This window comes from Chionomys nivalis, chromosome 13, assembly GCF_950005125.1.
Source record: "Chionomys nivalis chromosome 13, mChiNiv1.1, whole genome shotgun sequence".
NCBI classification, from domain to species: Eukaryota; Metazoa; Chordata; class Mammalia; order Rodentia; family Cricetidae; genus Chionomys; species Chionomys nivalis.
In genome coordinates, this window is record NC_080098.1 from 202320 (window position 1) to 274408 (window position 72089).

At 42.8% G+C, this 72089-nt stretch overlaps 2 protein-coding genes across 2 annotated transcripts; both read right to left on the bottom strand.

The window, feature by feature from the left end:
- Positions 1-15610: 15610 nt before the first annotated feature.
- Positions 15611-37486, bottom strand: LOC130886071 (2'-5'-oligoadenylate synthase 2-like). Its single transcript, XM_057787978.1, is given in 17 exon segments — positions 15611-15658; positions 16923-17097; positions 17779-18047; positions 18826-18858; positions 18860-18913; positions 18916-18995; positions 22013-22301; positions 22392-22565; positions 25495-25628; positions 26043-26053; positions 27484-27722; positions 29837-30026; positions 32743-32982; positions 33633-33906; positions 35143-35442; positions 36693-36886; positions 37404-37486. Coding segments are annotated over 17 exon segments (2787 nt in total).
- Positions 37487-37541: 55 nt separating this feature from the next.
- On the bottom strand, positions 37542-41881 carry LOC130886072 (2'-5'-oligoadenylate synthase 3-like). The gene is made up of 4 exons (XM_057787979.1): positions 41842-41881; positions 40270-40445; positions 39499-39644; positions 37542-37695 (listed from the first exon to the last, which is right to left on the bottom strand). Exons 1-4 carry the CDS (start codon positions 41879-41881, stop codon positions 37542-37544), a joined length of 516 nt encoding a protein of 171 aa, XP_057643962.1.
- Positions 41882-72089: the final 30208 nt, after the last annotated feature.

Consider the following 72089-nt stretch of genomic DNA (forward strand, 5'->3'; position numbering starts at 1 on the left):
TTGATTGTCTTTTATCAATACATGATTAAAATGCTTCTAACTTTCTACTACCACCAGCTGCAATGGTGTAATTCAGTGATGTTTAGTTCCAGGGGACAAAGGGAGTTTCTGAGCTGCAGAGGTTTCTTAGGTTTTTTATGGTGTTGGGCAGGTAGATAGGGCAGAATCTATTTCTTGTGCTATAATCCATTTGTCAGGAAGCAGAAGTTATTCTATTTTGTTTTGGGATTCGGCATTAATGTGTCTGGGTTTACCTGAAAACACAAAGAGGTCTAAGGGGCTGTAGAACCATAGCAGGAGATCATCTCTTTTTGCAGAGAGGGCTCTAGAATATGGGGCCTATATAGAAGAAATATCAGTAGCTGAAAACTCAGAAACAGCAGCTTAAGGGTCACTTCGAAGTAATTTTGTAAAAATTGTGAAGTCTTTATTTATTTCATTTTTATACACATAGAATCGTAAGTAGCTGGGTAACATTGGTCAAGATCACACATTTTCTGACTGTTTCCTTTGGTCTTTTGATTAATAGCTGACTATATTTTCCTGACTTTGTTCTTGGCTTTTTCTCTCCATCCTCTTTATTCTTTCCCAAATATCATACACATTCTTGAATAATCAGCTTTGTGATAATTTTTTTCCCTGAGACAGGGTTTCTCTGTAGCATTGGAGCCTGTCCTAGAACTCACGCTGTAGACCAGGCTGGCTTCAAACTCACAGAAATCATCCTGTCTCTGCCTCTTGACAGCTGGGATTAAAGGAGTGTACCACGAGAAAGAAGTCATATTATGCCAATCTGTGTACTATTTTTTCATAATCCCATTGATTACTCTGAGTGCTTCTAATATGAATGTAGCTTTGCAATCAGTTTTCCTGTTATAAATTGTTAAGAATTGTCATTGTATTCATTTATGGTGCAAATTTACCATACATGTCATCTTAGTTTTGATGATCATGTTTTCAAGGATCATTTATTTACTTCTTTCTTTATTTAGGTTTAGTTGCTCTTGTTGTTAATCTGTGAGAGACTTTTGGTTTATTGGATAAAAGGTATTATGGATGTTGGCAGGTGGCTCAGCACATATTCATTTTGGAGGTGACCTGAGTTCAGATACCTACACTCAAGTTGTGAGGCTCATAACTCTTAGCATTTTAGATCCAGGGCATCTGAAACCCTCTTTTTTGTTTTACTTGTATACATATGGAAGACATTTTCACTCATGCACAAACATATGCAAAAAAATAGCAATAAACTTGTTTTCAAAGTGCTTGAGGCTTATAAAACAATTAGAGTAAAACAAGTTGCTCTAGGTGTCCACTGTTTCTTTAAAAATCTGTTATCTTGCATTTTGTTTTAAAATGTTTTTCCTTACTCTGATTGCAGACTTATAGGCAATCATCAATCAGGGGGAGCAAAATGGTGTCTAAGTGATCCTAACAGACATCTTTTCTTTAAGAAAATAATGAGGTTTTTTTTTTAGTAGTCAAAACTATTTTCTATGAAGGTAAGACATGAGAAGGTGTCAAGTGAATCTCTCCAGTTTTGGTGGAACAGCCTTCCTCACCCAAGCCATTTTCTGTTTTTGGTAAAGAATGAAGAACTGAAGTGTATAGGATGAGTGATGGTCACTGATTTCTTAGAGTTTGATTTAGGTTAGAATCTTGTAGTTTTTATTTAAAGGAGCATAATTTGTCTTTTTTTTGTCAGTGCTACCCATCTATGTTGTTAATTTTATTCATTGTTTTCTAAGTATATTGTTTATTTTCTGGAAAATAATAGTCTCACCAATTTTGTATTCAGATTTTTCATGTTATGAGTTTCTTGAGTTTTTGTTGGTTTGGGAAGGTTCTGTGGAGAGGCAATTTTAGTTTTCTCTCTTTATCTTAAACATTTGCCTCTTTCCATTTCCTGGCATATCTATCTTCATGTTTGTGTTTTTGCTGCTTAAAGATTCAAAGACAATGTACTAATCATGTTTAAAAACTTCTTGTATATTATTGTCTCTTTCTTGTAATTAGCCTCAGCTATCAGCATGACATAGCTTAGAGTGATCTGAGAAAATACCAAAGAAGAGTATGCCTAGATCAGAATATCTGATTAAGATATCCGAGAGAGACTATGTTTATTTTGACTGATATAGGAAGGCTGTTCTACTGAGTTGGTAATATCTCTGAGCAAGCAACCCTGGGATAGATAGGAGAACTAGCTGAGCACAAGACAAAGTAAGAGTGAAAGCCAGATTCGTGTGTTTCGCCTTTAGTTATTAGCTTGAGTATCTATCCTAAGCTCTTATCAAAAGGAATTGTGAAATAGGGTTAACAACCAAATAAACATGTTCATTACCTGAGCTGCTTAATAACAGTGACAGAGAAGAAAGTTGGAACAAAAATGGGACTCAAAGGAGATTTTGTTGCTGCAAAGGAACTGGGAATGTTGACTCTTATAAGAATGCTGAAGAGATCAGAAACCTGGACAAAGAGCTTAATCAGCTGTTCTTGTAGGACATAGATGAAGGGAATGTTGAGAGTAATGGGAGTCAGTGGAGGTCAAGGTCATAGGATTTTAGTGGGCAGTAGGCTCTTCAGGGAATCATGGAGTTAGCTTGACCCAACTGCCTTGAGAGACCTGTGTCATAAGTTTTTTAGGTTAAAGTCCATGGTTCCTAAATCACAATATACCTCCCAGTTCCTGACAGACTGTTGCATTCCCTCAGGTGGTTTCTTTATTAACCAATGGGAATAAAACTTATTCACAGCATACAGAGGGGAATTTGGTCTAAATAAAAAGAAAGGTTTTAACTTTGATATAGCAAGATTACATATAACAAAACAATTATCAAGCAAGAATTATAGTTATAATATTTCATCCATTTACATTTGGCAAATTAAGAAAAATACTCTATCATGTATTCTATCTTTGTGTGACTAAAGTTTTATATCTAATCTATCTTTTATAATAATAAAATGGTCTGGCTTCAACTCCATCAAAGACTTTAGAAGGATATATATTATGTAAATAATTATAATTCCAAAACTCTAGAATTGACAAAGACATTTTGCTACCTGGACAATCTCCCAAAGTTCTTCTGTAACATTAGGGCATCCATCTTCAGTCTAGAGGCCCATAATGTCTGCTAGACTTTTCCATGAAGCAGAAAATTTCAAAGACAGTTCTACCTATATTGGCATCTTTTTTTTCTGTGTCCTGCAGACTGTCTAATAGACTCTTTCATGAAGCAGGAACTGTCTCACCTTTTTTAGGCAACTTTATCAGTCATTTTTTGTAGGTCCTGTATGTTCAGTTTATACAACATACCATCAAGCAAATCCAGTCAAGTGCAGTTTCTTGCCCAAATGGCTAACCTAGTCACATTGAAAGCAAATTCCATAATAACTTCCTTCAATGCCCATCAAACCCTGAAATAATTGGGGCTATAGGAAGGAGACATGTCTCATTGTCATGAAAAGGCATAAGTTTTAAAAACATTTAAAATGCCATATTCTATATGTCTTTGAAAGATTTGAAGAATACCTATCCATATGAAATATATCTCTGTACATCTAGAAAACCTAACTAACATGACTACAAGTTTAACTATTATTAATGACTATCTATTAATTTGTATTTCTTAACTATACATTATCATAAATGAACTGAACAAATATAATACCTTAAACAAGAGCAGAGATTCATTTAACAAAATTGACCTTAAATTTATATCAATAGACTTCCACTGTTTCTCTGATCTTTCAGGTTTTTACCCCTGATATCTGACTCCCAATTTTTATTGATAATGACTAATTAGTTAACGTTTCATCTGACCCCCTAAAAGATATGCTTAATAAACAGAAAGGGGTAATTAAGACACCTAGATATAGATTGCATAGTAGTTTTTTAACTTTAATTTTTTAATGCTAATGAAAAGGAAATGGCAGCTGTGAAGAAAGTTAAAAGTTGTAACCTTTCATTTTTTATTTAGACAAAAGGGGAAATGTTGTACAACATTAACTGAAGATATGTTACATTTATTTATGCTGTGGAATATTTGTTTAATGATGCAAGAGTGTGTTGCATTCTTTTATGTTACATTTTTTAACTCTGTGAAGTTGTGTTACTTTGCCTGCCTAAAACAACTGATTGGTCTAACAAAGATTTGAATGGCCGATAGCTAGGCAGGAGAGGGATAGGTTGGGATGCCAGACAGAGAGAATAAATAAAAGGAGAAAGAGAGAAGGGTTGAGGACTAAGAAGAGAAGGAGGAGAATGTCAGGGACCAGCCACCCAGCTTTACAGTTAGCCACAGATTAAGAAGTAAAGAAAGGTATATAGAATAAAGGTAAAATCCCAAATACAAAGGTAGATAGAATAATTTAAACTAAGAAAAGTTGACTAGAACCAAGCTAAGGCTGGGCATTCATAGGTAAGAATAATCCTCCATGTGATTTATTTGGGAGCTGTGTGGTGGGCTCCCAAAAGAGCCAAACATTAAAAAACTAACTACAGGATGGATCATTTGTGGGTATATGCCCAAGACTTATACAACAGAATCCTGGGGTAGATCTATTCCCAATTTTCCAAGGAATTGCCATTTTGATTTCCATAGTAGCTTTATAAGTTTGTAAAGGTTTTTCCCCCATAGATAACCAGAGCGTTATAGCTAAAGTGCTGCTCAGCTCTTACCAGTCTATATTTTAAGAGTTTTTGGTGACTTGAAATTATTAGACCTCTTCATATCCCAATATCTGAGTTGGGAGTCTCAGAACCACCTGCTACTCTAGATTCAGGGGATCTGACACCCTCTTTTCCTATATGTCACCTGTATATACATGGGAGACATTCTTTCTCACAAATAAACATATACAAAATGTGGGGATAAACTTCTTTTCAAAAATCATTGTGACTCATAAAACAATTAGAACAAAACAAGTTGTTTTAGGTATATAATACAAATCATATACCGTTTCTTTAAAAATTTGTTTTCTTGCATTTGGTTTGAAAAAGTTTTATTTCCTCACTCTTATGCAAATTTACAGGCAATCTTCAGTCATAGGAAACAAAATTGAGCCTAAGAGATGTTAGTCCATACAATTTTCTTTTTATAAGAGAATGGGATCCTTTTAGTAATCAAAACTCTTTATAAAGTTAAATCATCAGGGCTGGAGAGATGGCTCAGTGGTTAAGAGCATTGCCTGCTCTTCCAAAGGTCCTGAGTTCAATTCCCGGCAACCACATGGTGGCTCACAATCATCTGTAATGAGGTCTGGTGCCCTCTTCTGGCCTGCAGGCATACACACAGACAGAATATTATATACATAATAAATAAATAAATATTTTTTTAAAAAAAGTTAAATCATCAGAAAGTCTTATGGAAATTTCTACAATTTTGGTGGAACAGCTCTCCTCACCCAATCCATTTTCTATTATCAGTGAAGGAGAGAAATAGAGTGCACAGGATGAATGCTGGCCAGTGATTTCTTGTTATTTAATTTTGGTTAGTATCTTGTGATTCTTTGTTTAAGAAACTATAATATGTATATGTAGGCCTGTCTTTGTGTCTTGTTTTGCCTATGATACCATCTATATCGTTGATTTTATTATCATCTAAGTTTATTGGTTTCTCTATAAAATTATAGATCTTCATCATTCTTTTCCAGAAAATTTACTATATTATGAGGTCCCTGAGCATTTTTTGGTTTAGGAAGTTTCTGTAGAGAAACAGTTTTAGTTTTCTCTTCTTGATCTTAGAGGCTTACTTTTCCTCATTTCTTGGCCTATCTGTGTTTTCTAGTTTTTCATGTTTGATGTGGTTAATATATCGTTTTTGTGTTTTAAAGATCATCTCTACCTTAGTTAGCTTCAGCTGTCAACATGATGTAGATTAGAGTCATCTTGAGAGAACATCTATCAAGGCTTTGCCCAGATCAAAATTGGTACTTACTATGTTTGGGAAAATTGTGTTAATTGATGATTGATGTGGGAAGACTCATCTCTTCCACTGATGGTTTCAATACCCTAAGAAAGTGGGACTGAGAGGGATGAGAAGGTTAACTAAACAAGAGAGAGTGACTAAGCAAGAGAGAAAGCCAGTAAACATTTTTTCCTAGTGTCTCTTGCCTTCAGTTCCTAACTGGAGTTTCTATCCTAAGCTTCCACAGTTGTGGGTTGTGATCTGGAAATATCAGTCAAACTTATTTATTACCTCAGATGCTTTTATTTAGAGAATTCAAAAGCAGCTAGAAATGAACAAATTAGGTCAAAATGTGATACACCAAAAGTGATTTTGTTGCTGGGTAGAATGTGGGAACGTTTTCTTTTGGAGGAAATGTGGATGATATTAGGACTTTAGGTGGCAAAAGCCATAGAAAACTGTACACAGAGCTTAATTAACTATTCTTTTAGGACTGGGAATATGGGGGTGTTGAAAGTAACGCACACAGTGGAGCTTGAGCTTATAGGATTTCAGTGGGAAATAGACTTCATAAAAAATTTATCTATGGGTCATTTGTATATTTTCTTCCCAAATCATTCCAATTTTCTCCATTCCCTGAGAAGTTGTGTAAGGGAAAATTAAAAAGTAACTGGGTAATTTCTTGGACAAAGCATTGATTCTGTTGACTGTTTATTACTGATGATTTATTTAGGTCTACAGTAGAAAAAAAATGAGTGGTGTGGAAAGAAATGAAAAGTCAGTTTTGTGGAGAGAAACAACACTAGGAAGATTCAAATGGCAGTCCTGTGGTGAAAAAGAGGACAAAATTTCAAGAAGTTTAGAACCATTAAATAGAAGGCCCTTATTATTTGAAGCCTAGGAAGGTTTTTTATCTATCTAAGGTCTTCAATTTCTCAAAGGAATATGCAACTTGATTCCTAATCTGAGAAAGCAACTTCATGCAGAAGCTGCTGGAATTCTGAACCAAACATGGCAGCATCCATAACAACTTAGAAGCCAAATTGTGTGTGTTGGGGGGGGCGTGTTGATTTTTTTTCTGGAAAAGAGAAAGAAACAAAATTTATAGTTCATAGAATTTCCTCTTTAGTTTTAGTTTAGCACTGTTGCATCCATCTATGTTTGGCAGTCAGAAAACCACAGAGGAGATTGAGATTTTATTGCATGAAGCTGTGAAGATGAAAACAGATGTATTTTTAGACGATAGGATGTTGAGATACCCAAGCTATGAGAACTGCCACGGAATGAATCCCCACCTGTCTGGTGAAGAGCTAAAGGGTTTGTTGTTTGCCCAACTGAGTTTTAGTGTTACCATGAACCAATCTTCCCTCACTGTGTCCACATTTCTCTCTCTTTCTTTTCAAAATTTATTCTTCTTGTAAACAGAGACTTCTTATTCATTTCCTGGGCACCCAGACCTGAATAATCAAACAAAAACTATATTAATTACAGCACCATTTGGCCTACTAGCTCAGGCTTATTATTAACTCACTCTTTCATCTTAACCCATGTCTATTAATCTCTGTGTTGCCATGAGGCTGTGGCCTACTGATAAGTTTCTGGGATGTCTTTCTGCTTTGGTAGCTACATGACATCTCTTAGATTCTTCCTACTCTCTCTATATATCTCATCCAACCTAGCTATATTCTGCCTTGCCATAGGCCAAAGCAGCTTTATTCATTACCCAATAAAAGCAACACTTATACAGAGGACACCACACATCACTTTTCTTATAATATATCCCAACTGCAGTTTTTCCGCTCTCCATTTTTCTCAGTCCTCTCCACTACTCCCTTCTCCACCAGATCCACTCAATCTTCATTTCTCTTCATAATAGAGCAGACATCCCAGAGAATTGAAATAAGACTAGGCACATATCAAAGGCTGGATGAGTCAACCTGGTAGAAGAAAAAGGGTTCCAAGAGCAGGCAAAAGAGTCAGAGACATCCCCCACTCCCACTGTTATCAGTTGCACAAAAACAGCAACTTTATGTACATAAAGATTCCACACCAGCATGGGCTGGGACCAAGAATCTTGGTGGAGGGTGTCCGGATTGAATGAATGCACACAGCACGAGGTTGAGGTGGAACAGCTTCTTTATTGTAATGCTGGGGCTGGCTTTTATACCATGGCACCAAATGAGGAGGGGGCTGTGAAAGGACTGTAGCCTGACCCAGGCAGGGATCAAGGAACGGTCACCATGCTCTCAAAATTCCTTCCCCCTCTCCAGGAGCAGAGGGAATTTATTATGTTTTCTTTGCAGATAAGCACCTCAAATGGGGGCAGGGCTATCATAGCTCGGGGCTGCAGTTCCCACAAAGTGCTTTCCTCATAGGCCTAGAGACAGTGGTGGGAGGAAACATCATACTGAGGTCATACACAAGAGGGCTGCACGGTCATCTAATAACAGCCAAGCACATTCTGAGTGTTCAGTATCTTCTGCACAGGGCTGGTCATGCATGTGTACTCCTGCTCATGCCAGATTTACTGCAGAGCAGTTTGTTGCATTTATATCATGCATCTCAGGCTTACAGAGTCTGAGATTTGTGTGTGTTTATGAGAAATTATACATGTATGAATGGAGGTAATACAGGACATTGAGTGTCTTCCTTTATAGTTTGTCACCTGATCCATATTTTCTCTGTGAGCAAGGAGCTGGGCTGGCATCCAGAAAGCCACAGAGATTCTCCTGTCTCTGCCCCCATAGTGCTAGGGTTACAGGTCCATGACTAACACTTCCTAAGTTAGGTGGATGTTGGTGATTTGAACTCAGGTCCTCGTGGTGTTCAAATTGCCATTATCCACTGGGCTATCTCCCCAGTCACTGTGTGTTTATACTGCATGATTTTCTGTAGTGCCTAACTTAATATCACATGACTTTATGTGTCTAGGTTCTGAGAAGAGCAATGTGTGTGTGTGTCCTATGAACTTGTAGATGGACAGCAGGCTATGGAATAGCTGTATGTGTGCAATTGTGTGGGGATGCATAGCACATTTGAGTGGATTTGGCATGCAGCAGGCTGTGTCTTAGGTGTGTGCACATGTGTGGCTGTGGCTGTGGCTACAGCAGGTCACACCATCAGGCTTTGATGCTGACATAGGACAAAGTCACCTACCGATGGAGTTGGGGACATGCCTGGTCACTCACTGACTCATGGGCTTATTTTCAATTTGAAGGTCCAGCAGAGTAGAGCTCATTGGCTATGTCATCTTGGGTAGTCTTGTGGCAGGGTCCTCTCTTAGGTTGTCACCCACACTGCCATTTCTAAGGGGTCCTTCTGTGGTGCCCCGACTTCCTTACTAGAAAGCTGTCTGAGGTTGGGGAATTCTATGACTAAGACAGGTTTCTGGGGGAACCATATTACAGTTTATTTCTGGATCATTCCCTATGGGCCCCCTCCCTTTGCAGTTTCGACAGCATGCAGCTGCTCCTTTTCCCAGGCCTCTCATTCCCTGATGCCTGAGACTCTACTGTTTCCATGGCTTTCTTAAGCCAAGATCAGTGACCTTGTCTTTAAGTTAACAGCAGCAGTTCACACAGTGGCCATCTGGGGATGCTGTGTTCCTCAAATATAAAGCCTCAACTATTATCTACACTCCCCAAGCCCCAGTGTGCATTCAGGGGTGTCCCTGGTTGTCTTTGGATAGAGCTGGACAATTTTTTTTCCTGTGGGGGAATGATTCCTTTATTTATTTATTTATTTATTTATTTATTTATTTAAGATTTCTGCCTTCTCCCCGCCACCGCCTCCCATTTCCCTCCCCCTCTCCCAACCAAATCCCCCTCCCTCATCTGCCCAAAGAGCAGTCAGGGTTCCCTGCCCTGTGGGAAGTCTAAGGACCTCCCCCCTCCTTCCAGGTCTAGTAAGGTGAGCATCCAAACTGCCTAGGCTCCCCCAAAGCCAGTACGTGCAGTAGGATCAAAACCCAGTGCCATTGTTCTTGACTTCTCAGCAGTCCTCATCGTCCGCTATGTTCAGCGAGTCCAGTTTTATCCCATGCTTTTTTACACCCAGTCTGAGCTGGGCAATTTTTAATTTTGGAGATACATTGTGTGTCAGGCCTGGTATAAGATCTTCAAGTAGAGGGTCATTTCATGCATAATATAACATGTGTATGCATGTTGGAGGGTGGAGTGGTGATGGCTAGGTTTCCAGGGGCAGATAGCACTCCTCTGACAAGTTATGCATCCTCACTAACTCTCCCACAGACACGAAGGCCTCTGGCCTTGTCTGAGGTTTCCCTTGGGAAAGCATGCCTCAGTTATTAAATTTCAGTGAGTTCTCTGCTGCCTCATGTTTAGAAAGACAAAATCCACAGTCAGCCACAAATATTGCTGGTAAACTGAGGGGACATCTAAGGTGCCTTCATTCGCTCTGTGAGCCAGCTTGCTACATAATGTCCTTCTCTGATGGATTCTCATTTCCCACTCTCAAAATTCTAAATCCCTTTTCCCCAGCTCAGCCCTAAAGTGATCCTCTGTTTGGGTGAATTTATCAAATGATAAATACTTTCAGTTCAGGAATAGAAGGTGTTGGTTGGCGAGATTGTCAGTAATGTGACTGGTCACAATCATGAGTACCTATGTTGGAAGCCCAGGACTCATGAAAATACCAGGAGTGGTGGCACAGGATTATAGTTGCAGAGCTGGAGAGATGAAGAGAAGAGGGTGCCCAGGGCTCTGTCCAGTCAGTCAAGATTAATGTGTAATTCCAGGTCAGAGAGAGACCAGATTTCAGAAAAGATGGATGACTGCTGCGGTGTGTTAGCCATGGTTCATGATCACATCTACCCCACAATAAATCCACATATGATGAGAGAGCGTGAGAGAGAGAGAGAGAGAGACTATGAAAAAGAGGGGTCTAAAGAAAATGAGGGGCAAGGGATGGCAATGGTGGTAGAAAGGGTAGCACACTTCCTCTAAGGTGTAACCTAGATCTAGCTGCACCCATGTGACATGAAATCAGAAGGGGACTCTCTGGGAATGTTCTGATTTGGGGGGCAAATAACAGGATGTTTGTCGGTGGGAGGAGAATAATACCAATTTTGAGTATTATACCCAAAGGATGCTCAATTTTATACCACAAGGACATGTGTTCAACTATGTTCATCGCAACATTGTTTGTTATAGCCAGAACCTGGAAACCAAATGCCCCTCAACCAAAGAATGGTTAAATAAAATGTGGTACATTTACATAATAGAGTACCACACAGTGGTTAAAAAAACAATGACATCTTAAAATTTCCATGGAAATGGATGGATCTAGAAAAAAAAAACATATTGAGTGAGGGAACCCAGACAGAGAAATATAAATATCATATGTACTCACTCATAAATGGCTTTTACACATAGATCAAAGAAAAACCAGCCTACAGTTCACAACCCCAGAAAACCCAGACAGCAAAGAGGACCCTAAGAGAGACATACATGAATCTACTTAGGAAGGAGAAAAAGACATCTCCTGAGTAAATTGGGAGTCACAGGAGAGGGTAGAAGGAAAGAGGGGATAAAAGCAGAGGAGTGGGGAAAAAGTATAGCTCAATAAAAACAACAAAAAAGCAAACCTTAAAGAAAAGTAAAAAAAAAAAGACACTGAAACTGAAGTCAGGCTGTCTGCAGCATTGCACTGCAGTTGGTCCCCTTCCTTCAGGTCCTCAGATCCCAGGTCAGGCTGACAAGATCTGCACAGGTCAATGAAAGTCAACAAGTGGCGCCTGAACCAGGGACCTGAATGAAAAGTTACAAGAGGACTGGTGGACCCCTGCATTAGTAAGGAAGTAGGCAGGGATTAATGATGGGCAAAACCCAGGAAAACTGGCACCATATATTGAGTTGATACATCATTTCTTTAAAGTGACAGGTACTACAATGTGTAAATCCCTGTTGAAGAGTGTTGGGATTTAATATCAAACTGTGATACTTAGTTTCCTGAAAAGGGCACTTTAGATCCCAGAGTGTGGAGTCAAGTGAAAGGAAAAATAGTGAAAACCCATTGACAAGAAGAAGGAATTCTGATACAATTCTGGGTAACATGGACATTGGTCTATATCCTGATACAAACAATAAATGGGGACAAGCCAAAGGATTTAGAAAAGACTATGACAGATTCTTCATGGGTATGAGATAAATAATGAAACACACACACACCCCACAAAATCTCACAAGCTAAAAAGGGCCTTTTTTCCAGTGCAAGTTCAGAAGGGACCCAGTGAAACAAAATCAAAAGTAAAAATGTCAGTTTTGTTCAAGGATGAACACCTGGCTGTCCACTCCCCTGCCTGACCTGTTATACCCTCCTCTGCCTCCGGATTGTGAGAGTGCAATGAATGGGGGAGGGGAAAATGATGTTCTGCCATTCCCTAGAAGAGCACCTTTGTTTTCTGGGAATGAGGACACATGGCATACATTACCAGGTTCTGGAAAAAAGACAGAGGTAATTTCTAATACAGACAGTTGATGCCCAGCAAGATTTGTTTCTCATCCTCCGCAGGTGATCAGGTGTCGTGTGGCTGATGGAGAGGCAGAAATCCTACTCTTAAGCAACTGGCATGTGAGGATGCTGATGCTGTAGGCCAGGCTGCCACCCGTCCCTTCTGACAGGAAGGACTTGTCAATGAGTATATCCACTACTGTGCAATATTGGGCCTCATCATGCTCAGGGGTTGACTAGGGCTATGGCCTCCAAGAGCAGGAACAACTTCATTTTCCAGGAAACTGATGGAAGATAATATCTCTGTTGGTTTGTCTGCTTAGGACTCACAAGTTGCAGTCCCCAGTAATTGTGCTGCTGTCCCAAGGGCTGTTGACTCTGCAGTCCCTGCTCTTACCCGAGGGGAACAAGATTAGGAGGTACCCTCCTGGTGCATAGTAATCCTATAGTCCCCATATGCATTCTCTCTGCCTCCCCTTCATGGTATAGGACTTGAGGCACAATATGAACTAATACACAAAGTTCAGGCTTGTCTTTCTCAGTGAAATATCCTAGGAAGAGGCAGGGTGTCAAGCCAATGGTATAGGCAAACCAAATTAATGTAGGGCTTGCTGAGAGGGTATTTTGGTTTAGGGCATCCCATTCATTAACTATAGGTTGATAATATTTTGGGGCCACCCAAGAGGACAGAAGAAAAGGTCAGGGACCAGTCTTTCATCTGTCTTATCTTTAGTGGGTTGTGCTTGTCCCACCGAACCACCCATCTTCTTCCAGCACCTGTGTAAGATCTTTAGTCAGGAAAAGATTTTGGGTGGGCATGATGTATTCAGGAATGAATGTTATCGACTTTGACAGCAGAGGGAGTAATTAGGATCACAATGTGAGGGCCTTTCCAATGGGGATTTAGAGTCTCCTTTAGATGATGTTTCACCCAGACCAGGTATCTCAGTTGGTAGTTATGTGGTTCAACAGACGGCCAATCATACAGATGGCAGAACAAGAGAAACAGTCCATCATGAGTCCTTTGTCACATCTGTAGTGACCGAAGTAAGGCAAATTAGATATCTCAGCAATTAAATCAGACTTAAGTTTTGGGTAGGTTGGAGGGGGCCTCCCAAACATTATCTCATAGAAAATTAGACCCTCTATATAAAAGGCATTGCTGACCTGGAGGAGGGCAAAGGGAATGAGTGTGGTCTAGTCTTCATCAGTCTCTAGGGTTAATTTAGTGACGGTCACCTTTGTTTATCCCTATCCTCCTTCTGCTGGACTCTTCCAGAATGATTGACATGCAGGCAATAGGTTTCCCCAACGGAAACTTGTCTATGATCTAGCATTCTCAGGCTATTGAGGGGGCAGGGACAAGTTAAAAATTAAGGAGTTTAAAAGAGAACCTTATATGTTTCAGGACTTTTACTTATCTGGAGTCTGTTTGAGCTGTGACAGATGGATTCAAGCCTTCTGACCTTCTGGACTCCCCTAATCTCTCATGAATTTTTAGTTGATCAAAGGAGATAAAAGTTCTAGTAGCCTTTTCATTTGCACTGAAATCCACATTGTAGAAAAAGCAGTTAACAGGTGCCTGTAAACAGCTGGAACAAATTTGGGGACATAACAAAAGTATGGCTCTCTCTGGTCTTCTCCCCTTCATAACCTACTAAATAAAGTAAACTCCCTGGGTGCTGCAGTTCTCGGATGAGAAGTGGTACAGGGGCCTGCACGGTCCTCAGTAATGTTCCTTTTCTGCAGAGACCAAAGAGAACACGAGGCACAAATGAACCCATGTGTATAAATTTATTACGGGGAGGGTGAGGGCGTGACGGACATTGAGGGAAGGGGAGAGAGAGAGAGAGAAAGAGAGAGATAAAGAGAGAGAGAGAGAGAGAGAGAGAGAGAGAGAGAGAGAGAGAGAGAGGAGAGAGAGAGGAGAGAGAGGCCAAGAATAGTGCTTCCAGCTTTTTAAAGGGGACCCAGCACACGTGCATCAAAGGATATGTTCTGCGCGTGCGCACAGGGGCCTCTGCGCCAGACACTGGGTGCATGTGCTTCTGGGAAATGTAGTTTTCCCAGGGGAATAGCCCTCAGTGTGACAGAGCCAGGGAGAGAAGCGACAGACAACCTTTGCACGAGGATGCATGGGGCTAAGCCTTTATGCACCAATGGAGTTGAAACGCTGGGGTGAGGGCCGTTGGCAGTCAAGAAGGAAAGGGCAGCTCTCAAAGCTAAGGCAGGAGGTATCAACCAGCCTTGGCATGAAGCTTTGTATAGAACTACCCTCTGAGACAAACTACCGCCATCTTCAGGAGTCGACCTAAGCCAGCTCGTCTAATAACATCACAACTGGGGGCCTGCTGACTGTTCGTCTTCCCCCTTGGAAGAGTGGTGTGGGAAGGTTAAGGACTCTTACTTGAGAATTCAGCAACCAGTTCCAACCAGCTGTATGCTGCTCTGATCTATTTACACGTGGTCTCCAGGAGGGGTTAGAGGTAAAAGATGAGGAGACAGGGTGCCCTCTAGGCATCCCTGGGAAAGCCACCATTCTTGGTGGGTGAGGACATTCCAGTGCAGCAGAGTTAGAGTCACCTCAGCCCCGCCCATGACCCCTCACCCACATGCTGCAGGTAAGCCCAAAGAATTCCTTGGTTCCTCACATCTTGGTTTGTCCCAGGATCTTAGGAGGAGGGGTACATGTTGTTTGCATTTCCCCAAGAGAAGGGGTTTTTAGCAGCAGGGGTGGAGGGAGATGGTTGACTGGCTGCTGGGCTGGACACCTCTGCATTCACACAGGCGGGGAAGGCTTGTAGATGGAGTGAAGAGCTCAGCAAAGATGCAGTGAGATACTGAGAACTAACTGGGACTACCAGAAATGAAGGGCAAGGGAGGGGCTCAACCTTAGTGAGACAGGGTGAGTCTGGAGCTGAAGAGAGGCATGAAGAGAAGGAAACAGGGAAAAAACATATAGAATGGGAACACAGCACGCTGCTTGGGGCAAGCATCTCTGAAGTTCACTTTCACAGAGGGGTGTCCACTATGTGAGACCCTGGGGTGGGAGGGGGAGCAGATCCGAAGTCTTGATTTCAAGCAGAGTGTCTGGGAGTGCAGGAGAGAGGTGGGGACCAGCCAGGGAGGACTAGACCTGTTCCCTTCTGTAACATGGCCCGAGTCTTTAAATCGATGGCCAGCCGGCTCTAGAGGCTTCATCTAGCACTTTTATCCCAGATATGGATTCCAACTCAGATACCCACGGTGGGGTAGATTTGAGCTCTGCAGCTTCCTGGGGTCTGTACTACCCGGGGAGAAAAAGACAGGTGGGGTGGGAGCTTAAAGAAAGGTGTGGTGGCAGACGCCTTTAATCCCAGCACAGGCAGGTGAATCTCTGTGAGTTTGAGGCCAGCCTTGTCTGCAGAGTGAGTTCCAGATCATTCAGGGCCACACAGTGAGAACCTGTCTCCAGAAAAGAATCTGGGAAACCTATTTGGGAAGCACAACAACAAACTCTCACACCAGAAGACACAACACAATGTCTCAGCTTCCAACTGGGAAATACACAGGTGAGTCTGGGGACAGTGTTCAGCATCTCACAATGCACAGTACAGCCTTCTCATCTTGTCTCCGGAAGTCAAGAGTGCCAAGGGGGCACAGAAAGAAGAATGAAGTGTGCCTGCCTGTGGGAGGGTAGCCTGGAAGGCTGTGCCTGGTGTATCTTGGGGGGAGGGGGATGGAGTTCCAATCCTTCCACAGTACAATTTTACCCCTTGCTTGGTAGCCACTTTCAAAGCTACAGGTGACCATGTGACAATTCTAGGGTTTTTTTGTTTTGTTTTGTTTGTTTCTTTGTTTGTTTTTGAGACAGGGTTTCTCTATAACTTTAGAGCCTGTCCTGGAGCTAGCTCTTGTAGACCAGGCTGGCCTCAAATGACAATTCTAGGTTTTTAAAAGTGTGAAAATTCATCAATGAAGCATTTAATCTAATCTACTTACTATGTGCCCTCTTTTCTTGTTTTTGTTTTTCTCTGTCTGTGTATTGCATGCACGTGTATGCATCTTTGCATGTGTGTACATGCATATGTCATTTGTATGCATGTTTTGTGTATGTACATGCATATGTCTACATGTATAAGGCCCTGGGATGCTGTGAGGACTCATCGTCTGTCACTATTCCACCTCATTTATTGAGGCAGGCTTTATCAATCAAACCCAGAGATAGCTGATATGGTTAGCTTTGTTAGCTGGCTTGCTCTGGGGATTCTGTTGAGTCAGGCTTCCAAGGTTGGAATCATAAGGAGGCTGCCACACCCACCCTGCATTTATGTGGGTTCTGGGGAAATGAACTCTGCTGAATCACTTCCTCAGATGTCCCCATCCTTCCACTCCTCCCTGCCTCATGATTCCGACTCTCAGTTATCTGGGTCTTTAAGTACCCAGAGCAGGGCAGATGACTGACTGAAAGAACTCCTGGAGTCCAGTTTTTGGTTCTTTGGGGGGCTCAGTAATTCCAAATCACTATAGCAAGAAAGCCCTATGATTGATTTGTGACAGAGCCACCCACTTTCTTACTGGCACTTTCCATAGCTGCACTCTCTGCCCTAAGCCTCCACTTTGTAGTTCAAAACAGAGGGAGGAAAGCCACTCATTTGCTTCTTTGGCTAGAAGATGCCAACACCAGCGGTCACCTTCTCCCATGTGGCCTGTGGGATCAGCTGGATCCAGGATTACTGGTCTAAAGGAGAGTTAAGAGTTAGAGACTAGGAAAGGACTGTTTGTTTACGAGACTGCTGGCTCTATTCCCATCAAAGACACAATGTATCCTGGCAGCCTAGGTCAAGCAATTTGAATCTACTAAAGAGTCAAAGTAACTTCCTAGAATTATTGTAGTTGAAATCCAAAAACCCTTCTAAAGCTGTTTACTTCACACAGTGAACCATAGTGATGACCCCTTTCAAGAGACTCTCACCCAACTACAAGATGTCACAGTACAGTGTTGCTAAGGAGGTCAGCACTGGTGTGTGTGTGTGTGTGTGTGTGTGTGTGTGTGTGTGTGTGTGTGTGTCTATGCACACTTGAGCCTGGAAATGGCAATGCTGTTTCTCAGGGATATCCTGCCACCTCAGACCCCTCTCAGATCGGCTAACACACACATTTCACATTTCGACATAACAGAAGAAAGAAAGCAGTGAGGGAGCCCTCTGCCTGCCCCCTCCTCCCCTTCTGCATCCCTTCTGTCTGGCCAGGCCCTTCTACTCCCTAGGTTGGGTTTTCTCACTCATCTGGCAGCTTCTCCCTCAGTTTCACACTGGGAATGAACAAGACCCTGGGGGAAAAGAATCCAGGTCATGGAAGAAATAGCACAGAAGGGTATTGGGTTAATTTAGAACAGGGTGGGGGACGGGGACACAGGCACCTCTTTTTCTGGATCTGGGTCAGTGAAAACGTCCTTATCAGCTCATCTTCGAAGTTGTAGTTGACTGTCCAGAAGATGCAAAGCTGCTTGCATTTGATGGCCAGGTCTAGGATGGTCCGGAAGTCTTTGGCAGTGTTGAAATTATTCATGCCACTGCCCTGCTCCCAGGCCTACACCGTGAGAAGCTCCAGGGCATACTTTGGGGGCAAGGATGCTTTTGGCTTCATTTTCCTTTCACACAGATTGGGAGAGTGGAGATGTCAGGTGACCTTGGAGAGGCAGAGGGGCCCAGTGTGTCTCATGGACTGCTTGGGTTGCAGCTGGGCAACATGGTTATGAAACAGAACTTGAAAGAGGGAGCCCTGACTCCTAGGTAGGCTTGCTAGACTCAGCAGCAGACAGAGTGGTACACATGGTGTCCTGTGTTTGGGCAGCAATGTAACTCCTGGCTGATAGGACCCTCTGTAGGCTAGCTATGAGCCCTGTACCATGGATTGCCATGTCAGAGGAAGATTGGCTGTGGGATGGGGAGGTAGGTTGAGTAGTAAGCAGAGAGGGTAAGGAGGGGGAGGGGTGGTGCTTGAGGGAGTCATGTGACTTGCTGAAATTCAAATCAGAGCAAACCAGTCCCCCAGGCCTCAGCCACTTATGATGATTTGAGTCTCAGCCACAGCTTCCTGTTGCCTTCTGAGAGACAACATGGTGTCCATACAGCTGTACTGGTAACCTGTGGCATGCAACTTTAACTTCCATCCATGTTTCTCAGGAGAACTTGGCTGCCACTGAATTCTTTGACCAATGTGCGGTCAGAACAAGCTGCACATTGCTCTGATGCTAGGAGGCTCTATAGGCCTGACCCAAATACACAAGTACTGAAATGCAATCAGAAGACCCATGGCTAAATGAGCAACAGCTTCCCTCCAGAGGCCCAGCCCCAAGCATGGGAGGATTTGGGGGTTCAGGACAGTTGGCAAAGCTGGTATCCTAGCTTGTTGGTAAAACAACAACCACATTGGCCAAAGCAGGGTCTGGCTGACCTGTTTGTACCAAGTGAATCAGACTCTTCAGTTTGGTGGGTTGGGGATTTAATGAACTCACTCTGAAGCTCTGTAAAACAGGTGGAAAACTCTCCCCCCACTTGATGACTGATGATTTACATAATGCAATGAGAGCCTTGTAGGCTTTGGGTCTGGAGGTGAAGCCAGGATGCAGATGACCTGACATGGGAGCAAAGTGTATGTTAGTCCTATTGTATATGGTAAGTAACAGAGTGAAAAAAACCAATCTTTTTTGAGACAGGATTTTATGTAGCCAAGGTTGTCATTAAACTTGGTATGTAGCCAAAGTTGATCTTGAATTTCTGATCTTCCTGACTCTGCCTTCCGACTGCTGAGATCACAGGTGAGTACTCCCATGCCAGTGTATGGGAGTTGAACCCAGGTTTTGGTGATGTTAGACAAACTCTCTACAGACCTCAAAACTGTGGGTTTTCAAAAAACTTTATTATTTATTCATTTATGTGGTTTTTCATGACAGGGTTTCCATGGCTGTTCTGGAACTCACTTTTTAGACCAGGCTGGCCTCAAGCTCACAGAGATTCACCTGTCTCTGCTTCCTGAGTGCTGGGATTAAAGGTGTGTGCCACGAACGCCTGGCTAAAAACTTTATTTTTATTTGGATGGGTGTGATGTGTTCACACACATGCAAATGTGAGAGGCTGTAGGGGCCAGAAGAAGGAACCAGGTCCCCTGGAGCTGGAGTTAAAAGGTGTGAGCCACCGAACTCTAGTGCTGGGAACCAAACTTGGGTCCTCTGAAAGAGCAGCAAACCCCCCTTAGCCAGTGAACCCATCCTATTTTTTTTTTGACAAGTGCAATTTCATTCTGGGGGAAATTTCTTTTGAACCGTGTATATATATATTTGAATTACTGATGGGTATCCAAGATGCAGACAGTAGTGACTCCATGGTCTGGTGGGTGCTGGTAATTTCACAGTAGTACACACACCTGTGGTACCCACTAGGGCAGCCACCAGCCACTGTGGCTGATTGTATTTGAGATCATTAAAAGGAAAAGAGACAAAAATTCAGCTCTTTGGTAGCTCCAGCCACACCTCAAGCTCTCAGTGGATTCAGAACACAGGTCTAGATGTTTCTCAGTGTTGGAGAAAGGCCTTCCTGTCTGTTCTGAGCTCGTTTGCACACTGCTGTTGCTGAGGTATCTTTAGTTCACCTCTCATTTTTGTCAACACAGTTTCACTGGGATGGAGTTGCCCCTGTTTGTGAATCTATCGCACAAGGCTGTTTTCAGATTGAAATGTCAAAGCCAAGTAGTGGGAAAACTGTGGCCTCCTAGGCTGAAAACATTTGCTGTGTTGCTATATAGGTGAGTTTTCTGTCAACTTGACACAAAGCTAAGCACACCTGAGAAGAGGGAGTCTCAACCGAGGAGCTGCCTCCACCAGACTGGCCTAAGGCCTCATCTGTGGGGGCTTTTTCTCGATCGATGAATGATGTGGAAGGGCACAGCCCTCTGGGGGTCCTGAGTTGTATAAGAAAGCAGGCTGAGCAATCTAGATGGAGCAAGCCAGTGAGCAGTGTTCCTCCATGGCCTCTGTTTCAGTTCCTGCTGCCAGGTTCCAGCCCTGACTTTCCTCCATGACTCACGCAACTGTGAGAGGAACTAAACCCTTTCTTCCCCAAGATGATTTGGTCAGTGGTTGTATTTGGGTTTTTTGTTTGTTTCATAACAGGGTTTCTCTGTGTAGCTCTGACTGGCCTCGAGCTCACAGAGATCTGCCTGCCTCTGCCTCCAGAGTGCTGGGATTAAAGGTGTGCATTGCCATTGCCCAATTTGGCCAGTGTTTATCACAGTGACAGGAGGCAGACTAGCACAGCTGCTATTTCAAGAGCAAACAGACAAAAGTGAGCTGAAGCCCATTCTATAGACTCCTGTTTATTCTGAGAGAAATCAAAACAGCTGGTTTTTGTTTGCAGTTGGGGAGAGATGTGTCAAACCCAGGATCCTCATGCTAGGCAAGTACTCTGCCTTTGAGCTCCAGCCACAAACAATGGGTAAGAGCTGTTTGCTTTACCTTGGGGTGAGGACATTGAACACAGAGCCTTGTACATGCTAAGCAAATGTTTTACCCTGATTACCCCTGGGCCCCAAGAACAACTCAGGTGGAAGATATTATAGTCTTCATAATTCTAATATAGGAAATACACACACACACACACACACACATAGTAGCTTGGCCTTTGTATGTGCATGGATGTGAGAATATATGTGTGTGTGAGAGAGAGAGAAAAAGAGAGAGAGAACATGAAGCAGCCTAGAGTCAATCTGAGAAGTTGATTTTGATGCAGGGACCAGCCCACTGTAGGCAGCACCATTCCCTTGACTGATTAAGAGCTAGCCAAGATAAACCTATAAGTGAGACAGCAAGCAGCATTCCCCCATGGTTTCTGCTTCAAGTTCCTTCCTTGAGTTTCTGCCCTGACTTCCCTCCATGATGGCCCTCCATGATGGACTGAGATCTGGACGTGTAAGCCAAACAAACCCTTTTTTCTCTAAGTTGCTTTGTGAATGTGGGTGCATGTGCCTGTCTGCGCACACCCATGAGAGTCCAAAGGAGGATGTTGGCTGTCTTGATGCATCATCCTTCACCTTATGCCACTGTGACAGGGTCTCCCCCTGAACTTCAATCTGATTCAGCTAGACCGTTTCTCTCTCCACCCGTACCCCTAGTGTGCCTCCAGTAGAGCCTGGCGTTTTATACAGGTGGTGGGGATAAAACTCAGGTCCCCATGACTGAATGGCAAACACATACCGTGGAGCTATCTCATCAGTCTATTTTGAGATCTTTCATTCGTCCATATATTTCTGTATCTGCCACCTGTGAATGGGCTTTCTGAGGAGGAGTTTTCTTCACCCAATTTCCTGTCTCTTACCTCACAAATCTGCCCCCCACATTCTGTTCTTTAGTTCCCTTTTCCACAGAGAAAATGAAGGGATGTTGTCTATGATCTGTTTGTAACTGTATGTGCTATCCCTCACACACCATGGAGAACAGAGCCAGCAGCTCCTTAAGGCTGCCTGGACTGCTTACATGAGAGTGGGATTGCATGTAGGTGCCTGGGGGCCTGGGCAAAAACTGGGAGAGAATTACCCAACCCTCCCTGGTTTTTCCTCCACGTTTTCCAGAATTTTCTCAGGAGCTAGGGTCTGTGGACTCCTCCCTAGTGCATCATAGGTGGGCAGGACATCAAAGTTGACACTTTCATTGAGACTCCTGGATTTCAAGGTGAAGCTCAGCACCCTGGGGGCCATCCACTTTGAAGTCTCAAACTTCACCTCCAGCTCCTGGGTCCTTTGGAAGACTTTTAATTGCCTCTGGATGCCCTGGACAAACAGTGAGCGCTCCTCTTTTTGGGAGTGGTAACTCTTCAGAGGACTGAGAAACACTACAATATCAGCATCTGATCCATACTTCAGAGCCGCGCCTTTGCCAGTGGATCCTCCCTAGGAGGAAAGAGAAGGTGAGATGCTGCCTCCCCTCACCCTTGTCTCCCTGGTTCCCAAGAGCTGGCGCTGCTACAGGCCAGCACTCACCTTGAAAGCCTTCAGCACTTTGGTGCTTGAGTCCTTGAAACAGTTGTTTTTGAGGAATTCACAGATGATGTTAACAGTTTTTCTGATCTGCTCCAAGAACTTTTCATTGGGCTGGAGGAGGTCTTTGATGAACGTGTCCAGTAAATGGCTTGGAGTGATGAAGAGTGATATGGGCTGGGGAGGAGAGAAATTTGGTGGGCTCTGCTCAGAAGCCACCCCAAAACTCACCTCTTTCCTCCTGCTAGCCTTCTTCCAACAGTGGGCAGAGACCTTCCTGTCAGAGACCTTCCTGAAAATGTTCTTGAGATTCTGGGCAATCCTTACCTCCTGTGGCCCACCCCCTCTCCAAGCAGAAACTCTCCTGGTCCCTCATGGGCTACTTGGGAGAGATCTAGATCCTTCTGAAGGGGTTGTGGGATGCAGACATGGGAGGTGCTCTGGGTCAGCATGAGGAAATCCCCAAAGACCTTGCAAGAGGCAGGTGTGAAGGTCAAACTTGGAAAAGTAGATGAGAGCTCAGACATGGAGAGGAGGGCCTGGAGGGTGTTGGACTAATGGCTTTGAAGGTGGATAAGGAACTAGGATACATGGGCAGGGTCAAGGAGCTTAAAAAGGGAACGAGGCCTCAAGTGTCTCCATCCCAGCTCTGCGAGACTGCATTTGGATTGCCCACTGCTGTAACAATAAGGTTATAGATTTAGGGGTCACTTTTTAAACAGTGGGGAGTGAGGAAGAAGACAAGTCTAAGTGGATAAGTTTCCTGGAGAGCATTGGCAGAGAGCAGTGCAGCCATCTGGGAACAAGAGAAGGGGCTTAGCTTTGCAGGCTAGCTGATCTTGGTCAGACACCCCTAGATGTTGTGACCCTTGCACCCCCTTGACAGTGGCAGCATACTCAATCCTTCTGCTCCTACAGCTCAGATGGTGTACAGGGTGTGCATGCGCACATGAGTGTACATGTGTTGTGTGCATATGTGAGCTTGTATCATATGCAAGTGTACACACAGGAATGCACACATATGAGAGGCTATAGATGAATATTCAAGAATACGAGTGTTTGCATGTGCGAGTATGCACATTATGTGCACACGTGAGTGCATGCAAATGTGAGTGTATGCAGTTGTGAGTGCTGATGTATTTTCACAAGTGTCAGCATTGTGCAGCACTGTGAGAGTGTGAGGTTCCAGGTGCAAAGGTGCATGTTCGTCTGTGAGTGTATATGTTTACGTGTGAGTGTGTGTGTACATGTGATAAGCCTGAAATGCTCATTCCTGCTTGTGTGTTGGTTCCTGGGCTGTCAAGAGAGGGGTGATGTCATGGTCTGAAAGGACTGGCTAGTGAAGAGCACAGGGATCAGAAGGTGTGGTGGGGACTAGAGAGATGACTCATTGGTTCAGTGCACTGTCTGTGGACCCAGGTTCAATTTTCAGCACCCGGGTGGTGGCTTACAGCTGTCTGTGACTCCAGTTCCAGGGGATCTGATACCCTTTTCTGGCCTCTGTGGATATTATACACATTTAATACAACATATATTCAGGCAACAGTTGTACACATAATATATATACTGAGACATGGTTTCTTTGTGTAACCATCCTGGCTATCCTGGAACTTACAGACATTCTCTTGGCCCTACCTTCCCAGGTGCTGGGATTAAAGAGGTGTGCCACCACTGTCTGACATTAAAAACAATTTTTAAGGTGTAGTAGAGACATGGAAGCTGAACATATTATGTGCCTGTGTGTTAGAAGGGGGATCTATGCGGTGCTATTGGTATGGCTGTCAGAATATGAATATGGTGTGTGTGTGTGTGTGTGTGTGTCTTATAGTTTGACAGCACTATGAACTTAAATTTGGTTTTGACCACAGCCCAGTGGTTGTGGAAGTGAAGCACCCTCAAGAGACTCTGGTGACTTGCAACCACCACACTAGTCATGAAGCTGAGGGCATGTGTGTGTGATATCACTTAGCCAACAACGGCAAGTGCCAGAGTTCCTGTCTATGAAGCTCACACAGGCATTGTGAGTCTCTTTTTGCAGAGATAGATGTTTGAAAACTCAGAAGGAAACCAAGGAGGTTGTCCCAAGGAAGTAAAAGGCCAGGCAGTGGTGATAATGGAGCCTGGGGTGGGGGACACGGGAGCGATTGTGGAGTCCTTGGCATCTACCTGGGGAACGACCCCATTCACAGACTCTGCTTCCTTCTGTCTGTCCCACATTGTTAGCGTCTGGTAGCTCTGTAGATGGAGTGTGGCCCCTGCGTCCACACTTTGGATAGAAGTTTGCCCCTCACGTATTCTCACAGGTGGGGTTTGATTGGCACATCTGTCTCATTTCGAAGGCCAACAAGGCAGCCTTTCGACAGACCCAGCTGGTCTAGTTTGGGAATGCTCTTGATGCCCTCCTCCGACAGGCAGACTACATCTGCATCACTGCTGGCCCCACACCCAGGGGCTGGGCCTCAGGGTCTGCTTGGGAGTCACAGACATGAGTTGTGTACACTTCTAGGAGGCTCAGCTCCTTGTCTGCCCCCAACTCCTGTCTCCTGATTTTGTTCTTGCAGAAATAAACCTATCTCTTTTCTGGGGAACCAACTTTGTTTATAGCCCCTCTTTTCTACCTCACAGCCATCTTTGTGGCCTCTAAGAGTTGGTTGAGTTGCATCTCCCTAAAATATATTGGGATTTGGACCTGTTGTACCCATGACCATGACCTAACAGGAAATGGACTTAGAGAAGCTGGTAGGAGAGGGTCACAAGGGTGAGCTCCAGCTAAATATGACTATTATCCTTAGAGGAGTTGGGTCCCCAGACAGTCACACATCAAGGAAAAGGAGAAGAGACAGGGCAGACATGTGACAGTGGAGGGAAAGACAGGGTGATGATGTCACAAGCCGAGCCAGGGATCAGAGCTGTCCAGGGAGAGTCCACCCCTCCCCTATTCCTTGTCTTTGAACCCCCAGCATCCAGAACTGGGGGGGGGGCAAATTCTGTTGCTTTAAGCCACACTGAGTGTGTGACATGTCACAGCAGTCACACAGGCAGCCATGACACACTCTCTCAAGTCAGCATCAGGAGGACCCTCTCTCCAGTGTGGACATCCTCTTACCAGAACATCCCAGCATTGTGCAGGTGACATATCATTCAGGCTAGGAGAGTACAGCCAGGCCTGAGCTGCCTCTGTCAGCATCTGCCAGGAGCCGTTATCTTTGCCCACATTATTGGTTGGGTCAGTTGGATTCATGATGGAGGAAGGTCATTGGTTAAAAAATAAAGAAGCTGCTCAACCCTCATAGGTTAGAACATAGGTGGGTGGAGTAAACAGAACAGAATGCTGGGAGGAAGAGCAAGTGAGCTCAGATGCAGGACAGCTCCTCTCAGAGACAGATGCCATGCAGCTGCTCCCCAGGGCAGACGCGATGAAGCAATCCACCAGGTCAGACATGCTGAATCTTTCCCGGTAAGACTGGTGCTACACAGATTATTAGAGATGGGTTGATCAGGATATGAGAATTAGTCAGTAAGGGCTAGAGTTGATGGGCCAAGCAGTGTTTGGAAGAGTACAGTTTGTGTGTTGTTATTTTGGGGCATGGGCTGGCCAGGCGACCGGGAGCTGGGGCGGCAGGAACACAGCCCACAGGTCCCACTACAGATTCAAGATGACTGGTCTAGAAATTTTATCAGATTAAAAGAAATCAGGGCTGAGTTTACTAGAGCACATCTTTAATCTCAGTACTTGGGAGGCAGAAGCAGGTGGATCTCTGTTAGTTAAAGGCCAGGCTCGTCTACATAGTGAGCTCCAGGCCAGTCAGGATTGTACAGTGAGATCCTGAGATCCTGTTCCCTTTGGCCCACCCCCCAGCTCCCCACCCCCAACCTCCCCCACCCCCGCCCAGCAGCGCCTGGGAAGATAGTTTAGAAACTAAGACTGCTTAGAACTCAGTCATAAGGACCAGGGTTCAGGACCCACGAACAACATGGGTGTTTTGTACATGACTTCAGTCCCACCTCTGAGGGATAGAGACATGGGGATCTCTGGGGCTTACTGACAGAGTATAAAAGAGAACCCTGCCTCAGAATAATACACAAAGGACACCTATATCCTCTTCTGGTGCACAGATGCACAATTTTTTTTCGAGACAGGGTTTCTCTGTAGCTATGAAGCCTGTCCTGGAACTAGCTCTTGTAGACCAGGCTGGTCTTAAACTCACAGAGATCTGCCTGCCTCTGCCTTTCGAGTGCTGGGATTAAAGGCATGCACCACCACCCAGCCAGACACACAAATTTTAATAAAGAAGTTGGGCTGGGGAAATGGGTCAGTGGGTAAAATACCTGCCTCTCAAAAAGGCCCTGAGTTGGGGACCCTCAAGACCCATATAAAAACTAGATGCTAGTGTGTTTATAATCCCAGCCCTGGGGAGGCAGAGGCAGGTGTGTCCTGGGACTCGCTGGTGAACCAGTCTAGCCTATTGCTGAACATCGGTGAGAGATCCTGACTTAACAAATAATGTGGAATGGCTGGAGAACCTCCTCAGAGGTTAAGAGCATCGACTTCTCTTGCAGAGGACCTGGGTTCAAGTCCCAGCACTAATGTAGTGACTCACAACCATCTGTAACTACAGTTCTGGGGAGTCTGACATCCTCTCCTGGCCTTCATACGCACTGTGTGCACGTGGTTTACAGGCATACACATGGGGAACACACATACTCATAAAAGAAGTGAACCTTTGACGATAAGCAGAGAGTGAAACCTGATGTCAACTTCTGACCTCCAAGTGCATCTGTACCTACGCATGCGAGTGTGCACTCACACACAGAAGGGAGAGGCTGCTGAGGGCTCTGCGGTATCCAGCCACACTAACTCCATCCTCCTCTTCCCAGAGATGTTCCATCTCATGATTCTTGCTATGAATTCCTCCGCTTCCTCTAGTCTTTGAGGTGCAAAGCCTGACCATGGTTTGGAATGTGGAACACATTGACTGAATCTCCTCTGCAGACAGATTCTCATCCCCCTCCCCCTCCCCCATATCAGCAAGGACTCAGAACTCACTCTCAATGGGGCCCAGGCCTGCAGCCAGAGAGATCAGAAGCTGGGTACCTTTGGAACCTGAGTTGGCACAGAAGAGTGTTGCAAACTGTTACATCCTCGAAGCCGTAATTGACTATCCAATAGACACACAGCTATGATGACTGCTTGATGAGTCCCAGCATGGTCCTGACACCTTCTGCAATGTCAAAGTCCTCATCTTGGCAGCCCTGTTCCCAGGCATACACAGTGAGCAACTCCAGGGCGTAGGAGAACCCCGGAGATGGGGAAGTCATCCACTTCTCCTGGCACTGGGAGAGAAGACAAGACTGTCAGGAAGCCGGAGCCTAGACGATGTCACCCCCGTGCCTGGAAGTCAAGGTGTCAGTACCATCAGACACAGATGAAGGGATGGAAGGGACACCTGGAATGCTCACGCTTCTCACAGGGGTGTGAGTGTGTGACACAGTGTGTAAGCCTGGGCGGGCATGAGTGTATGTGTATATGTGTTGTGGGTGTGTGAGACTGTGTGAGTGTTTGTGTGATTGTGAATGTGTGTATGTGCCCATGCTTGAGTATGCATGAGTGTGTGAGCATGAACACATGCTGTGTGAGTGTGGGCGCATGTGAGTGTGTTTATGTACATGTGTTTGAGTAAATATGGGAGCACAGAAGTGTGAGTGTATAAACATGTATGTCAGTGTGTGCATGTGTGTGAGTATGAGCTGTGTTTGTGAGTGGGTATGAGGAGGCCGGAGGTCAAGGTCAGGTGTCTCCCTCAGTAACTCTCTACCTTATGGTTTGGAACAGGGCCTCTCATTGAACCTGGGGCTCACTGATTGACTGCAGTGATTGGCCAGTGAGCACAGGGGATCCACCTGTGTCTGCCTCCTGAACACGGAGTTACAGACACAGGCTACCACTCCTGCCTTTACATGGGTAGTGGGCTCTTCCGTGCCTGCGCAACATGTACTTTCCATACTAAGCCTTCTCTCCCGTTCCAGTAGAGTGGTTTAAAAAATCTACTTGGCATTCTTTATTAAAGCTAAATAAGTACGCTCCACTATATTTCATGCAGAGTCCATGTATGCAAATATAGACACACATGTACATGCTGTCTGTGGCTGTGTCTGGGACTCCAGCAATTCTACTGCATGTCTACCCAAGAACAATGAGAGCTTAGGTTCAGAAAAGACATATCAGAGGACACCCACAGTAACCAAAGTCACAGAGGTTACAACCTGGGAATGACTTAAGGGCCCCACAGCAGCAGAGAGGAAAACACGGGTATGTTACTATAATGGAACATACGAGGGAATGAAAACTACTGCTATGTAATGATGTGGCTGGATTTCTCAGACATGGAGTGAAATAAGATATCACCTGTGTGCAACACAATCCATTTACAGTGTTGGAAAATAAGGGGGGCTGGCAAGATGAAGAGAGTTCAATCCCCAGGACCCACATAGTGGAAGGAGAAAACTCATTTCTGTACATTGTCCTCTGCCACACATACACTTTGGCACATTCTGACACACTCACATGCACACACACTGTTTCTCATGCACTTATGCACACACACACACGAACACACTCTCATCCATGCACATATTGCACTCGCACATGTGTACACACATCACATTCTTTTAAATAAGATTCATTAGTGGGGATGGTTATTGGAATTTAAAAATTATTTTAATATATTCAATTTTTTATTACTTATATGTATGAGTGTTTTGTTTGTATGTTTGTCCGTGTACCATGTGTGTGCCTGGTATCTATGGTGGCCAGAAGAGGACATGGGATCCCCTAGGACTGGAGTGATAGATGGTTGTGAGTTGCCATGTGGGTGCTGGGAATTGAACCCAGGTCCTCTAGAAGAGTAGGCAGAGTGCTCTCAACCGTGGAGCCATCTCTCCAGCACCCTAATATTTTTTATTATGTGTGTCTGTCCGTGTGAGTTCAGGTGCCTTCATAGGCTAGAGGTTTGAGACCCCCTGGAGATAAAGCTGGTTGTGGGATGCCTGAAGTGGGTGCTGGGAACTGAACTTGGGTCCTCTTGAAGAGCAATATGTGCTCTTAACCGCTGAGTCATTAGTCCCTGGATTTTTTTTTTAGTGTTTTGCTATATAGTTGAGGTTAGCCTTAAAGTCTAGATCCTGTTGAGTCCACTTTTTGAGTACTGGGGCCACAGTTGTGTGACCCCTAGGTGCTTGGGTTGAGAAAATACTCAATTATGGTTTATGGATGAAGAGGAGATCAAATTAGATGAAAGTATGTTGTTAATATTATTAAAATTTGTTTGCTGTGAATGATGTGGGGTGTGGTAACACATAGCTTTGATCCTGGCACTTAAAAGGCAGAGGCAGCCTGAGTTTGAGGCCAGCCTGAGACCCTCTTGAAACAAGGCAATGCCATAAATTACCTCCTGATACCAGTGCTTGACCAACAGGATCAGCTCCTTCACTCTCCTGGGATACCGCTGGACAAACCGTTGCTGTAACGTGGTGAAGCAGGCTGCAAACTCGCCTAGTGCTGCTCTTACGTGATCCATGGATCTTTTGAGATCCCAATAGATCCAGGAGCTGCCATCCTCACCAAAGCCTGCAGGCAGAGTGCAGCAGGGAGCTCGACTCTGATGGCGGTCTGAGTCAGCTGGAGCTGGGGAGATGTCTAGTTAACAGTGGGGCTACTCTCCCTGGTAGGCTAACAGGAAGCCTGACATGAAAACAGGATGGGGTGGACCTGAGACAGAGTCAGCGGAGTCACACAGAACACGAGGCAGTGAACTACACATGAGAAACAGATGCCCCAGAGTGATACTGAAGGCAACTGTGTCTGCACGACTGTCGGATGTCTGTACCACAGAATGCCTTCTACTGGTACCTCTCACTAAGACTCAGGGACACCTCGAGGTGGCAGGAGTGGGGAAAGGTTGGAGGTGCACTGAGCCACTTAGTTTCTATTCTTGTCTGCTGAGCTCTGCCATTCATAAATATATTTAGGTGCACAGCCTGGGGTGAGCAGCCCTGGAAGGACACCCTGGAAGGAGCTGGGCACATACCTTACCATTTATTGAGTGTCGACTGTATACCAGGCACAGTTGAAGTCCTTTATGCAATGATATAACATGAAAGTTTTATAAACCTCTCGTGGGGGTGCAGCTATCAAGTTAATTATATTGAGAGAAATGCCCTGAAGTTAAAAAAGCTGGAATTTTGGGTTAAATGTCCTTGGGAAAGAAACCATGGCAGCAGCAGCCTACCTCATCTGTTTGGGACATGTAGACCAGATTAGTTGGATTTTTATATAGTAAAGGAAGCAATTTATGAATCCCTCTGTAGGGTCTTATTCTTTTTTTTTTTTTTTTTTTTTTTTTTGGTTTTTCGAGACAGGGTTTCTCTGTGGCTTTGGAGCCTGTCCTGGAACTAGCTCTGTAGACCAGGCTGGTCTCGAACTCACAGAGATCCGCCTGCCTCTGCCTCCCAAGTGCTGGGATTAAAGGCGTGCGCCACCATCGCCCGGCTAGGGTCTTATTCTTATTGCTACGTAGTAATAAAAAAAATGTTGCCAGGGTTGGTGGTGCACACCTTTGATCCCAGCACTCGGGAGGCAGAGGCAGGCATTCTCTGTGAGTTTGAGGCCATCCTCAAAGTTCCAGGACAGCTAGGGCTACACAGAGAAACCCTATGTATGTGTCGTGGTGGGGGGGGGATATGGAAGATTTAGCTCTACCGCCACCTGGTGGTACCATTTGGGTGCTACATGTGAAGCGTTCCCTTCTCAGGGCAGCAGAGGGTGGGCTGGTCTCCTGCCACCAGGCCCTCGGCATAAAAAGAGAGAAGACATAATTTCCTGCAGCGATGGAACCTCACATCTCTCTCACCACTGACTCCCATTCTTTTGAGGCAGGCACGCCACTACAACCAAACAAAGCTGGAAGCTAGCTGCCCTGATCTTAGAGTCAGTGACAAAGGGATCCATGGGGTCATGTATCAGTTACTTTTCTGGTCCCTGGGATGAGACATCTGACAGAAGCAACTGAAGTGGGGGAAATCTTTCTGTTGGGTCACTGCTGGGAAAGACATGGCTGCAGGAGCTGACGCTGAGTGCTTCCTCCTTGGATCAGGAAACACACTGGAAGTGGGGTTGGAGGCAGGGTGGGGTTATCACCCTCCAGGCTCAATTCCAGGTCACCCACTTCCTGTGGCAAGGACCCTTCTCCTACAGGCTATACTCCCTCCCAAATTAGTGCCACCAGCTGGGGACCAAGTGCTTCAAACCCTAACAGATGAGAAGGGCCCACCGTGGCAACTTGCATTGCTCTCTAATTCAGGCCATCATCCTGAGAATGCTGTGATATGGGTGTGTGTACATCTCCATCTTGTCAGAAAATGATCAGGTGATGCTTATTCACAGTTCCAGTAACCCAGAAGTTCCTCGGAATTGTAGACAATGGAGGCACTCTAGACCCTAGCTCAGAAGCCCTGGGATGTCAGACTAGTTGAATCTACCATTGGCAGCATAGCCACCAGACAATCCTCTCCTTCTGTTTCCCCATTCATCTGTCTGTCCATCCCTACATCCATTCACTTTTCCATCTGTCTATACATCCTCACTTCCTTCCACCCATCTAAACATACATTCACACATCCACCCATTTTCCCATCTGTCCACTCATCCATCCATACGTCCTCTTACACATTCAGCAATCCCCCACTTCTACCCATCCATCCATCCACCCATCCATACATCTAGTGAGCACCCAGCCATCCACTCTCATCCACCCACTCACCTATAAAAAGAGTTTGGAACATTTTATCTAAAGTAAATGAGATGAGAATGAAGTTCTAGATATAATATGCCCAGGGTAGGAGGCTCTTCCCTCTTGGGGGCTGTGGTGAGGGGTCCCAGAGGCTCATATGTTTGAATGCTTAGTCCCCAGTTGAATCATTTGGGAAGAACTAGGAGGTGTGCCCTTTTTAGAGGCGGTGTGTTGCTGGACCCAGTGACTCTCTTCCTGCTGCCTGTGGATCAGGAGAGGAAGCTCTCAGCTTGTTCCTGTGCTATGCCTGTCTGCTTCCTGCCATGATGATGAGGGACTAACCCTCTGAGCCTGTAGACAGCCCCCAATCAAATGCTTCTTTTTTTTTTAAAGAGCTGCCTTGGTCAGTAACAGAACTGTGACTCAGACAGTTGTTTGCGAGCCCCATTTTGGAAATAGCCAGTCTGTCTGTCACAGCCTCAGCCTGTAGGAGTCAAGGGCCTCCCCAGTAGTCCCAGAAAGTTTGGGACCCCACCCCAGTGCCTGGAGCACTCACACATAGGATCAAAGCTGGAAGGACCTGCAAGAGTATCCCCTGCCCATGTACGGACAGTAAGACTTCAAGGGTTTGCCCAAGGCTCACTGACTTAGAGTATTTCTTGTGGTGTTTCAGCCATTGTTCAATCACGCTGAGGACTTCACGTTGGTTTTCCTTCTGTTCCTGAAAGCTATGGAAGTGATCCATGAAGAGAACAAGGGTGCCATCTGAGTAGCCTCTTAGGACAGTTTCCTGGTCATAGGAGCCACTCTGCAGGGAATGAAGCAGCAGTAGTGAGGTCTGGACTTTCTGTAGCTCCAAGCAGTGACATTTGTCAAGTTCAGTGAAATTCCCAAATGTCACCATCATTTTAAAATCGGGCTGCTGGCACTAATTTGTGTCCTTGTCAGCACGCTAGCTCCAAACTGGAGGCAAAGCAAAACTGCAATATGATGAATACGTGGCACAGTGGAGTACCATACAAGAATGAAAACGATGGCACAAACAAAACGCTCACAGATGGAAAGATGCTATACAGCAAAATGCGAGTGCGCGTATGCACATACCCAGTCTGCTAATTTACTGAGCACGGATTACAGCAGGACTCTGTGCTGCTGGGAACACTGTGTGTCTCACCATCACAACACTCTGAAGTGGGGTCTAGGCTGATTTCATTCTACAGACCCAGACACTGTGGTACAGAGAGATGAAGCCGCCTGCCAGAGGCGTAGCCTGACAGAAGGTGACCTGACTGCATCTTGGGCCCCTGAACAGTCTGCCATCGTGTCCGCAGAGGGAGAAAAACCTTGGGAAGTGCAGTCCCCAGGGCCTGGTGGGGAGCAGTACTCAGCATCACCGTGGGGGGTGGGGGAGTGGGTGGGGGAGGGGAACAACCTTGGTCTCCAACCTGGCTCTTACCTAGCCACTCCCTGCACAGGGAGCTCACTGCTCTGCAGGAAGTCAGAGATGGCAGCCAAGTCCTGGTCTACCAGATTCAGGCAATCTTCACTGGGTTTGAGTTTTGCGTGGATAAAGTCTTTTAGCTTGTGTGCTGGCACTGTGGGCCCGATAACCCATCGGATGACCTCCAGGATGGTCCCGCTGATGGCTCCCCAAGTGACCCCCCAGCTGGCCAGGCAGATGACTTGCCAACCAGCCAGTTTCCCATAGTTGCTAGCTGGCCTCAGGAACGCTGTTATAGCAGAGAGAGGTCCCTTGTAGGTCAGGTCTGGGGATTCTGCCCCAATACTGGGGGGTGTGTCTCGATAGAGGAAGTGGAGTCCAAACTTGCTGCCCTGCCTCCATCACAGCCTTGCCTAGGAAATCAAAACCCAAGTGTGGGAGTCACTGCCCAGCAGCTGCACAGGGAACTTCCCCCTAGCCAGCCTCTCCTGGGACACACCACTCCAGAGTCAGAGGTGTGCACCTCCACAGAGTCCTGATGTGTGTGTCCTTCAGTGCAGGACTGAATTCTTGGTGTCTCTATCTCCTCCATCTGTAGATCAGAGGAACCTGTCTCAAAAGTAACCAAACCCTTGGCCAAGTGCTCACTAATCACTAAGCTAATTTGGTTTGATAGATAGTAGAGGGTGTCCATGGAGACTGGCCCTTTTCTCCTGTTTACAGTGGCTGGAGCTAGCAGTGCCAAGCTTAGCAGTAGAGAAAGCCCAGAGAGGCTACTGACTTACTCAAAGACACACAGCATGGCAGGTGCTCTGGTAGATATAGGCTTCCTTTCTGCCTTTGAATGAATGCAGGGCCCTGGAGAGTCAAGAGTAGCTTCCTAACACACACACACAAACATACACACACACACTTAAAGTAAAATTTAAAAATAAAATTAAAAACAAGGGGAATTTTGCCAATTCAATATAATTATTTTGTGTTGGTTTTGAGACAGAGCCTTGCTATATAGCCCAAACTGGCCTTGAACTGGTAATCCCCCTGCCTCAGCCTCTCATAAACCATTATTATAGCATCCTCCTTCAGTGTAGGACGGACATTGTGTTTAGCTGTCCTATGTTGCAGATGGTGTCCTGGGAAGCTCACTGGGAAAGACATAGCGACTTTGGTTTTTCACGTCCCCTCAGAGTTCTGCTGAGTCCTGGACCATCGAGAATACTGGCTCCCTACAGGAACGCTGAAAGCCGGAGGAATCTCAAAGTTCCTCTAAGTGAGGCCAAGGACAGAAAATGACTTCAGGGGATGAACACTAGTGGCTCTCAGGGACCCTGCCTCAGCCTCCTGAGTGCTAGGGTTGTATATGTGCGTCACCTCACCCATTCCTAGCTATGGCCCTCCTGGAACTTCTACCCAGGGCCATGACCTGAACAGAAATCAGAGGATTCACTGCCACCATCATGGTGTCTGCTGTTGGAGATGGAAGGGTCAGCAAGGCCTCTCCACGCCTAAATAGTCATGACCTCACTGCAGCCTCCAACCATCCCACTTCTGGGGCTATTTTGGCAAAAGGGTTCAAAGTCTGCGTGGTGGGAAGAGGGGCTGAGATACCAGGCCATTGCCCTGTCTGTTTCCTGATTCCATGCAAACATAGGTCTCTGCTGGTCACATTTGTCTAGACCGGAGGTTTTCAAGTGGTAGGTCTCGACCCCTCTAGGTCGAACAACACTTTCACAGTCGCCTAAGATTATGGGGTCACATGTATTTCCAATGGGCTTTGGAACATGTCTGCCCACATGCTGGTATGCCCACAGACGAGTACCCAGAACTGTATTAAAGGGTCAAAGCATTAAGAAGGTCTAGACTCTGAGAATGTTGTGACCAACAGCCATCAAGAGACATAATTTGGGGTCTGGTTGGCATCCTCCGTGAGTGGGCTAGGTGAGGTGAAGTTGGGACCAACCCCCCTGGGGTTACCTAGAGCCAGGAGCAGGAGACGCCCCTCACCCAGGCTGGCCACTGTGGGCTAAGCTGAGGAGGCAGGAAAGGGCAACAAGTCTGAAAATACTAGGGAGGCGCTGTCCTCCTGCATCCCTGTTGTTCTTTCCCAACCGTGGTCCAGGGAGAGCCAGGCTTCTGAGACACTACTGGTGGGGGATGGGCAAGTGCAGTCACCTTCCTCCGTTTCTCATTCTTCTCCTGTGGAAGGATCACTACCATGTCCATCCCTCAGGTGGTCCCTCTAGAGAACCCTGCTGTGGCCACACTGCTTCCGGTATCTACCACTTGCTTCCTGTGTGCAGGGCTGGGACATTCATAAGATATGTCTTCCTACCCTCCCCCATCCCCCAACCCCCGGTTCCTAGCTGTCACTTAGACTCGGCTAGGGGATTGGAGACATTTTCCCATTTAAGACAGATAAGTAGACATTTGTCCTGGAGACAGCCTGGCATCACCCTGGTCCTGGTGGGAATCAGAGGACAAGGGACAAACACCGCCCATCCACAGTCCACCCATAGTGGAGCAAAGGTGAAGATTCTGGAAAATCAGTTTCTGGGTCAAGGGCTTGTTAACCCATCCCTTCCTGTCCCCATCAGGACCCTGTTTCTATTGCATTTGAGAACATCAGACATCAGGAGGCAGAATGACCTGACCTCCCTGGGGAGACATGAACAAATGTTGTTCAACCCAGACAGGGTACAAAGACTGAGCAAGGAAAAGATGCCGAGTCTAAGTGGTGAGCTAATGGGTTTATTGGGGTTACTAATGGCATGAGTTGGGGGTTGCAGGGTGTAGGTGACCCCCAAGCACTGCATTATCAAAAAGCCTCAGCCTTCATCGGTGCTGAGTCAGGAATGCTGTACCCCTGCACTTCTCACTTACCCTCCCCGACCTAGGCGCTACCTCCTGAGGGAGTTGGTGGAATCACAGGAGAGGTTTGGGGTCCTTCCTGCTCCTTCTATGTCCCTAAGGCCCAGGTATCACTTGTTTTGCTTATGTCATTATCATGGCTGTGGACCTGGGTATTCGGTAGCCGGCATCACAACCTCTGCCCCAGGATGGCCACGGTCACATTACATGGGGAACATATCTGGTCCACAGCTGGGGGGGTCTCTTCAGGTGGAGGGATACCAGAGAGGAGCGTGGCTTCTTGGCAGGGCCGGGCTGCTGCTAGGTGTGGCTGTAGGGGTCGGGGCAGGGCACAGTGGGTGCAGACTGGCAGAGCCTGAGGTGTCTGGATCCTCGGGTGCCTAGCATGGGAGTCAGGGACACTGGGTGATCAAAGCAGAGGTCAATGAAGCTTCACTAGGTGGGTAAATAGGGGAGGAATGAGAGGGTGGTGGGTGAGCAGGCAATCAGATGGGAGACAGTGTGAGGGGGCACATACACACACACATACATATACACACATACACACAGATACGTGCATATATATATATACATGTGCACATAACACACAAACATACATGCATATACATACACATGAAGTCACATACAGGCACACACTAAGACACACAGACAGACACACACAAACACAGATCCAGGCATAGATACACACCAACAGATACACACAGAACACATGTAGATACACACAGACAAACAGACATAGACACATGCAGACACACAAAACATATATACATGCAGACACACACAGACATACACACACACACACATCTGGCTCATTACTCAAAGTCTCCCATACTGGTGTCATTTTCTCTCAGCTGATGTGACCACTGATCTATCTGGACTTCATACAAAAGCCTGTGGGAAGGAAGACATGCTGGTTACCTTAGCATTTCTGCAGAGCTGAGACCACACACGTACAGGTCCTCAGGGGCCATGGGTGGGTCCTGTCCCTCAGAGAGGACCATGTCTGCTCATGACCATGTCCTCCCCCAAAGGATGCTCTTGTCTACCTCACATGCCTCACACCTTCACCAGCCACAGCTTGATGGGGGTGCGGTCCTTGTCCATGCAGCACAGGGCAGATGTGCTGGCTGCAGCCTCCTGGGCAAGCAGGTCCCAGCAGGCATTGCTGCCCAGGTTGCCTATGGGGTCAGCTGGACCCAGGATGATGCATCTGCAACTGTACCCAAGGTCAGTCTCATCCCCACAGCGTCCACCTGCAACACTGGCTGGGCTGTTCTCCACTCCCTAACACTACAGGGGCCGGGACCTCCGGGCTCCTCAGTGCCCCAGGTGCACGCTATAGGGCAGGGGTAGAAGAGAAGAGACATATGGAGTGGGGTGTGGCAGCAATGCCTGTAATCCCAGCACCCTGGAGGCAGAGGCAGGAAGATTGTGAGTCTGAAGCAACCAAGGTTACAAAGTCTGTCCTAAAGGGTTGGTGGTGAGGGGACTGGTGAAGTCTCTCAGTGGTTAAGAGCACTAGCTGCTTTTCCAGAGGACCCGAGTTCAGTTCCCAGCAACCACATGGTGGCTCACAACCTGGGTAACTCCAGTTTCTCCATGGGCACTGCACACACAGTGCACATACATATACGCAGACAAAACACGACACACATTAAAAAAATCCTTAGAAGGGAAGGAAGGAAAGAAGGAAGGAGGGAAAAGCAGCTGCACGAGTACCACTTCTTCAGGCTGTGTTCATTACTAACCACTCACAGTGCTGCCCTTCCTCCTTGAAGCAGGCATTGCTAATAGATTACAGGCCTGATTCTGCCACTGCCCCTCCCAGCATTCACGACAGACATCATCAGCTAATATATATCATACACCAGACCCTTTCTCAGGATACACTGCCATTGCCTGCAAACGCTCAGTGTAAAGTGCGGTTTCAGAGACAATCCTGCTTATCTCTGTCCCCATTTCAGAGGTGGGCATGACTGTGAAGAATGACACATGCTTCTATAACCTGAAGGCTGCTGATGAGAAGCTGCCAGGTGTAAAGAGTGTGAATATCAGATGCCCAGTTACATCCTAGTTTCTGAGGAATCACAAATGCGCATGAAGTTTGAGGTGGGATTCTCATGATGCAGCCCAGGCAGCCTTTGAACTTGAAGCCCTCTACCCACAGCCTCATGGTTTCATTTCATTCTCTTATGTATACCAGTGCTTTGCCTGTATGTGTGTCTGTACACAAACATGTCTGGTGCATGGAAGCCAGAAGAGGGCGCCAGACCCTCAGGAACTGGAATACGTAGTCACGAGCAACTGTGTGGGTGCTGGGAATGGAACCTAGGTCTCTGCAAGAGCAGCCAGTGTTCTGAACTACTGAGCCATCTCTTCATGCCCTCTACCTCAGCCTCTTGTTGTGATTACAGTTGTGTGTCATGGCATCTGGACACATTTTTGGGGGGAGACAGGTCTCACATAGCCCAGGCTGGCCTTGAACTGGTTTTGTAGCCAAGGATGACTCTGGACTCCCAGTCCTCCCCCACCATCTCATGAGTATAAGTTTTCACAGTTCATGTACTGATGGGGATGGACGCTGGGCAAACCTTGTGTCAGCTAAGCCATGTCCCAGCTTTCACATTAAACATAAAAAGGACATGTATGGCCCAAATCTTGCATGAGAGCCACTCAGACTAGCATGTGATCTGATTTGTCTGCACTTGAGTTGAACTTGGAGTCTTGCATCTATTTCATCTGACAAACACATTTGCAGGTGGCTGGGAAACTGACTGACTCTCTCCTCAGGCACTAAAAGTACCAATCTGGGGAGTTGCCCAGTTCCTGAGAGCAGGTCTTGCCCTTCCATCTTCTGCCAATAGGGAGGCAAGGAGTGGATATTGTGGGTCCAAGGTAGAAGACTCTGGGGGTGACCAAACTTGGGCTTCTGAAGTTACAGCTTCAGGAAGTTGCCGATGGCCTTGTCCTTGGCGTTGTAGTTGACCATCCAATAGATGCACAGTTAGTATACTGGCCAACCAGCTCCAGCACGGTGTGGAAGCCCTCAGCCATGTTGAACTGAGAATTCTGGCTGCCCTGCTCCCAGGCGTACACGGTCAGGAGCTCCAGCCCATGCTGGGGTGGCAAGGAGCCCTTCCCCTGGACCATCTTGTTGCACTGGGGAAGCAAGAGAAAGCAGATGTGCCAGTCCATCTTGGCAACACAACAGCTAATCCCTCACCTGGTGTTCAGAGGGGCTCCAGGGATTGGCAGGTGCACCCCTAAAGCTTAACCGAGCACCATTTTGTGCCCGGTGACTGGCCAGGCATCACCCTTGGCACAGAGACACAATGTGTTAGCTCCACTCTTGGGTGTGTGTGTGTATGTGTGCTGGTGGTGGGGCTCGAGCTTCACTAATTCCAGGCAAGGCTCTTACCAGCCCCTCTCCATGAACTGCACCCCAGCATGCCAGTTACTTATCATTTTGAGACAGGTTCTTGCTGAATTGGCCAGACTATTTTTGTGCTCACTCCATAGCCCAGGCTCAGCCTCCTACGTAGCTAAGATGAGAAGCCTGCACCAGACCTGGCTCAATCCTGCTTTATGGACACGCAAACCAAGGTCCTCTGGGTGGAATGTGACTGACCTCACACACTTGCTTATGGCCAAACAGACACCCCTCCCCTTACCTCCCCCCTCCACTCCCACCATTTCCTCCAAGGAAAGTACTCGGGACACAGTCCCAGCATCGCTGTGAGTGTGCATGTGGGAATTTGGGTGACAGATGGCCCCTGTGCCTAACCTGTTGGTACCATTGCTTCACCAGCTGGATCAAGCTCTTGAGTTTGGTGGGACGGGTGCTAATGAAGTCATGCTGCAGCTCCGTGAAACTGGTAGAGAACTCGCCTGCATTGCTGTAGCTGTGAATTAGGTCCTTGTAGACCTGGGGATCAGGCCTCGAGCCAGGCCTCAGCTGGCCTGTACAGTGGGAAAAGTTTAGAGTCACTCTGTCATCTAGGGAGCCTGGGTGAGCCAGTTTACAAAGCTGGTCTGAGAGACCCGTAGTATCCCTTGTCTAAGGGTGATCTGAGACCCACTGGGAGGTCACCAGGTGTTTTAGTGAGGGCATAAGGGTGGCATGGTCCATCTTAAAGCCCTCATGAGGGTGGAGTTCTTTGCCCAGATTTTTTACAGCCACCTGCTTGCCCACCATAGAGAAAGTCTTGACTGAGAGTCAGCCTAGGGTGTGGTATCTCTAACCCTCTCTGATGCCCTCTCAGCCTGCTCAGGGAGGGGGCTCCAATGGTCATTAGACAAAAAGCCTTCTTCAGGCACCAGGGCTGCAGGGGGCAGTGGACTGATACCACGACTGGCTCTGAGGACCTAAACAGAAGCAGACCAGATCAGTTCATGCAAGTAGAACCAGAGCCCACATAGCATCTAGATGCCTGCCTGTCTCACCCAGTATGTGGGTGCTCCAAGTTAAGATTCAAACCCAGGGCAGAAGACTGAGGTGCCTACTTAACATATCAAAGTGGACCTGACCTCCAGGTTCTCCAAGAATCCCCAATTCCTACCTATTGCAGGGTGTGGCTGGCACACCCCACCTTCTACCCTGAACTCTCCAGCCCAGGGGACTGGAGCTGTCCTCACCCCCCGCCCCCTGCGGGGCTCTTCCCCTGTATAATCCAGACATTTTATTTACCCAACATTTGTGTATCTTTGGCATCCTGGCTGCTGCACCTGACTCCCTTGTCCCTGTCTCTTCCCTTCTCCCTCTCCCCACATAACCCAGTTCAGCCTGTTCAAGTCCAGTCTGGACTCTCTCAGATGTCCCTATCTCTGACTGTGTTCTCCCTTTTATCTACAATAAACTTTCTCCTTCCCCATACCTAGGAGCAGTCACGTCCTTTCATTTCCTTCTTTTTTTCTTTTTTTCTTTACTGGAAGCTGAACTTGGGTCCCGTGGTGGGCTGAATGAGAACGCCCCCTCATAGGCTTATATATTAAAATGCCTGGTCACCAGGTGGTGGGACTGTTAGGGAAGGATCAAAGGTGTGGCCTTGTTGGAGGAGGCTTTGAGGTTTCAGACACCCAGTCCAGTTCCCAGCTCCCCCATGCCTAGAAATCAGAATGTAAACTCTCCACTGCTTCTCCAGTATTGTCTGCTGCCATATTCCCTTCTATGATGACAATGGACTAATTTTCTGAAACTGTAAGCAAGCCCCCAATTAAATGCTTTTTAAAAATAAGAGCTTCCTTGGTCATTGTGTCTCATCACAGCAATAGAACGGCAGCCAAGATAGGTCCTCTGCAAGAGTAGTACGCGCTCTTAACCGCTAGGCCAGGACCTCAGCCCCTCCTCTCCCAGCACCTTGTTGGAACCAAAAGTGGGGCCTTGCCACAGCTCCCATGCCTGTGACATGTATAGGACCATGCCTGGAACCACTCTGCCTGTGTCCGGGAACCTCACTGAGGGAGTCGAAGGCTGGCAGCACGTCAAAGTCCACGCTCTGGTCCAGCAGTGTCTGGGATGTCAGAGAGAAGCTGAGCACTCAGGGATTCTTCTTGTTGGAGATGTCAAACTTGACATTGAACTTCTGCTTCTGCTGGCATGCCTCCAGTCGCATCCGGATCTCCGAGATGACCTCTGCCCAGTGGCTGCCTTGCTCAGAGAACTGGCGGAGGCAGCTGAGGAACACCATAAGGTCAGCATCTGAGTGCCCTTGTAGAGCTGTGCCTTTGGCAGAAGAACTGCCCTGGGGAGGACATGGAAGGTGACTTGAGCCCTGAGTGCCCTTTGATGTCCCACGGACTGTGCATTCATGACAAACTCAGAAACCTGAGCAACCAGGGAGACAAGAACAGAAGTGATTGAAACATTAATATAAAAATGTAGCCAGGCGATGGTGGTGCACACACCTTTTAACCCCAGCAGGCAGATCTCTGACTTCCAGTCCATCCTGGTACATAGAACTAGTTCTAGAATAGCTAAGGCTACATTAAGAAACCCTATCTCAGAAAAACCTGAGCAGGGAACCTGATCCTGTACTATTATTAAAACAAATAAACAAAAGGCAGGCTAAAATGTCTACATTTATTTTGTTTTTAAAAACAACTGTAGCCTTAAACTCCATTGCTATTTTACAACATACTCTCTATCATAATATCCTATCAATTCCATGTCTTCAAGAACAGTGTTATTTGAAAAGCAAAACCTTAAACTAAGCCATATACATGTATATGTCACTGCCATCTGTCAAGAGCACTTATCACAAGATAATGCAGGCCATGGCACAATTATAGCTTACTCTGAAAACTTGCTTTCATCTGTAATTTTGCTTGTGTAATAACAGCTTTGATATCTCTCTATTAGCATGCATTTTCATATAATGTGTACATGCAATCTTATGATCACATTTCAATATATGGTCACACATATCCATGAATGGTCAAATAGATGACTTTTTATTTATATATATAGTTTTGATTTGTAGAATTTATGCTGGGACTACAATTTACAATCCCAGAGAACCTAGACAACAAAGAGGACCCTAAGATAGACATACATGGATCTAATCTACAGGGGAGGTAGAAAAATACAAGATCTCCGGAGTAAATTGGGAGCATGGGGACCGTGGGAGAGGGTTGAAGGGGAGGGGAGAAAAAGGGAGGGAAGTGGAGAAATATATAATGAAAATAATTTTAAAAAAGAATATATGCTGGAACACCCTTCGTAACTAGATCTATTGTCCCATAAGGACTACAGAATCCTAAAAGCCTGCCTTGCTAACTGCACACAATTAGTTCATTTTCACCTCAGAACAAGTTCAACTAGACTAAAAGCTTTTTGTTGAAAGAAAATTTTACAGCTTACACAAGGTCAGAGTCAGAGATGTCCATACAAGATTACTAAGAAAAAGCATGCCAATTCTTCACTTTCTAGTATAATAACAATGGATCTGTGTCTCGAGGTTGTCACTTGCACATTGAGCACTGTGCACCACCACCACCACCTTTGCCTCATCAATGCTGGGATCAAAATTGTATACCACCACACCCAACCCTGAATTGGGGACCATCTTTATACATGATTCAGGGCTATGGAGAGCATATTTCTGTTCTGGGACCCCTTGATTATTTAATCAATTAGTTATATGAGTATGGGGGACACTCCTATGTGTGTATATGAAGGTCAGAGGACAAATACAGGTGTCTTTTCTCTTTTAACATGTGGGGCTTGTTACAGGGTCTTTCTATGTATCCCAGCATTCCTGGAACTCACTAACTATACCAGGCTGACCTGCAAATCAGAGATCTGCCTGCTTCTGCCTCCTTGGTACTTGGATTAAGGCATGGACACTGCACCCAGCCCAGGAGACATTTAAAGGATTGTCAGTAAACTCAGGAAAACCCCTCCCACCTTTATTGATGGGGCAGGACTAAGCAATCACAGTGAGACTTGCCTTGCCTTTCATGTCAATGTTACCAGTCAGTATCATTTGACAGTCATGTTCAGCAACGTCCAGTTCTATCCAGTGACTGATTGCTCATCTTCTCTGATCCTTCAGCTTTCACCCTGATAGCTGACTCTGAGTTTTTATTATTAAGACCAAATAAAATTTGTGCTGCATTTGGCACCCAACTTTTGGGGTATGAATTCTCCCAAAAGCCATTTGCTAGTGGTTTGCAGCCACCATCATAGGCCAGAGACACACATGACCAGATTAACTAAACTACTAGGGTTGTCCTTTCCTCTCTCCTGGTGGGATTTCCCAAGACCCCCTTCTTGGACTGCAACCAGATTAGGTAGCTGCCTTGAAATCCAGTCTGAGAGGAGTTAGTTAAATGAGATAATTTTTCCCACATTAAAAATGGGAAACACAATTACAATAGGTCTCTGTATGATTATACAATGCATGGTTTAAAAATGGAACAATTAAATAAAGGGATAATCAACATAACTAGAATTGATGTGTTGTTAATTATCATTGTAATAATCCTTGTTATCAGTTTGATAATTCTTGGTTTATCTCTTAAAAAGTTGTTTGGTATGTGTGCCAAGATACAGGCCTTAGGAAAAGTTAATAAAACAGATCATAGGGATATTCAAATCCAGATAGAGGAATTTTAAGGAGAACCAATCTCAGCACTGCATTATAAAGTTAGAGAAAAATAGCTTAAGGTTTTCAAACAACCCACCTTAATATATCTGCTAAACTTACAGGAATTGCCAAGTGATAGCTATTCCCAAGGCTCTAGAAGAGCTGATTAGACTCCTGTAGCAATGTTAAATTTAAGGAGATTCAAGGAAGTGATAGTCTCATATGGCATGCATTCACTACTTGTGAAGTAAGTGTGAAACTTGTGGTCAACTTGTAATAAAATAGATTTTATTGCTCAAGACTGGAGAGACTTGGTTACAGAAGTTTTGCAGACTGGTCCACAATGGAGGACCTGGTGAAAAGAAGAGGCTAAGACAATTGTACAATGTAGTAGAGCTAGAGGTATGGAAATATCCCAAGATCAACTTCTTGGAGAAGGAGATTATGCTAATATAGAAAGGCAAATCCCTATAAGATGGCCAAACCCTGACTTTATGATGTGCAGCAGCCTTGATTGCTTGAGATAGAACTGAAGAAGTAGGAAAGAAGATTGAGTCATTTACTAAAGTCATACAAACTCAAACCTTCACTGATTTATTACAAAAGTTGACATCAGCATTAAATAGAATGATACCAAATTCAGAAGCTAGAAAAATAATAATTAAATCTCTAGCTTCTGAAAATGCTAATTCTCAATGAAAAGGGATAAAAAGGCAAGATTAGCACCTTTGGAGGAATGGATCTGAGATACAATCAATATTGAATCTCTTGACCATGATGATGCTTGCATAGAAGAGATGATTTTCAGAGGTTTGAAGAAAAAAATCAAAATGTCAAGTGTTTCAATTATGGCAAACAATGTCATCTTAAAAGGGATCATAAACAGGGTGTTCTTAGAAACAATGTTTTTTTTCTAAACATAATCCATTCAGAGCACCTCTCCCTCTGGATTATGCAGAAGGTGTGGCAAAAGCAGACATTGGACTAATGAATGTAGATCAACAAGGGAGAGTCAAGGTAACCCATTGTTGTCTAAAAACTCCATGAGGGGCCTCTCGCAGGCCCCTGTGCCAAATCAGATTTAGTTGTTTCCTGTCATCATGAAGAAAACTCTTTTCCAGAGCAGTTTAAGAACCTAATGTCTATTGAAAGAAACCATACTGCTCTGGATGATAGAACAGTTATTAAAGAAAGAACAACAATTTCAAGAAAAACCATTAACAATTATTTTTTTCAAACTTCTGTTAAAGAACAAATACCAAAATCATAAATATGAATAAATGATGTTGTCACTGGATGTCTGGTAGACACAGGTGTGGATGTAACAATAATTGCACCATTGGCATCCAGATTGAACCCTTCACGAGGCAAATGTTTTTAGGGATTGAAACTTTATCTCAGATAAAGCAGAGTGTGAGATTGTTTAAATGTATTGGGCCAGAATAACGTAGAGTAAAATACTTTAGAAAGGATGTTTGAAGAAGAAAGTCTTGCCTAAATGGGGATTACAAATTGCTCCTGAAAATATTCAAAGAGGAGATTCTGTTAATTACCTAGGTTACAGAATAGGTTTACAGAAAATTAGAACACAAAAGGCACAAATTAGGAGAGACAGGTTACAGACTCAATGACTTTCAAAGATTGTTAGGAGACATTTCCCGCTTCTGACCAGCTGTTGAGATAACACGTGATCTAAGGGTTCATTTAAACAAAACCTTAAATGGTGATAAAAATTTTAATAGCCCCAGAGAATTAACAGCCGAAGCAGAAAAGGAACTGACAATGGTTGAGGAAAAATTACAGGAGGCACATATGGATAGGGTGAACCCAAATCTTAGTTGTATCCTAGTCATATTGCCTTCCAGAATTTCTCCTACAGGGATTTTAATGCAGAGGGAAGATATTATTTTAGAATGAATACTTATACTACATAAACCAAGTAAAAAATTAAAATCTTATGTGAAAAATGTCTCTGAAATAATCATAAAGTGTAAACTGAGACTTCATCAACTAGCAGGTATAGACCCAGCAGAAATTATAAGTGCCTTTTAGTACTGATGAAATAAAAAAGTTATGACAAGACAATGAACCATGGCAAAGAGCTTGTGTTAATTTTTAGGAGAAATTAATAGCAACTATCCCAAAAGTGATAGACTTAACCTCATAAAGAAAATTTCTTGGATTCTTCCCCGATTGTACATTATTCACCAATAACTGGACTCAGAATTTCATAAAAAAACATTAATTCAATAGTAAAGGTTTAAAAAAAGAGTTTTTTATTACATGGCAACAAGCTAAGGAGATTATAAAGAGGTGTCCTACGTGTTCTTTCTATACTCAAACACCATTGCCTGCAGGGAATAATCCAAATGGGTATTCAAAAAAAATGAAATCTGGCAGATGTATGTGTTCCACTTTATGGCATTTGGTAAATTAAAATATGTACACCACACCATAGACACTATTCAGGTTTTCAATGGGCAACTGCCCTGAGCTCAGAAAAGACTGATTCGGTAATCACACATTTATTGGAAGTTATGGCCATCATGGGTATACCTGAACAAATAAAGACAGACAATGGTCCAGCATATGTACATAAAAAAATGAAACCCTTTTTTACTTATTATAATATAAAGCATATTACAGGCCAGGCAGTTATAGAAAGATCAAATCATACTATAAAGGATATGCTGAACAAACAGAAAAGGATGGAAAATACCCTCCCAGAAATAGATTGCATAATACTTTATTAACCTTGAATTTTCTTAATGCCAATGAGAAAGGAATAACAGCAGGAGAGAGGCATTGCATAATGGAAAAAACTTCTGAATTGAATCAACCAGTATATTTCAAGGATGTGTTTACTTCACAATGGAAATCAGGAGATATACTACATTGGCAAAGGGGTTTTGCTCTTGTTTCCATGGGAGATGAAAAAATATGGATACCATCAAAATTAATAAAGATTCGCTTTGAAAAGGAGAAACCTATAGAAACAGAAATGACAGCTCATCCACACTGGTGATAACCATACAGGTGGTAAGAAAAGCATTTAGGATGGGGCAGGGTCCTGTTCTTGTCATTGCAGGAAAATACTCATCTTCAAAAAGTCAAGACACACCTGATGTTTGAATGATGATAGGTAGAAAAATAACTACCCAATAAGGATCATCAAGGAAATCAAATATGGTTCATAAGTACAAATGATACAATGTATACATACATATATATGTATAGGTATGTATATGTTTATGAATATATAGAGCTGGTTTTAGAGCTGAGCAATGGCTCTGTCCTTCTTTAAATCCAAGCATGTTGTTAAAAGAAAAAAACCCAGAGTTTCTATCTAACGTCAAGAGCCATTTGATGTGGGACAGAAAGAAAAAAGAATTTAGAAAACATTTTTGTTTTTCTTCATATCTATTTTTGTCTTTACCATACTTTTCATTGAATATATATATATATATATATATATATATATATGTCTATATAAATAATGTTTAAGTTTTCCACAATGAACAATAAATTTTCCTGCAGTAATTTTTGAAGTTTCCAGGAAGAAGATGGGGCCCCATAACATAACAACAACTCCACCTGGTTGATATGACATTATGATACTGATAGCTGTACTACAAGACCTGTTTTGGGTACCAACTGCACAAGACTATTCCAACTTGTTTAGCTGAAATGGTGCACTTCTTTTACAACATTCTGGCCAGACCTGCACAAAATACTCAGAGACTATTTGCAATCTTACCAGATATTAATATTGAAATTTAACCATCATTTTACTTTTCAGGATTCCCCAGAAAGAATGCCACCTCCATGAAAGCTGGAAGTAATTCTAGAGGATGACAGCCCCTCTCCCAGTAAAGTTTGCCCTCAGGTTTAGGGACATCACTTAGGGGTTGATTATAATTAGTATACGATTTAGGGTTGGGGAGGAATTTTATAAGCTAAGGGATCTTTTTGAAAAAAAAAGGGGGGGAATTGGATGATGGGATAATAGATTGGTATTTGTAAGTTATTGTTTATAGATAATTACACTGACATATATTTTTGTATATGGATACAAAATTATGGTATGCATGCATGCTTCTACTTCTGTTTAAAACATTTTTTATGTATTGATATATATATTGTATTGATATGTATATATATTTACCATATCACAGTGTACATTTCTACCTCTGATTAAGATACTTATATATTGTTTATATATTGATCTATATATATTTACCATATTGCAATGTATACTTGTACATTGTTTACATTTGGAGGTCATTGTCCTCATTTATTGTACAGCTGTTTATTCTCTTAGTCTTTAAGTTAGATAGGTATTAAGAATTGTAGATCAATAGTCATATATGTTTGTCATGTTTATAGTTAGACTAATTAGGTTCTTTAGATACATAGAGATTATATTCTGTATAAATAGTCTTCACCCTCTTCAAAGAGCTGTAGAAAATGGCATTTAATCTAACTTAGAGTTCTGTGGTAGTGAGACACAATTGCTTCTGGCAACATGGATCTATTTCCAAGAGATTGTTGAGCACCAAAGACACTCCACTTGGAACTTGTCTTCTTGGCAAAACTGGCCTCTGGGCAAGGAACTGCCAATACCTCAACTTCTAACAAAATACATAGTATCAGGAAATGAATAAGCAGAACTGTCAAATCTTGCCAAGACAGGGAAAGATGGTTTTGAAAAATTTCTTGCCTGTTAAAAATAATCTGTCATTTATTCTAGGCCTTAGCCAAAGTTGGTTGCTTCAATGCTGCAAACATAACTTTGGGTGATTGCCCAGGTAGCCAGTTGTCTCTGTGATTTGTTGCATGTTTTGGAAGTTGTTTGATTGCACTTACTAATGTTACTCAGGTAACATTATTTCTCTTCTCAGATCTTAGGTGGGGTTGAAGACTATATAAATGTAATGACTTTCCTCTCATGACTTGGCCAAGTTATTTATTATACAAGACTTAAGATAGATAGAATAGATTATTTGTTCTTATTGTATATAATTTTGTAGTAGGTTTAGAACTCTCTTACTTAAACAAAAGGGGGAGGTGCTGTGGGAGATGCTACTGCTCCTTTAGCCAATAGACTTTAAGATATCAGCCCACTTGGGTGTGGTCTCATCTGCTTTAAAAAGCAGCAGTATCTGTGTGCTTGCTCTCTTGCTTCTGGCTCTACTTCCAGCTACTAGACTCCTTTCCTGATCACACAGAAGGCTGTTGTCTGGAACAGTGATCTGTAAGTTTTTTTCTTTTAAGTAAATAACCATTCTATTAATCATAATTCCAAACTGGTGTGGGATTGTTTGTGACTTACGCCTTCAAAAGCTATGTGTGGCTAACATAGAATTGAATTTGTGGGGGTGTAATTTGTTACAGCAATGGAGCATGCAGATGATCATTCTTCCAATCTTAGTAACAAACCATAAGTAAATTATGATTCTGGAAAAAAATATTACGACATATTATAAAGAACAGTCACCAACAATTCGGATTGTACAAAAACAGGATACAATAGCTTCTGATCTTACAAAGGTACCAACAGCCCTACCATTAAATTGTTTGACAGACAAACTTGACTCCAGTGCTGAGATTAAAGGCATACCCAACAATGCCTAGCTTTCTTTTATTTAACTATGGGAATGTTATCAGAAACATTCAAGAGTCCTAGTTTTAGATATCTGTGGTTCCAGGCAAGACCACTCACTGTCAACAGCAATCTCACAAAACTTAGCAAGTAAAAAAATAAATATAAACAAGTAACTGAATAATCAAACAAACAAATGGAAGCCAGTTGTCCTGGTGCACTCTTTTAATATTAGCAGAGAGAGAAAGATTTATGTAAATTGGAGGCCATACTGGTCTAGGCAGTTATTTCCAGTATTATATAGAGAGATACTGAACAAAGAACTAAATGAATAAAACAAATAATAAAAGTGATATAAATAAATAGATAAACAAACAAATATAGACAGGAGTATAGAGGCTGGAGAGGTGACTCAGAAGTTAAGAGCACTGACTGCTCTCCAGAGGACCCATATTCAATTCCCAGTATCCACATGGTATCTTGTACCTAGGTATAACTCCATTTCCAGGGGACCTGACACCCTCACACAGTTATATATATAGGCAAAACAGCCATGAACATAAAAATAAATAACTGTAAAAATTAAAAAAACAAATATAATTTACTTGGAATTTGGAATAAAACAAAAAACAAGGGAAAGCAGTGCTGTGGATCTGGATAATGGTCTAAGGTGCCTGGAACCCTGGGCTCTGTCCTCAGTACTGCATAAATTGGGCATGCTGGTCTGTGCCTGTCATCCCAGCACTCAGAATCTGGAAAGTAGATGAAAAGTCCCCACCCTTGTGAGTTGGAAAATGACCCTCACATTTGATATATGCTGAGAATAGAAGCCAGTCTGGAAGCCTCATAACAACCCCAGCTTTGCTATCCTTTGTTTTATTAGTTAGTTAGTTAGTTAGTTAGTTAGTTAGTTAGTTAGCTGTTTGTTTGGTTCTTAGTTTTTCAAGACAGGGTCTCTCTGTGTCATCCTAGCTATCCTGGAGCTAGCTCTCTAGATCTTCAATTCACAGAGATCAGCCTGCCTCTGCCTCTATCTCCTGCCAGAGACAGCAAAGCATACCCCCCTTCCACTCCCAGTTCCTGAGATGCAGGAAGCAATTCCCTCTAGGCAACCCAGTGGCAGCTTTACAAGCATGTTGTTTCAGGACCAAGGAGAAAACACCTATGTGCCTTGAGGACTGCTTCTACAGTGTCTGTGTACGCATTTGGCAATGTTACAGATGATTCTGGTTATAGAAATTCTACTGGTGTTCTTTTTCCTGCCACACCAGTGACTTCTGAAAATATGGATATGCTGTACAGTAATATGAATTGTCCTTATTTGATAGATCAGGCAGGCACTGAAAACTGTAAAGCAGGTCATGGGGGAAAAGCTGACTAATGAAAGAATTGAGGAAATTCAGGGAAAATGCAGAAATTGTTCCTTGCTTGATTATGAAATTTGGCAAAAGAATTGTACTGAAACAGAAAGGAACTTGGCTGTGATGAATAACACTTCTGAAGAACCTAGGGTTTGGGGGCTAAATGCCTATGGCCTTATAAGTTAGAATGATATGTATTGGAATTGTGAGGAAGAACAATGGGGAAGGTACAACAATGGAGTGAAACCCATTGAACTATGCTTCTGTAAACCACAAGTAGTTAGCCTCTGAGGTGAAACCCTTAGAAGTTGTTTTGTGACTAACTCAGCTAAGAATATAGTGGCTGGTATGGGCTTGGGAACTGGAAAAGTGTGATGATGGATGATGATTTTCTGATTTCAAAGAATCTTTGTATTTCTTGTGAACTGCTTTGCCCATGTAATGGCTAGCCTGTGACAAGAAAAAAAAGAATGAACTTCCTTGTGTAGAATTTACAATAAAAGATTGAGGTTTGAAGCTTGGGGTAGAAAAAGAACCTGCCCTGCAGCTGATAGCCTGTCAGCTTGCATGAGAACCCAGTGTTTCTGTCCTCACTTCACCTTCCAGATCCCAGATTTGAGACACATTCTCTACTGAGATGGATCCCCAGCAGGCACCCCAATGCTGGGATTAAAAATTAAAGTGTACATCACCACTGCCTGGTTAATTTTTCTTTCTTTCTTTCTTTCTTTCTTTCTTTCTTTCTTTCTTTCTTTCTTTCTTTCTTTCTTTCTTTCTTCCTTTTCTATTATGTCTGCCAAATCCAGAGAATCCAAAGCCTCTGGCCTCCCTACACAATTAAAAATAATTAAAATTAAGATAATTAACTTGGTATTAATAAAGAAAAAAGAAATGAATAAAAAACAAAGGGAACCTGGGCTGGGGAAGGGATGACACTTCAGGTGTTGGATTGAAAAGGTGGGCTAGTTTAGGGCTCTGACCTCAGCAGTGTGTGTGTACACTGCGTACACTGCAGTACACAGAACAAAGCAAGTTCTGGTGGTTGTTGGGACTTGGGGTTGCAGGAGAAGAAGCCTGAATGCTCAATGCAAAGTCAGTCTTTCTCTTCTCTATTTTAATGAGTTAAATTTTATTAAAATATTATCAAATGCCACTGTATTTTTTGATCTTCAGGCAAGTTTTATTTATTAAAATATGATTGAAATGCCACTACATTAAATGTAATTAAAAATAAATTGTAAATTTTTAAAAAAAATTTTTAAAGTGGGGAGCCTGAATGGCACAGAGCTTCTGTTGCTAGACCCACACTCACACAGGGTTTGGATGCCACCTGCCCACCACATGCCTGCAGTGTTATACAGGTGCCCACTCTTCCACTAATGCAGGCAGGCAGGAAAAACAAAGAGTCAAGCCTAGAGAGATGGACTGACTGCTCTTCATTTAGAGTATCCAGAAACCACATGGTGGTATCTGGTGCCCTCTTCTGGTAAAGGGGTATGACTCATGTACATAAAATAAAAGCTTAAATCTCTTTTGTTGTTGTTGTTTTCAATACATGGTTTCCCTGTGTCGCAGCTGGGGCTGTCTTGGAACTCATTCTGTAGACTGGGCTGCCCTCCAACTCACTGAGATCCTCCTGCCTCTGCCTATTGAGTGCTTGGATTATAAATCTTTTTTAAAATTAAAGAATCAAACAAATCAGAAGGCAGTGACCTGTAATTTCCACATAAAGTTGGGCATTTTCTGCAATTCAGCAAGTATTAAGAGAGTTCAGTGAATATGAAGACAGAGACAGGGCCCTGCAATCTCCTTGTGTAATGAGCAGAGTTCTATTGAACCACAATTTGCCAGAGTATGCTGCTTAAAAAATCATGATTATTGGAGGTTGAATAAAGCAATCATTTTCTAAAAGAGGAACTGTTACTCCTTTATGTCTATCTGCCCCCCTGTATCTCTAGCAGAAAGTGACCCTACCCACTAGCCCCTTCACCATTTACTGAACTTCCAGGTCTTGAGGGCAAAGCTAGCATTGTTCACTGCTCAGATAAAGATCCCTGCTAAGGGCCAGGCACTTTTTAAGTATTCCATGCATTACAGTCAGTCCACACAATAACCTTCTGATAGAGTTTCAACTGTATGATTGAGTTAAATGAGTCATGTGTTGTCAGAACGATGTCCTGTTCTCTGTGTTTCTCAAGTTTGATTCTAACCATCATTCCTAGATTTCCCCAAGATACCGAGAACTCCATCTTCTAACACTCAGATGTCATCCGACAACAAATACCGAACATTACCTGTAGTATAAAATGGCAAATGCCAGTGAGTACCTGGTTTTGACTGAAATGAATGAATTAAAACTGAAAAAATAAATTAACTTCTGGGAGGAACAGTATTGTAGTGGTAAGAGCAGATCATTGCAATGGGAACACATGTACTATAGAAACTGTGGGAGCATTCAGTGAGGGGGAGGCAGGGGACATTTTTAATAATAGTCCTGGAAGTCAGCTTGCAACCCCACACAGCCAGACAATGGTTTTACACTGAGCTATATTTCTGGCAGAGGATATTTATAAATACAAAATAAGAATTACCTCAAATCTTTTGAAAGACTAATTCTTGACCACAATATCAGCCAGAGTTGACCAGACAGTTGCTGGACAGATGGACTCTTTATACTACTATGCAGCAGCCATTCTGCAAGCTTGAGGACCTGGTAATGTTTTGTGACAGTTTCTTCTACCAGGTAAATATGCATAAGGACTCCTCCTTTATAAGCTCTCAATTTAATTATTTTGCTTGGATTGATCTAAACAACTTCATTTTGAGTTTTTGATAACTTTTACAGCACACACATAGGATACACATGTTGGGAGCACATTCACAAAAAACAGGAATGATAAACACAGAGGGCTCTTTTCAAGAGAAAAGATATATAACCTGAGTTTACACCCAGGCTGGACATGGAAGTGACTAATGGTCTGGTGATCTGCATTATCTGTAGATCCAGACCATACAAAGCTTTCACAAGCAGGACCAGAGGTGGTTAACAGTCTACATGACATTTGCATTATTTCTATGACCAGGATCTTCCCAAAGTTCCCACACCATACCAAATCCCTCCCTAAGCCCTTAAGATAATGCAAGTAAGTTTGACAGTGGTGGCACATGCCTTTAATCCCACTTGGAAAGCAGAAGTGGATCTCTGAGTTTGAGCCCAGCCTGATCTACAGAGCAAGTTCCAGGACAGCCATGTCAACACAAAGAAACCCTGTCTCAACAAAACAAAACAAAACAAAACAAAACAAAGCAAAACAAAATGGTAATAAATGTTGCCTTTCTCTAGAACCAATCTTCTCAAAAGAAGTGACATGTACTTTAAGTTTGGATATGGTTATGCCTCCTTGTGCAAGGGCATTGTATTACATGGGGAAAATTTCCCCCAAATTGTACTGTGCTTGAATGTGCTTTCAGTAAACTGCTGAGAGTCTGACTTCAGAAATTTGAACCAGTATCAGCTAAGTCATGTTGACCAGATTTCCTTCTTGCCTCTTGAATACCATTCCTCTGCCGACCAGAGCATTTACAGCGACCCCCCAGAACACATAAGGAAACGGAATGAATAAAACAGAAAATTAAAACAGATCTTGAATATTTTTTTGGGTCATGGACTTTCCAAAATATCTGAAGACTTGGGTCTCCTCCCTAGGAAGGAAGATCTTTGTACAAACAAAACAATTTGGGATACAATATTAAAAGTTGTTAACTGGTCTCAGAAATCAAAACTTGGTATTTATCAGTGATATTTCCAGGTTAGGTCCTAATTTATGTAAAAGGAAAGTGGAGTGAGTAAACCACAGCAGGTTTAATTAAATAAGACATTAAAGTGAAGTAATAATGTGAAGGATTTTAAATCTGGGCATGATGACAAACACATGTGATCCCAGCACTTGGGAGGCCAAAGAAGGATGAGGGCCACAGGTTCTGGGCCAGGTAGACTAAAATAAAACCTACAGCTCTACCCATTTGATATATGTATTCTAAGCTATGTATTTACTCATGTTGATTAGCCATGACCACTCAAGTTAAACACTACCACCAGTTCTAATGTACAGAGGAGACAGTTCCATTTGTTAGGCACTGAGAAGACAGACAAGTCATTACACTTGATCACTACATTTTTGTCATAAAGGACTTTTTTTGAAAGGACGATTTCCTGGAAGTAGTTGTATTTACCTCAGGGCACACTTGATCTCAACACTGCCTAGATATCTGTTCCTAATCATGAGGGAAGGCTGACTCTCTGCTGTATCTGATGCCTAGCATTCTCTCAGCTCTCTTTATCCAGAGAGTTTTTGTTTGTTTGTTTGTTTGTTTGTTTTGGTTTTTCGAGACAGGGTTTCTCTGTGGTTTTGGAGCCTGTCCTGGAACTAGCTCTTGTAGACCAGGCTGGTCTCGAACTCCCAGAGATCCGCCCGCCTCTGCCTCCCTAGTGCTGGGATTAAAGGCGTGTGCCACCACCGCCCGGCTTCCAGAGAGGCTTTATGTCTAAATTTTTAGTAGTTGTTACTACCATATCTTAAGTGGAATCCTAACCAATGCTTCAAATCATTTAGAATTGACAGTAAGATTTGCAAGAAGGTACTCCTCGTGCTTCAGAATAGAGATTAAAATAACATTCCAAATTTTTATGTCTTAAGTTATCTCAATGAAACTCTTTTGTGCTAGGGATACAACCCAGTGATAGTTTGTCTAGCATTTCAAGGCTTTGGGTTCAATCTATAGCATCACACAAAATAAAACCCACACTCAAAATACTATCATCTAACAAATAAATTTTTGTTCATTTATCTACACACTTTATATTCTTTCCAGTCAATGTTTGACCTATGCAAGTATATTTAAATGGATTACTTAAAGTATAAAATATATTTCTTTGTTTTACTTTATATGCATTCTATTTGTTACTAGCCAAAATGTTCTTATAAGATATATAAAACATGCTAAACTCTATTAAGTGTTCCATAAGTCAAGTAAATTAAGTCAACAGTGACATACAAACCTGATTGAATATTATTTCCCATCACTTGGAGCAATAACTATTAACTTGTATTTTATTATCAGGAACAACTCTCCACAGTGACATACATTTATTTGCTTCTGAAGGGAATAATGAAGCTGTATTTTATCTCAACTTCTTTAAGATTTCTTAGATTTAAGGCTTGGTCAAGAATGCTCCCAGGTCAATGCATTTAGTAAGAATTTTACAAAGAACAAAACCTGATTTGTATACTTGAATGAAATTTGTTTTGCCCCCATCCAGGGCCCAGACTATGAGAGGCAACAGAGTGCTAATAAGATTGTAAGCATATCTACAAGACCCAATTTGCACAGCTTCTCTTCAGCCATTCTATTCATGGTGAGAGATGGTCTGTATTGCATCAGTAGGTGCTTTCTATGGCACAATTTGCCTGGTTAGCAACCCTGTCCCACACTGGTAGAATGTGAAGAACTGCCTTCAGCTTGAGCTATCTGACAGATCATAGAGGGTGCCGGCTAAAGATAATGTCACTCTGGCTACACTTACGAGTCTCCTGTTCAGTGTGAACTCACTGGTGCTTAGTGAGGTCATTCTTTTTTTTTTTTTTTTTTTTGTGAAATGACATTTTTTTTTCCTTGCTGATTTTTTTTATTAATTAATTAATTTAATTATTAAAGATTTCTGCCTCTTCCCCGCCACCACCTCTCGTTCCCTCCCCCTCCCCCAATCAAGTCTTCCTTCCTCCTCAGCCCAAAGAGCAAGCAGGTTTCTCTGCCCTGTGGGAGGTCCAAGGACCACCCACCTCCATCCAGGTCTATTAAGGTGAACATCCAAACTACCTGGGCTCCCACAAAGCCATTACATGCAATAGGATCAAGAACCCATTGCCATTGTTCTTCAGTTCTCAGTAGTCCTCATTGTCCATTATGTTCAGCAAGACCGGTTTTGTCCCATGCTTTTTCAGTCCCCGGCCAGCTGGCCTTGGTGAGTTCCCGATAGATCATCCCCATTGCCTCAGTGTGTGGGTGCACCCCTCGCCATCCTGAGTTCCTTGCTCGTGCTCCTAGTGAGGTCATTCTTGAGGATAAATGCCTTACCAGACTGACAACATTCATATGCTTTCTCTCCGGTATGAATTCTCCAGTGAAAAGAACCAAATTACATTAGTACATTACCATTTGGGAAACAGAGGCATATGGATCTCTGTAAATTCAAGGCCAGCCTTGACTACAGAGCTAGTTCCAGGATAGCCAAGGATAAACAAAGAAACCCTTTCTTGAAAAGTCAAAATTAGTTATCTGTAGCCGGGCGGTGGTGGCGCACGCCTTTAATCCCAGCACTTGGGAGGCAGAGGCAGGCAGATCTCTGTGAGTTCGAGACCAGCCTGGTCTACAAGAGCTTGTTCCAGGACAGGCTCCAAAACCACAGAGAAAGCCTGTCTCGAAAAACCAAAAAAAAAAAAAAAGTTATCTGTGATGTACCCATCTATAATTCAGACACACTGGAGACAAAGTGGGCAAATCTCTCTGATGTCTAGAAGAGCCTAGTCTATATAGTGAGTTCCAGGCCACCCAGAGTTTCATAGTGAGAGTATTCTTTAAAATAAATAAAAACAATAGAAAACAGGAGCACATTATTCATAAAAATTGTAAACATTACTTTTTTGTATTGTGACTAATTTAGAACAATGATGAAGATATAAAGCAATTGATTCATTCTTGGGGTTCTAACAGGTTTAGATAAAAAGCAAGACATATGCACAACAAAGTAATATAACTAAGTCTTATAATTAAAGTTTTCCCATCTCTAAAACCCTCCCCCAACCTCAGCTCCTGTCTCTCCTCCAAGGAGGTAAGAGGAGAAAACATTTCTTCAGTACAGATCGTTTTATCAGCAGTCAGTCTTTTCCCTGAATGAAAATTATCAAAGAAATAAGAATTTCATGGTATCCACTATTTCATGAGTTGTTAGCCAAAGGGAGAGATATAAATGTTTGTAGAATATCCTTATTCATGTCAGAAGGCAGGTACCAGGGATTGATGGGTTGGAGACAGAGGATCTTTAAGGTCCCAGTGGGGGCCACAAAGTGGGGGATGTAGGGTACTGTCACTGACAAGCTACATGAATTGATAAAAGAATACAATACCTAGATGTATCCACCAGTTGAGTGGATAGAATACAGTTCATACCAACTGGTCCTCAGGTACACCCCAAGCAATGCTCTTGGGCATTTGAACTTTGGGCTTTCACACCCAAACCTAACAATTTTCAAACTCCACAGCTTTTGTAAATGCCTGATAGCTTTAGCCTTAGAATGACTTAAGTTCAAGTCTCAGGCTCTCCTCACAACCTGGATGTCATCTAGAGTACTGGTGGGAGTTCCAGGACAGGAACCAAAAGCTACGGAGAAACCCTGTCTCGAAAATCCAAAAATAAATAAATAAATAAATAAATAAATAAATAAATAAATAAATTTGATGTTGATGCCTTAGGTATATACTTCTCTATTTATGTTGTGATTCAGTTGAAAAATTGACTTTCACTTCTATTTTCAAAGTGTTTATTTGCTTACTTTTATATATTGTTTTCCTCTTATTTTTACTTAATTTTTAAATTTAGTTATTTGTCTTTCCATCGGTTGGTAACAAACACAAGCTTCATACATGCTAGACAAGTATTCTACCATGGAATACTACATGTTCAGCTCCATAGTATCTCAGTTCATTGTTTAGTTTTGTGTTTTTTAGGATAGGGTTTTATTATCAGCTCATGATCCCTTTGCTTTGGCCTTCACCAATGCCAGGACTTAAGTATGTGCTACCAGCTTTACAGTGTTTAAATGTGAAGAGAGAGATATATTTCAAATTGTATGATTTTAAATAATTTTTGTCATTTGTTGTTTAATTTTTAGAAATTTACTTCCTGTTGTATTGGTTCAGCTGAGCAAAGAACCACTACTCCTCCACCATCATTAATAAGAAAATATATGACTTTGTCTCATGTAAAATGTTAGCTGCTGGGTGCTGTGAGCTGACACATGGAGTTACAGCCAATGGCCTATGTCTCAATCATCTGAGCTGACTTCACTGTGTCAAACAGGACTGAACACATCTGCATGGGAGAGTTCATGTAAGACTTTAAGACAATCCTGAAGCCATTTTGACAATTCATAATCCTCTCAGCCTCCGTGCCATAGTGCTACCCCTCCTCCCTTGGGAACCAAGGACGTAACAGCATGTAAGACTTTAAGACAATCCTGAAGCCATTTTGACAATTCTGAATCCTCTCAGCCTCCGTGCCATAGTGCTTCCCCTGCTCCCCTGGGAACCAAGGACCTAACAGCTACACTCACACGTACTCAGTTCCTGGGTTCAGTCCCCTGGGAAACAGGGTCAAAATGACCTCTTACCTCACCTGATCTGGCAACAGCTCTCCAGTCAATTATTGGTAATAGCCCTTTAAATAAGCCAATCAAAATAGTCAAAGAACAACCCCCTTGTTTCTGTGGCCCCTTTAAAAGTAGCCTGTGCCATCTATTCAGAGTCCCTCAGTTTCCCGAATGCTGGGGGACCCTGTCATGACAGAATTAATAAAATTCTCATGCTTTTACATTGGCTGTGATATATGAGATGGTCTCTGGGGGCTACTCCTCCTCGGTGTTTGGACGCTAGAGTCCAGCATTCACTAATGGAAACTAAATGCTTAGCAGTTCAAGCTCTCCTCCCTAAACTGTACACCCACTGGTGTCTGTCTTCATTCACCCTGAAGGAATTAATATATGATGGAAAATCACACACTGTGACCCATCAGATCCTTCTTTGTAATGGACACCCCTGCCACCCATGACCTTAGACTTCAGTCTGTGATCTAGCTATTGTCCAGAGTGTCCCCTGCAGTGCACACCATACACTCTTCCTACTCTTCTGGTCTGAAGCTCATGACCTTAGACTTCAGTCTGTGATCTAGCCATTGTCCAGTGTGTCCCCTGCAGTGTACACAGTACACTCTTCCTACTCTTCTGGTCTGAAGGAAGGAGCCATGCTCTATATGACTCAAACTGATAATTTTAGAACTCTGTGGTGCAGCATACTTGTAATCCAAAAATTTATGCTGGTTAGCCAGGAGGATAACAAGGGCAATGCCCTGTGGGGCTACAGACAGAATTCAAGTCCACCTCAATCAGTATAGGGGACATCGACTCTAAACTGCTTTTCTAAAAGCTGAAAAATGCAGTTGTTCTATAATTACTATGCTATCATGACACACAGGTTGTGACCCTGTAATGGCCCCCGAGAAGCAGGTTAGAGGCCTCTGATGGGGAAATGGGTCTTCTGGCTGGTTGTAAATCATGATTGTCTCATTTGTTATAGGAATGTACCTTAATGGCTGATTAACCCTGGTGAACAAACATTTGCATCTCATCATACTAATCTCTAACAGGTATGGTTAGCATACTACTTATCTTTGAGGTATTTGGGATGTGGTCCTCCCTTACTTAAATTCTACTTTGTGTGACTTAATGTCTCCTAAGAACTGGTAAATAATTATTCCATTAATTCTATTGTCAATTATACTCTTCTACATCACAGTTTAGCACTGGAGTGATACTCTACACAGGAGAAACCATTTACAAGCTCCATAATATTAACTACAGATGGATCCTAAACCTAAATGTTAAAAGTGCAGAACTTCTGAAGATACTGGAGAGACCAGTCTCCAAGTTTGGCAAATCTGGTGATATCTCTCCACATGCGACAATATAAGCACTACAGGCACCACCACTTGAGGCTCCCTATGCTCTGCTCTGTGCAGACACCGCCCAGACAGTGAAGTTATTCAGAGGCTGCCAGCAGGGATCACTTAGAACTACTTAGGATGAGGCAGAAACACACTAAACTCTGTGTCTGTCCACTGACTCCCACCCAGCCAGGGGAGGTCCCACCACACCACCAGCGAGAGCGGCCCCTCACATACCAAGGCCGGCCACTCCTCCACACATGGGGACATTGGCCCCTTACTCACCTTGGCCCACCACTCCTCCCATCTGTGGAGAACAACCACTCACTCTCCATGGTGCAGCTGCTGAGATGACAAGCTCTCTTCCCACAAGGGAACCTAAGATGCAGTGTATGAGAGAGACTGTGATTTTTTTCTTTAGGAAGAGCTAAACCAGAAGCCTGACTTCAGGAAGAACCCTCCCATTTGACTGGTGGGTCTGCTGGAGGCTCTGATTGGCTAGTGAGGTCTGAACCAGGTGGGTTAATCTAAAGACAGACATATCCCAGATTGGCTGGAGATGTATGCCAAATTTAATATCAATGTCTTGCTAATGTAAAACAATGGGTTCGGTTTTAAATGGAAGTATACAAATTCAGAAAGAGGCTAATCAGACAATGTTACAAAAGAGGAACATTGGGTAACTCAAGAACATTATAAACAAAGTCCACAGTGGTGTTGGGACTGATAACCAGTTTTCACCCTTCCATGAAAAGTTATTGGTTCTGAGGATCTGAAAAAAAAACATTGTCCAAAGGCCCTGGCCCCACATCTTTACCAGCTCTCTCAAGCATATTCCTGAGATTAGAGACACAGCTGTTATTGCTATATACATGAGGGCCTTAAAGAAACCTCCCAAAGCCAAGGCAGGTTGCCAAACTTAGAGAGGCCTAGTTTCAAGTATCTTCTAGAAGTTCTGCACTTAGCATTTGACATTTAGGTGTAAGGTCCATTTGGAGGTAATTTGTGGGAGTTGTAAATGGCATCTCATGTACTGTCTATTACACTACTAAATTGCAACACAGAAGAGTAAAATTGGTGATAAAAAGGATTGGCCAATAATTAGTAAGTCACACAAAGTAGAATTTGGCTGAGGGAGGGTTGCCTCTGAAATACCCCAAAGACAAGTTGTATGTATGTTAAAGAGGACTGTTAGAGATTTGAATGCTAAAATGTTAATGTTTATTTACCTTTTGTGTATATAAATCTGTAGTGAGAACAACAAATGAGAAACCCTCTGTGTAAAGGACACTCTAGATTAAGCTGGAGCATGACTAGTTTTAAGAGGGATTTCTTAGTTGTGTTGTACTGGATGTTGTAAACATCAATTCCGTGATGATATTTGTTGTTTCTTGGTATCAACTACATACTCACATTAAAATCCAAAAGCATGGTTACAGTAGTGATGCCATGTATCATACAAAGAGTGTCTTGTGTTTTACCCAAGGTTTAGTTGAACAGTTTGTACCTAAGAAATATTAATTTATTACATTATCTTTTAGTTTTGATGTTGTAATAAGAGCGGCGGGGCTGTGTCCCCAGCACCCAGCCGCCCGCATGGCTAGCTTATGCCCCGAAATAATTACACGGAAACTGTATTTTTTAAATCACTGTCTGGCCCATTAGTTCCAGTCTGTTATTGGCTAGCTCTTACATATTGATCTAACCCATTTCTAATATTCTGTGTAGCACAACGAGTTGGCTTACCAGGGAAGATCTTAACCTGCATCTGTCTGGAGTAGGAGAATCATGGCGACTCCCTGACTCGGCTTCTTTCTCCCAGCATTCTGTCTGTTTACTCCACCCACCTAAGGGCTGGCCTATAAATGGGCCAAGGCAGTTTCTTTATTAATTGAAAGTAACTCCTCCATCATTTTGATTCAGCTTTCTTTCATTTAATTGTTATTACCCAGCACTAACTTAAGACAATCAGTACTTTCCTGTGATCAACTGTGCCTGTTTACAAAGGATGACCACCACCACGTTTGCTGACTGTTGATATTCTCTCATGAAAGAAGGTATCCCCTCCATCAAGTATGTAGTCTCTTTTCCAGGCAACTGTATACAATGATATGTGACCTTGTGGTTCTAGGGATGAGCTAGAGTACATAGCCTGGGAAAGACTTGGGAAGATGTAGATTCGGTATATGCACCTATGAGAAAGCCATATTTAAAAGTGTTAATTTATCGTGAGTGCTAACAGGCTTACTTCCTACATCCACTGAGAAAAGTAATATAATAGAGAGTATATGGGCAGTGGAAGAGTAGAGAGAAGGTAAGCTCCACATATGCAGCTATGGGAGAGCCATTGTACACACTGGGGACATTCCTGTGGAGCTGCTTTTGGGAATCTTAGAGTTTCTATTGCTGTGAAGAGACACCATGACCACAGCAAAAACTTATAAAGGAAAATATTTTATTGAGGCTGGCTTACAGTTTCAGAGAGTTTAGTCCATTATCATCATGACGGAAAACATGGAAGATAAAGGCAGACACAGCACTGGAGAAAGAACTGAGAGTTCTACATCCAGATCAACATATAGCAGAAAGTGACTATGACATACTTCCTCCAACAAGGCCACCTCCTAATAGTACCACTCTGTATGGGACATTGGGGTCATTTTGACTAAAATCACTGCAGTATCAAAATCCTTGTATCTTTTCACCCATGTTCAGTAAGTAAACTCAACAAACTTCTTGGTTCCCCAGGATGGACTTTGGTGAAATTGTACTTTATTTTCACTGGGACTTACAGTTGGGGAAGACATTGCTTCCTCCCCTCCACAGGGGAGAAATATCTCACAACACATCATAAACATATTTGCCAATGTTTCTATCTCTCATGATACTAGAAAATAGAAGCAGTACATAAAAGAACATGTTAGAAGAACATAAATGTGTAAATGCCCTTAATGAAAAAAAGAAGGACTTAGATATATGAAGATAATGATTACTGAGTGGCTCCAGAATAAACAAGACAGGAAAGATTTTGTAAGCTATGAGGGTCTGGGTAAGTTGTTTAAGGTATATAAAGGATGAGGTTTAGAGATCATATATTTATTGAAGTTGGCAAGATCAGATATCAATTATTTCAAGGACTGGCTAAAATGTATGTCAAACAAAGTTTATTAAGTTGTATCTGAATATTGAAATATTATAATGTAGTTAAAAGTACAAACCATGTAAAATTGATCTTCTAGGTGTTTAATAATCATTCTTAGAGGCCATTCTAATGTGGTCAGAGGGATCAAAAGGGGGAATATTCCTCCCCTTTCCATACAAGGTCAATGAGGTCCCTAGGAACAAGGGCCATTGATCACTTATTGTTCAGTTCATGGAGGCCATGGAGAACCCACTCAATGAATCTAAAACATTATCAAGTCTAAAATGGAGGATCAAGGTGGGAAATATTTCCTCAAGGCTTCAAAGGAAGCCACAGTAATAAAGCAAAACTTTTATATTATTCTCACAATGATGGACACATGATAAAAGAGAGACTTGGAGAGTCTGAGATCCCTTCCAAGCCCAAGTGACTTCTGAGGACTAGTTGCTCAACTGGCCTTGACAACAGAGAAAGAAAGATTAATTTTGGCAACCTGCATTGTTCTTCAGTACTCAAGGAGAAAATTTAATAAAAGACTAAGAGAATTGGTAACAACACAAGGGATAGCACTCCACAGACATTAGATATAAGTCTATATGAGATGTTGTTTAGATAACAAATCTCACTAACATTTTCTTCTTGATTAAAGGGGTGTTGTCCAGATGTGAGACATCAGACCTTGGCTCCTAGAATACCTTCCCAAAGCAAAGAAGGACAGGACATGTATTGTTTTAACATTCAAACTAAATGATGCTAAATACCCTTTCTCTCTATATTCTGAAGATACATGGGAAGGCCATCATGCTGACTTTTGGCTGATAAAACAGATATAAAAGGGTGTGAAAGTTGGTTATGTGTTCATCTCTCTGGAGACCAACTGTAGAGGTTAAAGGGAAACATCTAATAGACAGGGACTATTGTGAGCTCATCAAGAATGTCTTATAGACTTTGGATATTTTAGTTCTTCCCAGACAACAGTAAAGGAATTCCTTTTCTGTCTACATCCGAGAGTTTGGTCTTTACAAGAGTCTCTCTGGAAGTTGCCACCTGATACCCTAAAATCAGCTAGAAGAAACCAGATCAGTCATTGCCCCAATCGCACAATGGTAGTTAGTGTTATCTCTTCAGAAAGAGGTGGGATAAGAACTGGAGGTAGAAATTAGACAATTTAGGGTAAAAAAACAGCTCTTATGGCTCCCTATTGGCTCCATCATGGCTCATAATCTACTTCTCACTGGTACTCCTGATTGCTAGGCTTGCCCAGAGTCCCTTAACAGCTAGTATTACCCAGCTGGGCTGCAAGACAGTAGCAGCTCCCCTACAGGACTAAGTCAGCACAGCCCTTCCCAGCTTTGCCATTCAACCCTAGGGGAAGACAGGGCCATAATCTGGTAAATTTGTATTTTAGTAGAAAGTCTTCCAGTCTCCAGTTCCTCTTCCAAGATACAGGGTCTCTTGTGTATGTATTCTATTATAGAGTCACTGACCAGTGTAACCAACCCTTTCCCTCAGAGCTCAGAAGTCCTGAAGCCAAACATAGGTCACATTCAAACAGTAAGTTTGTTAAATCAAAATGAGGCCATGAATTAGAAAACAATGAAGTATCTATGGAAGGGCTTAGAGGCAAGAAAGAGATGATGGAAATGATGTAACTATAATCCACAAAATTACTCTAAAAAATTATTCATAAAAAGGCTTTATGATCATGTGCTCCAGAGACTAGGGATTTATATTAGAGAGCACAAAATATTAGTCACACATTTTATCTCAGGCTGTACATCTTAAATATGTAAAATAACAGTTCTTTTAGGCAGGGTCATGCCATTTTATTCAGTTCTATTTTGATCAAACTAGTATAGCTATTTTAATTTGGTTTCATGATAAGTTCTGTTCTTTATCCAGATTCTTGATTCCTTGCTCTGTGGATGCAAGAAATGGCTAGTCAGGAGATTTAATAATCATCTAAAATTGATTACCTCACTGCTTATTTCTAATGTAAGCTACAGTCTAAAGGGGGAAAACTTTCATGTTCCTTTTTGCCCATCCCTTTCTGTGCTGGGACTACACCTGCTTTACAGTTTGTCAGTGAACTCAATTCTTACATGGGTCCCTCTTTATTTGCAAGTTCACAATAAAATCCAGAGAAGCTGGAGGACACTCATTTACTCATCTATTATCCTTCTCACTGAGCAGTTAAGGCCCAGTCTTAAAGCAATTGCAGGACTTGCTTTCTGTGCAGCAGAAGCAGGATTAGGTGTTCAAAGCAATTCTCAAATACGTAGTGTGAGATAAGCCTAAGCTACAGAAGACAGAAATAAATAATCAACAGCATTTGAGAAAAATGGAAAGAAATTCTTAATGACCTGGAAATAATAGGGAATAGAAACAAATAGATTAGAGCAGTGATGCATTTAAAATAAATAAAATTTAAAAAGTGAAAATAGGAATTATCTTTTTAAAAAACATAAATATATTTTTTTAAAAACACAGTTATACTGACTTTGAACAAGCGAAAAACATTCCCTGGTAGAGAGACTGACATTAAAAAGGTATTACTTCAACATGCCCCTATGTGCAATGTCAGCTGCTGAGACCTGTGACCTGAAACACACAGCTACAGCTAATGGATATAATCATGACAGGCAGGATTGAACATGCAGGAGATTTTCCTTGTTAGAAAGTCAATATTTATTGACTCAAGCTAACCCTCCCAAATTATACAGCCCAAATCTAGCCTGCCTTCATTCTCATGACAGATTAACATATGCTGGGAAATTACAGAATCACTGATCCTGTCACAATCAGGTCCTATTTCATAATGGTGACTCCAGCAGCTGTTTGCCTACCTACAGTGTATGCAATAAACTATTCCTCCTATGCTGGTCTGAAAGTGGAAGCCATGCTCCACATACAAATCCTTTTCCTGTTACTGTAATGGACAGTTGACTACATGTCTTAAATTTTTGATTTTAGAGCTCAGTGGTCATTGTATTCTTCAATCTAAGAATTTAGTTTAATTACAAGGACAACAAGGTAATTTCTCTGGGGAGCAATGGTGTGGGATCAAGGCTACCTAATCCAACAAAGAAATGTTTTTCTCAGAAACATTTTTCTACAATGCTGGATGTACTGCTATTCTAGAATTAATATGTCTTCCCAGTGATAAATTATTCACACACTTAAAGTTTAATAGACATAAATTCCGTTAATAACAGTATGCATTCATGGTGGTTAATGCTAAAAGAGGAGACAACCTGGTCCAGATTTTGCATTCCACAAGCGCTGACATCCTTAAGTCTTTTTAGGTTCAGGCCTGAAGTTATACATTGAACAGTGTAAATAGGGACATGAGAATGCAAGTCTAGCCACTTAGGCAGATGGAGATTTACAGAACAAAACTACCTTTTAGATTATGCATTATGATCAAAATAAAATATATCACAATGTATGACTAAAAAGATAAATAGATCTTAATATATGATCTAAAAGATACATTTAAGATGTATTGATGCTACAATCCTCACACATGCAAATGACATAGAACACAAATTAAAACAATGTTATGGGAAAGTCACCTATCCACACTGTGATTGTCCTTAAGTCAACAGATATTATGAGCCATTATAACCTCAAAATAATCCTTCTTTTGCCTCCAAGCAAGCTGGGTCAGAGAAAGGCCACAGACGCTTCTTTGATGAACTTCCCTGACTGATGTTTATTTCAAGTCTGTGACATTACTGTACAGAATCTCATTTTTTAAGTTTTATTTTATGTATATGGGTGTTTACCCACAGGTGTCTCTGTGCAGTACCTGCAGAAGCCAGATAAGTGAATCAGATCCCTTGGAACTGGAGTTGCAGGAGATAGCTAGCAACCATGGTTTTTGGCCTCTGCAACAACACCCAGTGTTTTGTTTTTTTTTTGTTTGTTTGTTTTTGTTTGTTTTTCGAGACAGGGTTTCTCTTTGGAGCCTGTCCTGGAACTAGCTCTGTAGACCAGGCTGGTCTCAAACTCACAGAGATCTGCCTGCCTCTGCCTCCCGAGTGCTGAGATTAAAGGCCTGCGCCACCATTGCCCGGCCCACCCAGTGTTCTTAATTGCTAAGCTATCTCGCAAGCTAAATTTTTATTTAAAATTTATTCCCAAAATTTTCCCTTCTAATTCCTTCCTTAAGTCTGTATGAATAAGGATGTGCAACTATATTAATAAAACCTGCTGGGTCCATTTCTCTTGGTTTTGTGTTATGGTTTCAGAATTGAACATGTTGTTTCAGATACACAAATAGGGATCTCATCCCTGCCAGAGGTTAATTTGCCCAATTGTAGTAGAATTTAAATCTTTATTGAGCAACATGATTCTGACCCTTAAGTGACCTAGGCTGACTTGGATAGAAAACATTATCAAGAATAAAAACTTAGATTGGCAAATACCTCAGCTAACATTTGCTGGGGCCACAGCCCTGAAGTTCTAGGGCTGCAGGAAAGACTCTGGACACTGTCCTGAGCAAATCACAGGCTCCCTGGGTTCAATGGGCCTCCCACCATACCCTACTGACCATTCTCATTTTAGATGACTTTGAAATCCTGAAATTCCTGCCTCCACTTTCTAAGTACCATGGTTACACATCTGTAACCATGCTCGACTTACTTGGCTTTAACTCCATTCCATCATTCGTTAGAATGATGGGATGAGTAAGATGAGCAGTTACACTTAATTATATTAAAACTCCACCAATCTCCATAAGCCTGGGTTTCAACCATCTGTAGAATAAAGACAGTACTGTGCTCTAGTCTCTTGATGAATTATAATACAAAGATAAAGAAAAACAATATTGCTCATACTTGGAAGACAGTGGACCTTGAGACAGGAAGGCTGCATTTAATGGAAGTCATCTGTTACTTAGACCAACCAATCACACCTTATTGTTATTAATGACATGTTCATGGGACTGAATAGAAGGCTCAGCCCTTAAAACACTGGCTGCTCACCCACAGGGCCTGACTTTTGATTCCCAGCACCCAAAAGACAGCTTACAATTGTCAGTAACTCCAGTCACAGGGGATCAGACAGCATCTTCTAGTCACTACTGGTTCCTGGCATGCCATTGGTATACTCACTGGAAAAACTTATACACTTAAATTAAATTCTATTCTTTTCTAAGGTAATAGACACATGAAGAAAACGCTTTTTAACAATATGTAATCATATACATAGCTGTCTTTCCACCATTTGCATATCTGGTTCCCTAGGAGGCCAGATGAATGCACCAGATCTCCAAGACTGGGAAATACAAGTCATTCTGAAGAATCAGATATAGGTGCCAGGAATTAAACTTCGGTATCCAAGAGGAGCAGCACTGAGCCAACTCTCCAGGTGATAATAATGCTGAAGATGAAGATAAGCTACTATTCCTTCTGTCTCCTATCACTTGAAGGTGAGGAAAGTCCCCTCTTGATGGTTGTCAAAGAACTTAATGGATTTCTTTACCTCTCCATATTGTTTCTCAATTTCATTGTTAACACAGTTCTCTTGATGTAAGATAAGAAAAGCTTTTGTTAAAACCATTCAGAGTACAGTCAGATTATATTAGGAAAAGTTCCAAAATTTGAGATAAGATTGTATTTTTGGAATTTTTGACACAGGGTATGTCCACAGAGTCATAGATGCAATGGAATTCACTATGGGTGCCAAGATGGCCACAGACTCAGAGACTGGCCCAACACAATCCTGCAAGTGCTAGGATTATAGCCATGCACCTCTAAATTCAGGTGAGGTATATATTTTTAAATGACCTATCATTGAATCGAGAATGACAAAATAAAGTATGATTTAAAAGGGACAATCATTGTTCTGATGAAGAGTAAATTTCTTGAAATTCTATAATTGAAATGTGCAATCATTTAATATGTGCTCAATAATTGGGTCATTGTCTTTGCTTTATTAACTTTATCCATGTAAAAATGTTTGAACAGTGTTTGTGTGTATACACCTGGGCAACTCACAGGTGTCTATCATTTTCTTCCTCTATGTGAGTTTTAGTGATAAAACCTAGGGATTTATTTGACTGCAATTGGCCTCAATTGCATGTATTCAGGATTAAAAATTATTTATGTGTGTAGGAGTGTGCATATGCCACTTCCCAAGTTTAGAAATAAAAGAAAAAACTTGTAGGAGCAATATGGATTACCCAGAGATAGAACACGGGTCATCAGGCTTATCAGCAACCAATTTTAATGAATGAAACAATTATTTGGAATTAAATTGTGATTTTTGAGAAAGTGTTATAAACAAATGTTTAGTCCCCAGAATAAACAAGTTAAAAAGATGTTTGATCATATAAATATTTTCCTATGCAAAGAGGATTTTTTATTCAAATTATACAGTGTTCATCTGTCCTTGTTTACAATCTGAAAAGAGGACAATAGTTTACTATTATAATACTCTTCATAATCTTATTTGAGGACCAGTGAAATGGCTCCATGGGAAAGGTCTGTGGTGTGCAAGGATGGAAAACTGACCTTGATCGTCATATTAAGAGGACCAAAAGTAGAAACTGCAAAGTGGTCTTCTGGTCTCCACATATCTGCATTGGTCCTAAAAGCCAATAATCACATTGCAGACACACCATAAATCTTTGTTACAAAATAAATCTTAGTGCCATTACATTACCTGACATCTCTGGATAATTTCCTTAGAATGCAATTCTTCAAGATAAAATGGTTAACTAATTGGGACTGGGGAAGCATGGAACATCAGTATTATGTATATATATTCTAATATATATTTATAACACATATAAAACATCAAGCTATGGTATGAGATACACAGTTGAATGTTCATTATCCTACTTTATTACATCTCTACCAGATAAATGAAAATACTGTTTTGAATACACACACGAGATCATTAATATTTCTCATATTCTCTTCTATTAAGCATTTTTAACATTAACATTGTTAAATTGTGTTGACCAAAGAGCAAATGTTGTGAGTACATCATCTACCCTTAGACTTGTACTAAGGAGGTAGACACATGAGGATCATGAGTTCAAATGTATCCCTGAATCATTACTAACATCTAAGCAAAACTGAATAACAAACAAGAAAATCTCAAGGGAATTTGAGAATTTGTGGAAATATGAAAAACAAAACTAGGAGCAACAACCCACCACCATTTCATAGATACTCTTACTTGAAAAGTATGATCACGCACTGCCTGATATTTAGATAAAAAAATGAATCAATTAGATGATGGGGTTACCATTCTACACATTATAGTAGAAAAATACCTATCACTAAGTAAAAACACAACAGATTAACAAAAGTCGCAGAAGAAATATAAGGACCACAAAATAAACTTCACTAAATGGATTTGTCACACATGTCACACACTATTAGTATCTACCTCAAATGTTTCAAAGTGGAAACCACAATGCAGTGATCTCTACCATCAGTCTTCAGTGAGCATGGTAAATAATTTACTTCCTTCAAGGCTACAATGATAAATAAATGGAACATTATTTTTTTCTCGAAACTGAAGACAACTGTAATGTCTAAAGCCTTTACAAAATCATTTTCAGAAAGTGTTTCCTTTTATGTGAGTTTATTCCTATTTCTGTCTTTTAATTGATACAAATA

Coding starts and splice junctions, on each gene's coding strand:
- LOC130886072 (XM_057787979.1), bottom strand. CDS start 41,881: ATGGGAGCTGTGGCAAGGCCCCACTTTTGGTTCCAACAAG. Junction 39,645..40,269: donor TGAAGCAATGGTACCAACAG/GTTAGGCACAGG, acceptor TTGCTTCCCCAG/TGCAACAAGATGGTCCAGGG. Junction 37,696..39,498: donor GTGCTGGAGCTGGTTGGCCA/GTATACTAACTG, acceptor GTACAGTTGCAG/ATGCATCATCCTGGGTCCAG.